The 72,089-nt window shown below is 34.4% G+C and overlaps 3 protein-coding genes across 5 annotated transcripts; 2 read left to right on the forward strand and 1 right to left on the reverse strand.

Moving 5' to 3' along the window:
* The first annotated feature begins 16,261 nt into the window (after positions 1-16,261).
* Positions 16,262-18,343, forward strand: LOC108321921 (ATP synthase gamma chain, chloroplastic). Its single transcript, XM_017553836.2, has one exon. The coding sequence runs from the start codon at positions 16,501-16,503 to the stop codon at positions 17,548-17,550; it is 1,050 nt and encodes a 349-aa protein (XP_017409325.1). The 5' UTR covers positions 16,262-16,500; the 3' UTR covers positions 17,551-18,343.
* Positions 18,344-22,622: 4,279 nt separating this feature from the next.
* On the forward strand, positions 22,623-24,611 carry LOC108321934 (uncharacterized). Of its 3 annotated transcripts, none has more exons than XM_052878832.1 (3): positions 22,623-22,924; positions 23,424-23,469; positions 23,669-24,611. In XM_052878832.1, the coding sequence occupies exon 3, from the start codon at positions 23,679-23,681 to the stop codon at positions 24,306-24,308; it is 630 nt and encodes a 209-aa protein (XP_052734792.1). In that variant the 5' UTR covers positions 22,623-22,924; positions 23,424-23,469; positions 23,669-23,678; the 3' UTR covers positions 24,309-24,611. The 3 variants fall into 3 exon arrangements, with proteins under 3 accessions (XP_052734792.1, XP_017409338.1, XP_017409339.1); XM_017553849.2 differs by having other exon boundaries at positions 22,668-23,316; XM_017553850.2 differs by lacking the exon at positions 22,623-22,924 and adding an exon at positions 22,934-23,326.
* An 11,366-nt stretch (positions 24,612-35,977) lies between these two features.
* LOC108321930 (transcription factor MYB97) lies at positions 35,978-42,475 on the reverse strand. Its single transcript, XM_017553846.2, has 5 exons — positions 42,362-42,475; positions 38,207-38,334; positions 37,596-37,980; positions 36,340-37,219; positions 35,978-36,258 (listed from the first exon to the last, which is right to left on the reverse strand). The coding sequence occupies exons 1-5, from the start codon at positions 42,473-42,475 to the stop codon at positions 35,978-35,980; spliced, it is 1,788 nt and encodes a 595-aa protein (XP_017409335.2).
* Between the last annotated feature and the right edge of the window lie 29,614 nt (positions 42,476-72,089).

Consider the following 72,089-nt stretch of genomic DNA (forward strand, 5'->3'; position numbering starts at 1 on the left):
GAATTAATTATTAGGAATGCTTGGAATTGTATGAACTAATAGTTAAGGATAGGCTTTCTTCGCCGAGGAATCAGGTTTTAAGTATTTCAGAGAGTGACATTGAAATTAATGAAGAAGTAGAATTTGTATATACATGAGAGTAAACTTGGTGAAATCTAACCCCAACAACATATTCATCTCATATTTTCAACTTCATCCATCCATTCTAGTGTTTAGCCTCAATTGATCAAATTGCATTCATGTTTATTTTTATTGCATTTGCATTGAAAACCCCCAAAAATTGTTCTTAAGTCTTAATTGGTTAAGCAATTACATAACTGTTTAGTGTCGTGAGTCCTTTGGAATACGATACTTGGTCTTACCATTTTATATTACTTGATACGATTCGGTACACTTGTCGGAGTCTTAACCTCTACTCGCTTAATTTAGTGATACAATCATAAAGTATAACATTTACTCACTTATTCACAAAACTAAAGTAAAAAAATGAGTTAAAGCAAGCTTCTAAGTCAAAAAGGGTGCGTTTAGTATCAAAATTGAATCACAGATAATGATATTTTCAACCGTTATCAGGCGTTGAGCGCCAGACTTCAAGTACCGCAAGACGCCTGATTGTCCTTTTCAGGGCCCTCAATGCCAGTTCTCTCGCAAGCTCACCCGATGGTCCTAAGTAGAGGTGCTGAGCGCCAACGTGTTGGGCCTTTGGACTTATTTTTTTATCTATTTAAGGATTTGCACGCTCTAGGGTTCACATCTTTAGAAGGCTGAAGCGCAGAAACACATTTTTTGACCCTTTGGAGGTAGAATTGGATGTGGGAGCTCTCCTCTTCGTTTTCTAGGGTTTTTATCTCACTTTCATTCCATTGTACACCAAGGTTCTCCATGACGTTGGAGAACTAAACTCATTTGTTGTTGAGAAATATGTAACCTCTCTAACCTTTCATGTATTTGAATATGATTTGAATTATTTTATGCTTCTTTCATTAATTGTTAGTGATTTCATCCTTTACTTAATGCTTGTTATGTTTTGACCACTCATAGCATGATGTTTGGATTTCTTTGTTATTGGGAAATACCTAGAAACCTTGATTTGGAGAATTTCTAGGGATAGGGATAGGATGTTTGGTTGTCTTAAGCTTCTGTTCGTAATGCAGAATTGATTATTAGTGATGCAAGAGATTGTTGTCTAATAATTAAGGATAGGCTTTTTACACCGAGGGTTCGGGTTCTAAGTAATTTAGAAAGTTATGTTAACAAATTAATGAAGAAGATGAATTCTTATATACATGAAAGTAAGGAAGGTGAAATCTAAACCCCAACAACATAATCATCTCATATTATCAACACCATTCATTCTTGTGTCAAGCCTCAATTGATCAATTTGCATTCATATTTACTTTTGTTGCATTTGCATTTAAACACCAACAAATTAGCTTTTCAGTCTTAATTAGTTAAGTAATTAAACGATTGTTTAGTGCCGTGAGTCTTCTGGGATACGATACTTGGTCTTACCATTTATTATTACTTGATACGATTCGGTACACTTGTCGAGGTCATAACGGACATGTCGTTGAAATTGGAAGCATAGATCTTTGGCAGTCAGGTTCACGTTCGTAATCTCGTAATCTAAGCTTTGCGCCATTCCTCTGCAAAATTTTGTTGAACAGTGTAAAATGTGGAAAATGTTTTAAATATGAGTGTTAGATTTTGCTAACGTTAGATTTTGTTGAAAATTGTGTGAACTGTTTAGGGCATTGTTGTGCAACATATTATAACTGGTTGTGTGTGGGTGATTGTTGGTTTTTTGTTTATGGTTTTGGTTTGGTTTCCCAAATGTTTTAGCCGTTACTTTTAGCATTTACATAGTGGTCTCATGCCCATAAAGTTCATTTTGTAGGCTTGCGATTGGAATGTCTGAGGAAAGGTTTAATGTTGTGGTCAACCATGGTGGGACCCTGGTAAAGGATTTCCCTTTGGATATGTTGGTGGGAAAGTGACTTATTGGAGTGTGGACCTTGACAAATGGAGTTATTTCGAAGTAGTAGATTTCATTAAGGAGTTGGGGTATATTAAAGTCTGTGAGTTATTTTATTGCATTGAAAATATTCTGCATAAGTTGTATGATGACAGAGCTGCAATGAACATGGTAAATGTTGCCAAGTATTTTGGGGAAGTTCACTTGTTTGTGGTCCACTGTGTGATTGATGAGCTATAGATTGTTGTTGAAAGTGAATTAAATGAAGAAGTTCATTTGCTCTGTCATGCAAATATAGAGAGTGAAGGTAGCTATATAGGTGGGAATGAGGATGAAGTGGAGGTGCAGGAGGAGGGTTATAAAGTGGAGGTGCAAGGGCGGGTGATGAAGTGGTCGTGCAGGGGGAGGGTGATGAAGTGCTCGTGCAGGGGGAGGATGATGAAGTGGACGTTCAGGGAGATGATGATGAAGTGGAGGTGCAAGGTTTGGATGAAGTGCTGGTGTAGGCAATGGATGAACTGCATGTGCAGGATATGGATGAACAACACGTTGGGGTGGAGGAGGAGGAAATAGTCATTGAACAGCACGGGCAGGGGAAGGAAGAAGTAGGCATTGAAGATTTTACTTCAAGTTAGGATGATGATGTAGGGGTGATGCATGGTGAAGTTCGTCATGGATTAGTTGATGAAGAACAAGTGGATGAAGGACAACTAGAAGAAGAACTAGTTGATGTTGATGTAAATATTAATGAAGTGCTAGATAATAATATAGAAGGGTCTGTGTCAGTAAAAGTTAGTGAAAATGAAGTAAACTATGATTTAGAAACACATGATAGTGCACATAGGCAGAGAAACCCAAATGACAGGGGGGTTGTTTGATGATGAATGTGACTCAGAATTTTTGGACAGTCCAGAAGAAAGTGGAAGTGAGGATGGAGGTGATGAAAGGAAAAGTTGTGGTCCATTTGAGACATTTGTTAAGTAAAAATGTATGTCAAAATACAAGTGAGTAGTGAGAATAAAGTTTAGTGATAAAAATGAGTTTATGGAGGCTGTTAGAAGTTATGTAATCCATGCGGGGATGAATTTGAAGTTTGTTAATAATGACAATAGAAGGGTACGAGTGAGATGTTTGGGTGCCCAAAAAGTTGTCCATGGATGGCTTATTGTGGGTATTTGGAAGGATGTAGAACATGGAAATTGAGAAAAATATTGGATACACATACTTGCAGTAGGCAATTCAATATTAAAATGATGAACGTTAAGTGGTTGAGTGAGACATTAGATGCCACACTACATGAAAATCCGAATTTGAAGATAAATGAAATACGATCAAAAGCTTTGAGGAAATGGAATACAAATGTCATAATATCTAAACTCGTAGGGCAAAATTAATAGAATCATGCAAAGTTGAAGGTTCATTTAAAAATCAGTTCACAACAATATATGACTATGCACATGAATTATTGAGATGTAACCCTGGATCAACAGTCAAAGTTAAAGTGGATAGTGACAATGGTCAGACCACATTTTAGAGGTTCTATTTTTGTTTGAAAGCTTGCAAGGATAGCTTCGTCTCTTGTAGGCCCTTTATTGGTTTGGATGAATGTTTTTTGAAAGGAAAGTATAAGGGGGAGTTATTAACCGCTGTTGGTAGAGATTCTAATGAGCAGATGTTACCTCTGGCATATGCAATTCTGGAAGTAGAGAACAAAGAAACTTGTACATGGTTTTTGGAGTTGTTGATAGAAGACCTTGGGGGCACTAAAGTATGTGATTCATGCACTTTTATGTTTGACCAACAAAAGGTATATATATTTCTTATATCTTTCTGAATTGGTTTTTAACATTACTAATATAATTTTTGGTCCCCATATTTGTTAAACATGTTCAATTTGGTCCCTTTACACAGGGTTTGCTACCAACTATGTCTGAACTTTTACCTAGGGCAGAGCACAGATTTTGCATGCAACACTTATATGCAAATTTCAAAAAAAAAAGTTCAGAGGGCACACCTTGAAAACTCTGATGTGGAAGGCTGCTACTAATACATACCCCCAAGCTTGGGAAAGAGAAATGTTAAGTATAAAGGATGTCAATGTAGAGGCTTACAAATACTTAATTGTTATTCCCCCAAGGTATTCCTTCTTCCTTAACAAGACATTGATGACATGCATACTGGATATAAACATATTTCTTATTCTTTCTAACAAGTAGTGGTCTAGATCTAGATTTACAGGTCGAGCAGTATGTGATACACTAGTAAATAACATGAGTGAAGCTTTTAATAGTGTTATTGTTGATGCTAGAGAAAAGCCCATTATAACCATGCTAAAGGAAATTAGAGTTTACCTCATGAACAAATGGGCAACCAACAGAATCAAGATGTGTAATATGGACTTTCATATCTACCCCAAGATTAGAAAGATACTTGCAAAAGAATCAAATTTATCCAAAAATTAGATCCCTAGGTATGCATTTCCTTTCCGACTATTAATTCATGTCACTTGGTCTGTGATAAAATTGTTGATATTCATCACTTCATATTTAACTTTTAATCATGTATTATTTGATGACAGTTGGTCTGGAGAAAAAATGTTTGAAGTTAGGCATTTTACACTAATTACAAACAAGTTTGTAGTCAACCTGGACAGTCAAGAGTATACATGCAGAAAATGGCTCATTAGTGGCATCCCTTGCTGCCATGCAATTACACCAATGAGATTCTTAAATTTAGATCTAGAAAAGTATGTACCCATTTGGTTCAAAAGGTCCACGTATGATGAAACACATGCCTCCATCATATATCTAGTGAATGGACAATTTTTATGGGAAAGAATATCCTTCCCAGATGTCCTCCCACCATTTAAGAGAAAATTACCTGGTAGACCAAAGAAAAAGAGAAGGTTGGAGAGTTGAGAGCTAAGGAGGGATGACACCCAGATGACCAAAGGTGGCCACTGCAAAAAATATAGCATTTTTCGTATTGCTCGGCATAACAAAAATCATTGCCCCTTACGTCTTCAAGATCAACCAGACCTACCACAGTCATCTAAAGCAGCACCCCAACCACCAGCCCTAAAAATGACACAACCATCTGAAGCACCACCCCAACCAACACAGGAATTTAGAGAACAACCAACTCAGCCAATCAGAATGGACAAGTTACCAATTAGGAGACCATTTGCTTTATAATCTTTAAAATTTGGTGTACTTTTGTCTTCTACAAACCATTACGCACTTGGCACTAGATCTGTTTTGATATACTTTTGTAATTAAGAGTTGATGTCCATTATAATGTTTTCATATACTTATCACTAGATCTGTTTTGATGTGCTATATAGTAACTTGATGTTTTGATGTACTCATGAACTGACTTCTGTTTATGAAAATATATTGTTTTGATGTTTTCATGTACCCATGTTTTGATATTGATTTTGACCACTTCCATTTTATGCACACATCACTCATCATCATGGGGACCACATTCACACATAATTAACTGAAATGAGAACTAAATTGAACAATTAAACACTAATACACATTTCATTCCTTCATTTATTACAAAAGACAGTCGCCCAACCTTAACATTGGGGCCACCTAAAAACCTCAACCTTCAAAACACTAAAGTAAATCAGATTACGACTACCTAAAAACACACATAACACATCAACCTAAAAACACACTTACAACACATCAACCTAAAAATACACACAACATAAGTATGATCACTACACTAAGAACACACACCACTGCTACTAATAATTGGATCCTTCTCTTCAAAGCTTTTACTATGTTCTCTACATCATAAATCTTCCTCCTTTGCCTAGTAATGATAACATCCCTTTCATCAACATTTTCTTCATTGCACCACTTGAAATAGTTACAACACATCACATTAGCAGGTCCACTTTGTTATTCATCAAACACAATGTTAATTACCAACAAATCAAGAAAATAGGATTTAATTAGAAATGTTTTTATTCACATAACCTTTTAGTTACGATAACCCCAAAAATATCTTCCAACATCCTTTGAAGTTCTAGCTGTTTACTACTGCCATCTCACCACAATTGCAAATTGGCATTATCCCTACCCCCATTGAACCACCACCATGTGAATGACAACTTCGGTGGCCCAAGCTATTGCAACAACAAGAAGAAGAAGATTGGGAAGCAAACATGGCTGATCAACCACATAGATTAGGAAGAAGATTGCTTAACCTTGAACCTCACTATGGTTTTCACAGAAGAAAAGTAAACAACCCTAATTTCAAAATCCACCCTCGTAAAAAATTGGGTTTCATTAAATAAATGGCATTTCTTTCATAATCCAACTCACTGTGCTTGAAGGGAATCCACGTGGGCAGTTAAATGTCATCTCATTTGGGTTTTGCACAGCTGGACAGTAGGTCGTTAACGATTTAAACGTCGTCTGCAAAAAGAACTAAATTGAACATAAATTACATTCTTTTGGACAACATTGAACAGAAAAAAAAACTAGGAGCATTTCGAACAAACTTGACGAAAATAGGGACCATCAATGCTATTAAGCCATACAAAAATTATTTGTGTATTGTAATTTTGTAGAAAATATTGGATTAATTTACCACGTATTAGTGCTGAGTACGAGAAAGGAGTACAAGATTTTATACAATTTGCACAACGTAATGAAGGTAGAAGTGATGATGAAGTGAAGTTTAGATGTCCTTGTGTCAACTGTTTGAATGAGAGAAAGTCGAACGCAACCCAAATTAGGAAACATCTTATTTGTGATGGTATCCTACAATGTTATACATCATGGATATGGCACGGCGAAGAAATACATTTTCTAACTATCTCCCAAACTAAAACTGTTATTGATTCCACCATGGAAGGTCGACCAGAAGAAGACAAATTAGAGGACATGATCCCCAATGTTGGCATAGAAAACTATGCTAAAGCTCATGTGTATGAGACAATGTTCACTAATGCGACAACTCCTTTGTTTGTCAGTTCAACTAAGTTCACACGGTTGTCAACGGTGTTAAGGCTTATGAATTTGAAGGCGACCAATGGATGGACTGATAAGAGTTTCAAAGAATTGTTGACGTTGTTGATTGAAGCCAAATGGAAATACACTATCCACTTGTAATTATGATGCGAAGAAAATTCTTTATTCGATGGGTATGTAATATAAAAGGATGGGTATGCATGTCCCAATGACTTCATTTTATATAAGAAAGAGTTTGAATTTTTGAAAAATTTTCCAAAATGTGGGTTATCACAATACAGATCAAAAAACAACAATGAAGATAATGATGAGATAAAAAAAATGGTTCTACTTTGAAAGTAGTTTAGTATCTTCCAATTGTGGCCAGACTTAAGCGTTTGTTTGTGAATCCAAAAGACGCTTAAAGCCTTAGATGACATGCGAATGAGAGAACAAATGACGGGTTGCTTCATCATTCAGCTCATTCAAAGCAATGAAAAAATTTTGATCAACAATTCTCCCAATTTGGTCAATAATGTAGAAATCTTAGGCTTGGTTTAGCCACTGATGAAATGAACTCATTTGGTAATTTAAGTACCAATCACAATTGTTGGATAGTTATATTGATAATTTACAACTTATCTCCTGGATTGTGCATGAAGAGAAAGTACATAATATTGTCTATGATGATATCTGGTCCGAAACAGCCTGAAAATGACATATATGTTTATTCCAGCCCATTAATTGAAGACTTGAAGTTGTTGTGGGTTGAAATATTTTATGGCTACACTTCTGAAACTTTCGTGATGCATGCAATGTTATTTTGCACCATTAATGACTTCCCAACTTACGGTAATTGATGAATGCATATTTATGGCCACATTTATGCTTTAAAATTAAAATTTTTGATAGGATATTTGTACTTTAAAGATTGATTTAAAGTGAATTTGTAGTGATTAGAATTCTTGGGTTTGGAAATTAAAGAGACGTAAAAAGTGAGTTTTAGCGCATAAATTATTCTTGGATGTTCTAATGTTTATTATTTGTGCAGCTGAAATTAAAGTTTTATTGGTCCAAAGTTACAAAAATAAAGCCCAAAATCAGAATTTTGAGGAGAGAATTACAAACAGCTGAAAACACCCCTGATGTTTAATTAATACACTCCTCTTATCTACAAAAGTCCCAAATATAAGCCCAACAGAAACCCTTTTCTGCCACACCCCCTAAATTTCCCTACACACCTCTCCTAAACTAGACTCCACCAGATCATGTCGTGTGGCAATCTAAAACCCTAAGTGTTATCCAACCAAATGCTGCCACATTAACCACCTTGACACATAATCATCTTCTCCAAAAAGAAACCCTAATTTCATCATCCTAACCTAACCCTAGCCGTCGTCACTACCGTGGGTTAAGTCTCCAGCAAGTGTACCGAATCGTATCAAGTAATATAAAATGGTAAGACAAAGTATCGTATCCCAAAGGACTCACGACACTAAACAATTATGTAATTGGTTAACCAATTAAGACTTAAGAACAATTTTTGGGGGTTTTCAATGCAAATGCAATAAAAAAAAAACATGAATGCAATTTGATCAATTGAGATTAAACACTAGAATGGATGGATGAAGTTGATAATATGAGATGAATATGTTGTTGGGGTTTAGATTTCACCTAATCACTCTCATGCATATAAGAATTCTACTTCTTCATTAATGTTAATGTCACTTTCTAAATTACTTAAAACCCGATTCCTCGGCGAAGAAAGTTTATCCTTAATTATTATTTCATACGATACCTAACATTCCTAATAATTAATTCCGAAGTTCAAAAGCTTAAGACAACCAGAACTCATACCCTCATTCTTGAGCAATACTGCTTCTGGAAATAATTCTCCAAAACATGAATAGTAAGATACCTTCTAGTACTCATGCAAATCATACATCATGCTAATGAATGAGTTAAACACAGCAAACAATATGCGAAGAAGAATTACCCTAACAATTAATGAAAGAAGAATAAATAATTAAGAATCAATTCAATATACATAAGAGTTTACAAAGGTTATTACATCTTTCCCGAACAACAAATAAGGTTTAGTTCCCCATCTTCATGGAGAAACTAGATGAACAATGAAAGAATAAAAGAGATAGAAAAACCCTAGAAAGAGAAGAGGAGAGTTGTCACATCCCCAAATCTACCCCCAAGGAAAAAGAGAGTTGTCACATCCCCAAATCTACCCCCAATAGGTGAAAATGTGTTTATGTGCTCAAGCCATCAAAAGATACAATCCCTAGGACGTCCAAGTCCTTAAATAGAACATAAAAATAACAGAAAACAAGTCCAAGCCCACGAAATTGGCGCTCAGCACCCTAAGTGGGGCGCCTAGGCGTGGTACGGGTCAAAACTGGCGCTTAGCGCCCTTGAAAGGGTGCCCGGGCGTGGTGCGGTGCACAATGGTACTCATCAAATGTACTGGACTGATCGGTTTCACTTTGTTGACCGATCGGCCTGACTCTTTAACCGTTCGGCCAATCTTCTACCACATTACTCGACTTCTCCTTTCTCAAAACGTTCGGTTTGTCTAAAATTTTCTCCAGCCGTTCGACCATCGTTGCACCGTTCTGCCTTGTTCCACTACCTTCACACCGTTCGGTCTGTCTTATTAACCGTTTGGTCTGTCTTCTCTATGTTCTGAACCATTCGGTCTGGATTCTTAACCGCTCGGTCTGGTTTCTCCTCCATCATACCGTTCGGTCTGGTGCTTTTTCTGTCCTTTCTATGTTCCAACTCCTTGGTACTTTTGCTCTTCTTCCAAATCATATCAATAACCTACAAAATTAAGGGAATTTAGTGATAAAATTCTTAAGTATATCCTCTACTCACTTATTCACAAAACTAAACTAAAAACATGAGTTCAAGCAAGCTTCTAAGTAACAAATGGTTGATTTAATATCAAAATTGAATCACAAATAACGATATTTTCAACCGTTATCACCGTGTCGCCAGCCGCCGCGAGGTTGCCAGGCTTAGCACCTGCCACCACAGCGCCACCGCCATCATCATCGCGTCACCACGCCATAGATCTGACAACCACGTCATCCACCATCAACATAGCGAAATCACCGCCCCTTTTGAATCCCAAACCGCCACCATTTTTATCTTATCTCAGGTCGTCGCTGCTAACATCCACGCGGCACCATCATCTCGCGAGTTCCATCTTCCTTAACGCACCATCATCACCAGACCTGCATCAGAAAAACAACAAACGCAAAACCCAAATCCAGGTCTACGCATCCAATTTCAGAAACCTCAGTTCGCGAATCGCCCCATCTTCTTCCTCGCGTCTTCATCGTGAGGGCGAAACCCTAAAAGCGACATCTTCCAGCCACGATCGCCACCATCCATACACAACAGAACCACCATTGTAGAGCCACCACGTGAAATCGCGATCTACATTATGGATTTTGAGGTTAAGTTGAATTAATGCAATTGTTTCTTTTGATTATTGATTTGAGTTATTCTCTTTCTATGTCTTTCATCTCTCAATCATATTAAAAGCAATGATTTTTGCATCATAAGGTGTTTGAATCTACATGCATACTGGTCATATGAGTTCAAGGGTTTCTAGGTTCTGTTGAAAATCTACTTTGATTAAATTTAGGAACTTTCATATCAATAAACTGGTTTTTTCTATCAATTGAGAATTTACTTTGATTGGTGGTAACAATTTCAACTATAATTAATTGAGATTTACTTTGATTAATTAGCTTTTAATTTTGTTAGGAGATTTAAGAATAGACATGATTAAACATAATAGAATTTGATTAAGAATCTACTTTGGTTAACTGCATGATCGCCCTCAAATTAATTAAGAATGTACTTTAATTAATTTGAAACTTAAACAATAATTAATTGAACAATGATATGTGGATAACCAATGATGAATCTATCTTGGAAAAGCAGTGGAAATAGCCTATTTTCGTCATAATTGGTTTTAAGGTTCTTATTTATTCTTTAAACATTCTCCAAACATCATTTTTATTCTTGAGCATTACATTGCATTCATAAGATTCAAATATTGAAAGGAAATTATGTATTCATTGGGAGACGACTCAGGGTTACTTTAACCGTATCTACTTTCTTGAATACTACTTGGCAATACTAAAGTTGCCTTGAAAAGTAGTATTAATTTGATAGCTTCAACGACAACATATCAGTAATTTATTAGGATACAATGTCAAGGGTCATAAAGCATGTCTTATATGTGAAGAAAACACTATAGCTCATCAATTGAAACATGGAAGGAAGACGGTGTATATGCATCATCGAAGATTTTTAAAATGTAATCATCCATATCGAAGGTTAAAAAAAGCATTCAATGGAATCCAAGAGAGGGACGATGCACCAAATCCATTTACTAGCCTTCAAATTCTTGAAAAAGTTGATAAAGTACATCATGTCTTTGGGGAAACATCCAAGAAGTCATCTGTAACGAGCCGTTGGAAGAAGATATCAATATTATTTGATCTTCCATATTGGTCCAAGTTAGATGTTAGACATTGCATAGATGTGATGCATGTAGAGAAGAATGTGTGTGATAACTTGATTGGTACACTACTCAACATTCAGGGAAAGACAAAAGATGGAGTGAATTCGCGTTTGGATTTGACTGACATGAAGATCCGAGAAGACTTGGCACCAAGAGAGGTTGGCAAACATACTTATTTGCCCCCCGTATGTTACACAATGTACAGACAAGAGAAGATAAGTTTTTGCCTTTGTTTAAAGAGTATGAAGATACCACAAGGATACTTTTCAAATATTAAGAGTTTAGTGTCGATGCAACTCTTAAAGTTTGTTGGCATGAAGTCTCACGATTGCCACATCTTAATGCAACAATTGTTACCGGTGACTATTCGTGGGATTTTGCCCAAAAATGTTAGGCAAACTATAACCGATTGTGTTTATTTTTCTCGTCAATTTGTATTAAAATCATTGATCTTGCAAAGTTATATGAACTTCAAGGCGAGATTGTTATCATCTTGTGTCAGCTAGAGATGTTTTTCCCTCCATCTTTTTTTGACATCATTGTACATTTACTTTTTCATTTGGTTAGAGAAATCAAGTTGTGTGGACCAGTATACTTAAGATGAATGTATCATATTGAGCGTTATATGAAGAATTTGAAAGGGTATGTCAAAAATCCATATCGTCCCGAAGGTTCAATGATTAAAAGGTATATTGCTAAAGAAATTATTGAGTTTTGTTCAAATTACACGACTAAAACAAATCCAATAGGAGTTCCTCGCACATCACGGTTGAATAGATTTTCTACAAGTTAAAGCATCCGAGGTGTGAATGTGGTGATGAAAGATCGCGAAGAATTGTTGCAAGCACATCTTTATATATTGAACAACACAAATGAGGTGATCCCTTTTTTGGAAGCACACAAAGCCATTGTTAAGGGAAAAAACTTCAAGACAATAAGAGAAATGGCAGTTCATGGAGCATAATAGAACATTCATGTCTTGGTTCAAATCTGAAGTTGACAAAGAGTCACACTCTTTTGAGACTTTGTTGTGGCTTGCAGATGGTTTAAAGTTTGATGTCGTATGTTGTACAGGTTATGAATCAATAATTGCACATTCTATACGAAGACTTTGGATGATAAACACGCAATACAAAATAGTGGAGTTAGTCTAGAAGTTGAGTCACTTCAATTTTCCACATCCAAAGATCAAAATCCTGTACTTGGATCAATGAGATATTATGGAATAATAGAAGAGATTGGGATGTTGATTACACTATGTTTTTTGTTCTATTGTTCAAAGGAAAGTCGTTTGATAATAAGAGTGGTGTGAAAGTACATGAATCGGGTATGAAGATTAAGGTATGATTGGTTCTGCTGATTGGTCACACTGGACGCTCGGTATGGATGGTCGACCTGGGTAGACGTTTGGTGCTGATAGACGTTCGGTCCATGTGTGTGACGGACAGCGTCAGCTTTAGACGCTCGGTCTGGATGGCCGACCTGGGGGAACACTCGGTTTATAAATCGGGAAGACCGGACGGTACAATAAATATATAAATTCAATTCTAAATGCTTAATTATGTTAACTTTTTTTTTACTGTGACAAATAGTTTGTCATGTCATCCTTTGGTTTTTAAAGACATATTTCCTTTTAATTACACAAATTTGAAATCCAAACCCTTATCTCCTCTTCTTTTTCACGCAATCAAACTTTTCTCATTTATTATTTTAAATATTAATTAAACAATTTTTTGAAAAAGATATAACACAAGAAATATGATATTATTAAGGATTCAATGTAAAAAAAATATATTTTAAAATTTTAAGTGATTAAATACCTGAAATTAAAAGTAAGATATTATCATGTGAAAAAGTAAATAATAAATAAAATATTAAAAAGAATGAAAATAATTAAATTCTTGTTCTAAAAAATATTTGATTTAATAAAATTGAAGTTTGTTTTCTTTTGACAAAATCTCAAAGAAAAAAAAATGTATAATCAATACTGTAACAAGTGAAGAAGTCATCAAGAATTCGAGTGAAATTTTTTAATATTAAACAAGTCAAACAATACATGAAAGAGAGAATGAAAATTTGTGTAGAAAAAGAAAGAAATAAGACTTTTCTAAGTGAAATAAAACTAAAGACAAGTGAGTGTTTTAGTCATTTAAAACATGGATGAGTATAAAAATGTGTTCAAGTATAAGGACATGTATGGAGACAAGGACATTCTCAAAATGTACATTATCATTCCCTCGTTGTATCCAATTTAAAAAATCAAGTATTATCCATACTCATACTTATTATCAGTTATTATGAGAATTTTTGTCAAATGAGGACAACTTCAAACAATAGTCATGGAAACAAATTTATTTGTCATCTCTACTTGTCTCTTGTGTACAATGAGGAAGCATGATGCAATTTTGGTTATAGTGGATCATCTAACAAAGATTGAACATTCATTGTCTACATATATGTGAATTTGACGAGATATCTTCTAACATAACTAATACTTGTTCCGATATATATTTGTGAGATAATCAAATTGCATGGAATACTCAACATTATTGTTGGCTCTATCAAATTAACACTACTCAACTAAAGTAATTTTAGTATTGTGAAGTTAGTAACCAACTAATACAAAGGATAAGATAACCAAAAATTGTCTCCTAACAAACACATAATATTTAATTTTTAACAATTTAGTTCTTATAAAATATTTATAAAAGAGTTAGTAAAATAAAATAAAATAAATAAAAGAAGATAAAGATTAAAAAAATAAAATATTAAATAATAGAATATTAAACGATAAAAAGGAATAATATTACAAAAAGATAAAAAGGATTAAAACACTAATAAAGAAAATAAGTTGATTTCTCTTCCTTTTTGAAATAGGATTCACCATTGGTTATCTAAAGATTATTGTTGAATTAATTAATGTCTTAAATTTTCAAATTAATTAATGTAAACTCAAATAATTTGTTGATATTTTTACTATTAATCAAAGTACGGTCCCAATTAAAAGTGATAACGTTTTTAATTATTCATAGTAAGTTCAACCAAAGTAGAATCTTAATCAAATATTAATATGTTTATTTATTTATCTCTTTATCAAGTAAAAAAAAATAATTAACTAAAGTATAGTCTTGATTAATTATTATTAAAGTTTTTAATTTTAATCAAAGTGCATTCTCAATTGCAAAAGCATAATCAATCTCATGAAAGTTTTTAAATTTAATCAAATTATAGTCTCAATTAAACTTAAAAACTATTTTACTCATAAGATTAATATGCACGTAGATTAAACTTTATACTAGTTAGCTATAATGCACAAAATCATTATTTTTATTTGATTGAGAGTAAAAACACATAGATAAAAATAAATCATAACAAGAATAAAAAAGAATAAATAAATTTATTCCATCTAATCTCATAATTTAATTAAGAAATTACAACATAATTAATCATAGAAACTTAACACTCCATGGATGGTAAAAATAACATAAAACTATAAGAAAAGATGGGAAAAGTCATGGAAGATGATGAAGTGGTTGAAATTAGGCCCCTTAAAGGGTTCCTAAGTTTCCTTGACTTGTTTTCCAAAAACTTCTTATATAGAAATTGGGTTTAGTCTTTTCCTGTATTTTATATCACTAGTGCATTGTCTTCGTTAACTTCAATTTGTTTTTTGTCTTGAAGAGCAACATACCAATAATCAGACGCAAGATCTCTGACATAAAAAACCTGAGATGCTCGATGTACCATGATAAACAGTTTGTCTCGATAATCAAACACCTGAGATGCTCGATGTACCATGAGTGGCCGTCCCGACCGACCCTCACTAGGCCACGGTTAAATACTAATGACTCATTAAAGTCCTTAATGAAGATTAAGGTATGATTGAGCCGTTTTCAGGTCCACGAAAGGTAAAAGTACTTGAGCGTCGGAGTGCCTTTGACAGGTACCCGACCGCCCCGCTTGGAGTAGGAGGACGACCACCTGGAGTGCATAGGAAGAAACCCGCCCGACCTTCAACCTAGAGCGTGGAGCAGCATCCGTCCGTCACCAGGCGTCTTGGAGACGAGAGAGCCCGTTTCAACCCTTCTCAGCGCATCGAACCTTCGGCCAAGAGTTAACTGCCCGTCCGGTCTTGGCCTGGTCTTCTTCAGTTTGTGGGATTCAGCAACGTCCGTCCGGTTTTCGTCAGCTCCTAGTGCCCCCAAGCGCCAGAGTCGCTCGGTCTGCTTCAGCTCGTGAGAGGGCGTCCGACCGTCACCCAGCGTCGGTCTGATCCATAACAGCTTCATCTGGTGAGAGAACCCGTCCAGCCCTTCCCAACGTGTCCAGCCCTAAACCGCCAATAAACGTCCGCCCGCCTTCTGGTGCCAGCAACGTCCGCCCGGTCTTCGACAAAGTCTTGAGTGTTTTAACAGGGTTCCTCCGAATCCGGTCGAAACATTTATTAAATGCGAGTACTTAACAAATAGAGACTAAAATAAAAATCGTATTATAATTTAGACAAAAACATAACTAATTATATTTTAAATTATTTAATTTAAAATCTAAATAAATAACTGAAATTTGGAATTTAATTTCAAATTTTATGATCTATAATACAATTTTTATTTCATAATTCATGAATATTATATAATTTAAAATATAGTTTAAAAAATATTTTGAATTATCTATTATAAACTATTGTTAAAACCCTTTTGTGTAATACACCTAAAACAATCAATAAAATTTCTGGAACAATTTCAAAACACAGTTCAAAGGATCTTCTATTCATTTTAGAAATGCAAATTTTTTTTATTTAAATAATGCAAAAAAGGATTTAATGGAGTCCTGAAGCAACTAGGGGTCGGAGGAAGAAGGTGGCTCACCTCTCACTTTTCTCTCCTCTAAAACCTACTGAAACCAAATCTGAACCACAACCACATTAACATTCTTGAACTGAGACAACAATTGACGAGAACAAAACCACCCAACAACACAACCACCCCTCTGAAACAAACAGAAAAATGCAATTATCCTATTCCATGTTTTCCCTCTCAAAATCCAACTTCTCTCCTGTTCGCCCCACCCTCCCTCCGGTTCGCTGCGGCATCCGCGAGCTCCGCCAACGAATCCACACCGTCCAGACCACTCAAAAGATCACCGAAGCTATGAAGCTCGTCGCCGCCGCTAGGGTCCGCCGCGCTCAGGAGGCCGTCGTCAACGGCCGCCCCTTCGCCTCAAACCTCGCAGAAATGCTGAACGACATCACCCAGCGCCTAAAAAGCGACGACGTTTCCACCCCCCTCACTGATGCCAGACCCGTCAAGACCGTCGCCCTCGTCGTTTTCACCGGCGACCGCGGCCTCTGCGGCGGTTTCAACAAATGGGTAATAAAAAAAGCCGTCACCCGAATCGAGGAGCTGAAGAAACTCAATCTGGAATGCGTTGTTATAAGCGTAGGCAAAAAGGGTAACTCGTATTTTACTCACAACAATGAAAGGAAACACCCTTTTGTTAAAGTCGACAGCTTTATCGAAATTGGAGGTTTTCCCACAGCAAAGGAGGCTCAGGTCATTGCTGATGATGTTTTCTCATTGTTTGTTAGTGAGGAGGTGGATAGAGTCGAACTTGTGTACACTAGGTTTGTTTCACTGGTTAGGTTTGAACCTGTGGTTCAGACTTTGCTGCCTCTGGGGGAGGTTTATGATGTGAAAGATGATGTTTTTAGGTTGAGTTCTAAGGAGGGGAAGCTGGCTGTGGAGAGGGATGTTGTGAGGTTGAGGAAAGAGGGTGAGGTGTTTTCCCCTCTTATGGAGTTTGAGCAGGATCCTGTTCTCATTCTTGATGCCATGTTACCTCTTTATTTGAATAGTCAGATTTTGAGGGCGTTGCAGGAGTCTGTAGCTAGTGAGCTTGCTGCTAGGATGGGGGCCATGGCTTCTGCCACCGATAACGCTGTTGAATTGAGTAAAAGACTTTCGGTTGAATACAACCGGGAGCGGCAGGCGAAGATTACAGGGGAGTTGCTGGAGATTGTGGCTGGAGCCGAGGCTCTTAGACCAATTGACTTATGAATGTCACTTGGTTTTGGTTTTCCTTTCATGGGGTATCAGTTGTTGGAGATTGTGGCTGGAGCTGAGGTACTAACACTAATTGACTGGTGAATGTCACCTAGTTTTGGTTTCCCTTATCGCTTGGATCCTTTCTAGATGCATTTGGATCAGCCTCAATTTGAGTAGTTGAATTTGTCATTGTATAACAATAATGGAGAAGAGGGAATTGGATATAGAAGAGATTTCAGATGGAGATATAAGTCTTTCAGGAGAGTTACCATGTTAGAAGCATGAGATATGGGCATTCTGAACCAGATTAAAAGTTTCCCTACAAGATTTCTCTTTGTTTGAGATTTTGATCAGACATCACTCTTTCTCTCCTCAGTGATTGTTGAGTAATGACAAACTTAACAGCTTAGATCTCAGTTGGATGGAATCCAGTTGGAGAGGACCCAAACTCAAGTGCCATTGAGTATAGTTCCTAACTTTATGAAACTAAGTCTTAAAATTTGTAAAATGTTGGAAAGTGTTATTCACTTTAGTCCTTGTGCCAATGAAAGTGGTAGAGAAAAAGGAGCAACAGTGGGAATGACACTTGCAAGCTGCGACATCCGCGAAACTAGGCAACGAAATGAGTTTTCTAAAGTTAGGATTAAAGTGAATGATGCTTTCAATTTGCATGCTAAAGTGAGGGTTTCACAGTATGGGGTTGAAGAGTTTCCAACTTCACTGATAGAGTCTTAAAGTTGATAGAGAAATCAATCATGTGGAGAGTTTTGACCCGTGTTCAAAAAAGTGCATTGCTTTCCTTTAACATATCATCGTAGTTACTTGCTTCTTGGTTTTGTAATTGAAGAGTTAAAACTTTAATTAAAGAAAACGCACAGGATCAAATCAAAGAAATCTCGAACTTTGCTTATTTCTGATTTGAAGAAAATTTGAATGATCATAGCATAACTCTGCCCCCTCAACTTTCTACATTTGTTGCCATGCATTATCAAAAGAAACTCATTATAAAGCTACTTTCCTGTTTGAATTATTGATGGAATTAAAGTACGTATATGAAATTGATTCATGCATCAGAGTGCTGCTGATAGGAAAAGCTAAATATTTTCCATGAAGTAAAGTCTCCTAAGGCCTATAATTGATGAATATGAATACAGGGTACCTTGAGATGACAAGATCTTCACGCGTGCTTCAGTAATGTCTAAATGTCTATATCAACCTATACTTGACCCACATTCCTTGGTTTTGGTTTGAAACATGGAACTGTGGATAGCACTTCTACTCCAATTTGACCTGAGGTACACCTTAGATTTGGAGGCGATATAGGCCACGTGCTGTGGAAGTAATAGCACATGCAAGGCTGAAAATAACATGTACTTCTTAACACAATGAGTGAAATTTGTTTGAAATTGTAAATTTGTTGGAGGTATAACTTCATTATTAAGTTTCATTCATGTTCTTACAAAATCTAATGTAAGGATTTGGCTTGTTTATCTATCAATTCTTGGTAAATACTGATGAGAAAAGTAACTGTATATAATTTCAAGATTTTATTAAAAAATAAAAGCTACATATATTTCGGTACATGTATGATTTATTATATATAGATATGCAATATTGACATATAATTCCTTTTCAACAGGTTAAGGTTTGTTATTTTATCTTTAAAAATAAATGGCCCTCTTTAGAAGATCATGATTAAAAGAATCCTATTTGAATGACAATGAATTTGGTGGGTCATATTAACTGCTAGTTATACTCGTGATAAAGAAACAGTAATGAATGAAAGTTGCAGTCTTTATGGAGTTACATATAATTTACTCAATCAAAGTTCTTACTGTGCAGGTTTTTATGAAACCAAAGGTTGAAACAGTAGTCTGTTTAAACTTCGGAACAACACAATGAAATGAGTTAAAAATGGTTTATAAAAGAAGTTACATGTTATCAGAACACCATATTCAGTAACATTATACCATTAGATATTCCTACATGGATTATTCCAAGGACCACAACAAGAAGCAAATTTTTACACTTCGTTAGTTAACTTTCTTGGATCTTCAATGAGGACAACTGAGACACACACTTCAGATTTCACAACCGATGAACATTCTTTAGCTACATTAGAATAATGTTGACTTTTCTGTATGTTTCCTAGCCCACTCATAATAATTCATGCAACATTAATGGTTGGAAAAAGAAAGGGTGAAAAACTATACTAACACTAGCTGATTCACTGCACATGGATTATAATACAATATATATATGTATGTATCAGCCTCCGCCAAAATTGACTCGCCTTAAACAAATCTATCTTTCTCATCATCCATTCAAAATGTCAAGTTTTGGCATAATGTGGGAGTGGTTTCATCGGTAAAAACTATGGCCTATATTGTCATATGCATGACTCACAATTTTCTTAACATTTCATGATAATGACATTTTCTTTCTCAGTTTTATTCTCCTTAGCAGGAAATTATGTTTCAGACTCCATCAAACACTAAATGAAAATTTGATCATTGGATTAAAATAGTGTTGGACACTTCCATCAGCAAACAATGACAGTTTATAGTTGTTGGAAGTGTTTTTAGAGTTTCAGATCAGAAATATAGTTATTTTTTACTGAGAAAAAGCTCTTGTAGTATTGTATTGAAAGAGATTATGAATGAAAATGATATCGGTATCTCTTGAAGAATATTTTACTTTAAAGAAGGAAATCGAAGGTTGAAATATCTGTATCTTATTCCACAATAGACCATTCTCAGAAAGAAAAATTGTTCAGTTCAAGTAGATAGGCTATAATTCAGAGGGTGGCTCCAGAAATCAGGCTGAGATGTCTGTGTCCCATTCCATTATGCACATTCTTTCAATAATGGTTAGCAACATTGCATTGCATTGTATTGTAGTCACAATGCCCTATGCATGATTTTCATTAACTTAACACCAACTTGCACCAAAAAGTGAGAATAGAATAAACCCCCCATGTTTTCTAATCTTGCTATAAAGTTCAATAAGATCACGAAAGAAAAAGTTTCCCACCTTCGTTTACACCAATACCAAACCAAATCAACCTTAACATGATTATTTTAAGAATGCTTTAAGATAAGATAATTCAGTGCCACAATAACACTGCTTGTTTGGTCCCATGTTATTCACTTTTACAGTCGCCACACTGTTCATTTTTGTTGAAATTATTAATTGCTTCTGACCTACCACTTGTTTCATAGTTCTGACTAATCTAGATCAAACATTGCATTTTACATAGAGATTAATTATCACCTAACTGTTAATATTGCACTATAAATTCATGTAATATGGTTTTAGTTTAAAGATCTCTTGCAATTGGGTCTTTAGCCTAGATGCATACTAAAAATCTATTGGAATAATATAGAAAATGTATGTAATCCTAAAAGACGCGATTCTGTTTAAGCTTTTGAAATTTTTTTTACTTTTCATATTCTTTAGACATAATTATTCTCACTTTGAATCTTAACGGACAAGGAATTTCGTAATTTTAAAGAAATTAAAATAATTTAGTTTGAACTATTTTACTTTTTAAATATTTTCTCTAAATTTTTCGAGTTTTTATTTTTTATTCAAGTAAAATATATTTCAATTATCATCAAACATAAAAATGATTTTAATATAAAATTAAAAAAAATGTAAGTGAATGGTGTTTTGAATCGATCATGACTAGCATCCATCGAACAATAGTATCATTAACGTTGACTTAAAAAAACTTTAGTTAATAGTAATTAAAAATAATATCAGTTTATATCATAAAATAGCATGAATCAATTAAAAAAAATTCTAATTTATATTTATAAAAAAATCAATTTGGGAACTATGATGGACATCGACCCCCCAAAAAAATTTATCAATGTTGATTAAAAAAACTCTAATTATATAAGTAAAATTAAACTTTGATTTATGTTGGTATAAAATAAATCTAATTGACACATGGTTAAAAGTAATACTTATTATTTTACATTTTTAGTTAACACCAACAAATGAAAAAACCATGCTCAAAATGCATGTCGGTGGATAAATAACAATAAATGAGAAAATAATTAAAGAAAAATAATTAATATCAATAGACTTTAGTATGAATGAATCCCCAATCAACATCAATTGGAATACCAATGTAAATAATGTTTGAAATTAGATTGGTGAATCTCAGCTTACCTTAACCAAACGATATTTCTACCAAAATCAAATCCAAAGAAAATGGAAACATTTTGAAATACGAAAATATGAAATTTTTTAATTTCTTTTAAGTCAAAAATTTTATTTTAAATTATTAAATTATTTTTGATATTATCTAAAATTTTATTTTAATTTAAACAGTTATTTACCTAAATAACATATTTTACCGAAAGATAAATAAATTCTTTATGATCACAACAATCTCTTTTTTGTTCCTCCAAGTTTCGTCACAGGTATCACATACATTGAACGGTAATTGATGCATGTGGGTCACGTTGTTTACCAGGAACTTCCTGGAAGGACACCATTAGGTTTTAAATAACATACAAAAAGTCATTTTTATTATATATTTTATCTTTGTTTCTCAAAATAACCTTTTGAAACTTGAAAAAAAAGTTGAATAAAACTAAAAATGATTTCATGAATATTTTGAAATGTAAACTCATGAAGACAGAAATCTTAGGACACATGTCCCTTAAACATAGGATCCTCGTGTGTTTTTCCTTACAGATGAATCACAAAGTTAAAATCTAAGACCACATGTTCGAGGATTCTAGGCCCCTTCGAACAAGTGCCACACAAGTTGGTGACTTGGTGTTTTGTTTTTAATATTGTCAGATCCTTGTTTCTGCCACATCACAGAATTTTCCGTGTGTCAATTTTCTTTCTCTCTTTCTGTACTATCACAATATGCTTGCTTTGGTTATTAATATCATAATTATTGTTATTATTATTATTATAATAGAAGGTGGTATCTTCCTCCACTTGTTACACCACATAAACAAATTGAAGTGCAGAAAAAAACAAAACATGATTGTGTGCCTATTTATTTACATGCTTATTTGTTTATAACACAAATGCATAGCATTTGTATTCTTTGGTTGAAAACTTTGACACTTTGTCTGCGTCTCTGACAGTAACCATTCTTTATCTATTAGCCGTCCATTCACAAGGCAATGGATTGTACATTTGCCATCATTTCAATGTTCCTCACTTTTACCTCCATCATAGGTTCTACAAAATTTACCACAACCAGAATAATCATTTCACAGTTTTCACCCTTTGTGCTGCATGAAAGGCCAATATGCTGCATAAAAAAACTACCATTTCATGGAAAGTGGGCTTGTGAAAGATATAAATGGAAAGGAAAAGGAAACCTGAGTCCTGGGATTGCCACAAGGAAAAGGTAAAGGACAAACTTTTTTTTTATTGTTGTTATTGAGATGACTAAGAACAACTAAGCATCCACTACTATTGAGGACTATGTCACATGAAATTCAACATCTCTTGTTCCTTTCCTCTGTTTTGCATTAAAGATTCCATGAGATGCAATTTCAGATAAAGTTAGTAAGTAAAAGGGTTTTACTGCTCCTTCTTTATCTTTCATTGTCAAAAGTTAGTCCTCTCAGGTCTCAAGAGTTAAATACATGGATAGATTCATCATTTAGAGGATCCATAGGGGCAGAAGCAGAACTAATCTCTGTCTTATTCTTGCCCCTTGGGGTCTTGTTGCTGTTGTTCAGTTCTTGTGGGGTGACCTTCTGCTTACATAAAATCTATCACCCCTCTTCAATAGAGGTAACAAAATGTTAGAAATTTTTTGTCAACCTCAATCTTCTGATTTCAGAATCAAAAGGGACTCATCTCTAATTTCAACTTGTATATATATGTTTTCAATATTTCAGGGAAGAAGCAAAAAGTAAAGCCTGCTCTCTAGATCTTCTGAGAAAGGTATACTATTGTTTTCCTTAATGGAATATGATATCAAAACATGCTTTTAAGATATCTGTATGAATGCTTCTATGAGTCTCTCTCTCCTCAACTCTGAATTCCTCTTTTTTCTTTCTTTTAAACTTTATTAAGCAATCATGGAATTTGGAGGAAGCCAAACTCTTATTTAATTCATAGTGTTGTGATTTGGACCATGTAGGAAGTGATTGATGGAGGATAATAACTATAACAGGCAGAGGAGTGGAATATGGAGATGCTTGAGAGATGGAGACTTTGAAGAAGAGGAAGTTTGGGCTGTTTTCAAGGACAGACCTGATTACAACAATATTTCTGGTGTTCACAAGCCAAAGGAAAAAGGGTCTTCTCCTCTTGCTGTTCCCAGGACTCTTCCAAGCGCTGCAAGGATGATTCCAAGGACTAGCAGTGGCAATAGCAGTGCCAGTTCCTCTCATGAAACCAAAGTTCTTCAGCAATCAGCACCTCTCAACATTCCTGACTGGTCACAGATTTATAGGAACAAGCCAAACAAGACCCCCAACAGTGTATCAAAGTTTGGTGACTACGGTGATTTCTACCATTCTATTGGTGGTGAAGGTGATGATGGTGATGGTGAGGGTGTTGGTAATTATGGTGGAGGGTACAGTGATGATGAGGAAGAAGAAGAAGATGAGTATGACACAAAGCTCCCCCCACATGAGTTTATTGCAAGAAGGCTTGCAAGGAGTCAAATATCCTCTTTTTCAGTTTTTGAAGGTGTTGGAAGGACCCTCAAAGGTAGGGATCTCAGCAAAGTGAGGAATGCTGTTCTCACAAAAACTGGTTTCCTTGAATCATTGTGAAAGAGGTTCCCATGAACCAAATTTGTTATGTATAGAGGGGTAGCCAGTGGTTGGTTAGTTATTCAGATTGTGTGCATGTTGTGTATGGAAGATTCATTCAGGCTTTTACCATGAAAAAACAATGATTCAACTTGCTTCTGCTGGCAATTCAAACTGGCTTATGTCAAATTTATGGTGTCTCTGGTATAAAGCCATTAATCATTTACAAGAACACAAGTGTTTTTAAGACCAATGTCATTTAGATTTCCAAGTTATTCACTAAATCTTATATTCATATATATATTTTCCTTCTCTTGTATCTCACTTTTACTCTATCTTTCTTTTTATCTTTCTCTATATTTTCTATAACATAATTCATCACATCTATAACTTTTTATCTCTTTTTTCTTTATCTATCTGTTCATTCCACCACACACTCTCAAAATGGGGTGTGCGTTGAACTTTTCCCAAATGAAATCAAATCCAAACACTTCTTAGAATAATCTTGTCCAAATCTTTGACACCCATTACGTAATGTTTTTCATTTCTATTTCTTTTTGTTTTACAGGACATGATGGAACAAGAAGAATGTTAATATACTCTATGACACCTTTTTAACAGAGTCTCTATCATCAGTTAAAATACCAAAAGTTACATAATTTTTTTAGACATTAATTTATTTAACAATTTTCTATTCATAATTTTGTAATTTTTTTATAAATCTCACTCGTTAACAAAAAGAAAATGTGTAAAAAAAGAGTGTTCTTAGGATAATACCAACACTTGGTTGAATAAAAAGCACACAACATACGTTAGCTGGATCAGAAATGTAGAAAATCTTTACATCGAACAAATAACTCGTGACCCAACTAGAATTAATAGTACTAAACAAATTTCTATGTGTAGTAGCTGAGCTCTTTATGATACAAGCTATTGATTGAAAAATAAAGAATAAAAAAGTAATGGATATTTTCAAAACAAATATATAATATCATATAAATGATTGAAATCACTTTCAATATAAAGTTTTAAGATTAGAATTTATAGATCTTCTTATAATACGTATGGCAAGTTGGAATTTAAATTTTCAACACAATTATCCATCATAAATTAAGATATATATGAGTTAAGGTGAATTATAAATAAATTTGAAGTGTGATGTAAAGCTTAAAGTGTAGTAAATCCAAGTTAGATGAAGAAGGCATGAGAAAGTTGGAAGATAATTTAAGTTGATGGTTGTAGTTGTAGAATTATTGAATTATGCATATCGTGGGAAATTGAGAGAGACATGGCACCAACTCGGTGTCTTTAAATATTATTTATGAAAAGAAGAAAGGTTTTTAAATAATATGCAATGATATGTGATAAGGGAGGGATAGAAAAGAGTGAGTTGTCTCTCTCAACTCCAAATGTTGGTATCCAAAAAGAGAAAGATCAATCCCAATGAAGCTACGTATAGAGTTGGCTTTCTATAGACTTTCTCAAATTTAATGATGTTCTATCTCTCACACCTAAGCATTCTCTATGCATTATTGACTTTCCATCTTCAAAGTTTATTGCCCATTAATTCATGTCTCAAGAGTTTTTAAACTCAAAGCCACATATATTTCCCATTCATTTATAGATAATCTTTTTTCTTAAAAATATTATCTACCTTTTCTACAGTGTTTTTTTTAAAGAATTAGTAAATACATGTCAAATAATAAATTTATTTTGTTAAAGATGAATTCTAAGGCATGATATTATTATATTAAAGAAGAAATTTTAAATCTAACTTAATATTATAAATTCCGTTATAAAATAAAATTTGTATCAATTAATAAATTATATTTTAACATTTTTTTTTCATTTAACTCTTCAAAACATATGTAAATTAATTTAATTTTTTTTCTATTTTAAAATTTATTAAAATTGAAAAAAAAATTTATAATATGTAAATGTTAGAAATTTTACATTAACTAAAGATAAAACTAATTTAGAGTATATAAGTAGATATAAATTTCACTTTACAAGTTGATTTTGTAAAGTAAAATTAAATTTAAAATTCATTTTTAACATGAAGATGATGAGTTAGAATATATAATTTTCATCTTATAATTTAATTTTATAAAAATAAATTAAAGTTAAATTTACTTTTAAATATAATATCAATATTTTAAATGGATGGAGTCCCATGTTATCACTATCAATGCTATTACATCATCACAATTATGTTATTAACATTAGAGGAAAAAATATTATATAAAGATATTATAAATTTTTTATTGTTATTTTGTGTTTTCGTTATATAAAAGAGTACAACTTTTTGAGGTTATAACATAGTACATATATGCTTGATTCAACGTCTTTCAAAATTTGATATGCAAAATATTGAAGCTACAATATGATATGAGCATGTTTGGTAAGAAATACACACTAATATTATTTTATGCAAGAACAATTTTTATCCTCAAAAGAGACGAAAATTATCTTATCACATATGCACATGCTATATGGTAAGTACAAAAATGAAAAGAACATTTAAAATTATTTAGAAAATAAACGTAGGATGATTTCGACGTCTTTATAATATAAATTAAATGTATTTAAAAAGTGGTTCTATTTTTAATTCACCACTAAATTTATGATTACTGATAACGGCGTCATTTATATTATATCTAAAAATCGTTGCCCATGAAGAAATTGCTACGAGCAATCAATGTCCAAATTTCCGACAAATGATAAGTTTTCTGGAATTTACTTCCAGCAGCCAAAACGTAGTTTTTGCTAAGTTGGACTATGAATAAGACGCGACATTATCTACAATTTAATGTGTTTGAATGAAGTTAATTAAGTGACTGAAATTCTATATGTCTTCTTTATTTAATTAAGTTTTAAGTAATTTATAAATTTAAACATTTTTAATATAGCTTTTATCAAAGAAAATAATTTTATTGAATATTTAAATTTTTTTTTATAATTTAATTAATTTTAAGTTTTTTTATTATTATAAATTTAAGTATTTTTTAGTTGAGTTTTACTATTAATAAGATGTAACATCCCAAAAATATAACAATAAATTATATAATAGAATAATTACATTTAATAATATTTCAGTTCAGTCTTACACTAAAATAGAGCGAACGCTCATGGCCGAACGCCCTTACATAACAGAGTTATAAAAGTAACTAAACAGGTTAAGAAAGTTTAATCGAACGGTTTACAAAATTCATACCGAACGATCAAAATGAAAACAAAAGGGGAGGTGATCAAACGACCACCTTTCTATACTAAACTACTGACTGACCGTCCTATTGTTCGGTCTTCACTTCTACCTCTACCAAATTTTCTTCTTCCAGCGCTTCTTCCAGCAACTCATCGCCTTCTGCTCACATCCACGCGGTTGATCATTGCAATGACAATGACGGACGTACAAGACAAGACATGACAAGAAAAACACAGGGTAAGCTTATGTAATTTAATTCATGCAAAAACATACATTTCAACCAATTCAACACACAAAGTACATTTCATCATACATATCATACGAAGCCTATTACTAGACTGACTGTCCGGATTGTATGGAATCTGTGTAGCTACGACGTTCGTGCACCCGGGTTATGTAGTAACTGGAATACCCACATCAGCTGCCACCCGAGGTTAGTCATATCTGTCCAAAGTAACCCTAAGAACTAGGACCTCCTGCCGTTCCCACACATGACCTACTCCCCTCTACGTGAGGACGAGTACTCACGGAACATCAGGATGAACTGCCAGCTTAGCATAACCACATTCATACTTTACAAATTTCAATATTCATTCATGAGTCATTCTTCCCCGGAACGCTCGTCCAAATTCAACATTTTTCCACCCATATCATATTCTCTTTTATTTCATTAATTATCATCTCACTTAATATTTCACCCAAAAATCCGTTCGGGCACAATTTACCGAACGTTCAATCCTGACTTAGAACGAGATCGCACAATTAGAGCTAGACCGAGGGGTCTTCAGTTCCAGAATGGATTTAGACCAAGAGGTTTACTATTGGTTTTGAGAAAGAAACCGAGTGCAATCATACATCACGAGAAACGAATAGAACGATCGTCGATTACAAAATGAGCCAATTAGATGAACTGACTCTTAAGAGCTTCAACCGAACACCTAAATAACCTTGTTCAATACTAAGGCTTTAGGCCGGAACCAATGGACACAGACACTTCAAGATATTCAAAGAATAGTACGTAGAGGAATTCCCATGAAGAAACCGAACGCTTATGAAAACTTAGATTATTTAGGTTTAGTATCAAGAACTACGAATGTCAGTTAAAGACTGAACACTATAGTGAGCGAACCCTAATGGGCTTGAACGAACGCTCTTATTTTGAAGTTTAGCTTCAGGAGTTAGAACGAGTGTCTGGTGTAAGACCAAACACTTGTTTAGGACGAACACTTGGTATAATACCTAGTGCTACTAAACCTTAAAGAGAGGGTCTTGATAAATATACCAAAATGTTATTGAAGTAGTGTTTAAGAATAACTAGAATATACAAATACACACACACACACACACACACACACACACACACACACATATATATATATATATATATATATATATATATATATATATATATATATATATATATATATATATATATATATATATATATATATACTTAAGCTTATCACGGAATATTGGGACATAACTATGTTTTGGTCGAACGCTCAAACATAGTATTACAACACGAAGACACTCGCACTCAACTAGGATTCTTCCGAAATGAAAGAATCCAATTCTAACCAAGTTCACTCAGAAAACCGAACGGTCAAAGACTGTTCAGTAACGAAACATATACTATCTTAGGGAAATTTCATATTCAGAATTCATATATATTCAAACTCATTTCTTAACATATAACTTCATAACTTTACACATTTATATCATAATCACTTTCATATTTCATACCATCCAAACATAGAGATTTCATACATTTCATGCATCATAACATAACTCAATCATTTTTCATATCAAATCATTTAGTCAACGAATGTTCATACAGCACATAATCATGTAAATTAAATTAATAAGCTTCCCTTACCTCTAGCGTGAACGAACGTCCTAAGGACAGATTTTTGGTTCGCCTGACTACAGATCTTTCTACTCTCAACGCTCAACAACTCTTCAAACTAAACCAAACAACATAAAATTAATAATGGTTCAGACCAGATGACAACATGCAACCAGAACTTGGTTTGCATGTACCAGAAATGATTAGCTAAGATAAGAAAACTTACTGGTTTCAGAACTCGAAACTGTTCGGTTCAGAATGGAGCTTAGGACGCCGGAAACGCTTCTACGGTGCCTGAATGGTGATCGGAGAAGAGAAAAGGTAAGATTTCTTAGAGAGAAGAGAGAACTTTTAGTGAGAAGGAGGAGAAAATGAGAAGTTCAGAGTTTTGGGGAAGAAGGTGCATGCAGAGAGAGTATGACGTGATTTTCCAAGACTCAGTTTTGCCTAAAACGGACGTCCGCTCATCTGCTGACACCTGCATTCCACTATCTGATTTTCGAATCCTTGTTGCTTGACACCTGACGTCTGCTCAGAGGGGTTTTTGGGTGTGTTTTAATGGTTCTGACACTGAGGGGTTTGTGGGTGCGTTTTAATGGTTTTGACAATAAGATGAACTTGTGATTAACATAAAATAATATTATTATTAACAAGTATATTTTATTGTTTTTACGAAAAATATGGTTATATGGAAGTGATTATGTTTTTTAATGATTTCTACGTTATTACTTACAAAGACTAAGGTTTGTCATTGATATAGTGATAGAGATAATTCATTGTTAATTAATATTTTTCAACAATAATAATAAATTGTCATTTTACCTTAATCACATCATTGTTTTATATTAACAATAAAATTTTACAATTTTAATATACGAAAACAAGTAAGCAGTAACAATTACGACACCCAATTAAAGAAGAAGCCAAAGATTTAATTGAAAAACTAATTTTTAGTATTTAATAGAATAATTTTTATATTAATAATTCAACTGAAAATATTTAAATTTATAAAAAAATTAAAATTTAATATTTTTTATTTATTTATTTAAGTGTTATAGAATTTAATTTTATTGTTAATGAATAACGTAATTGTCTCGTATCTTTAACTCGTAAATCAACTCACTTTGTTTTCCTCTCCAAGTTTTTTCAACTTTTCCGTCAACTTATTCTTAGATATAAGTGAAGAAGAGATATAAAAACAAAAATAAGAAGCACGTCATTTTGTTAATAACAAAATCAAATAACACAATACCTAAATTAAAATAAAAAAATATTTTAAATAATCAAGTAATTAACTTTTTTAATAACATAATATTAAATTTACGAGATATTTAAAATTTTATTGCATCTACTTTCTATATTAAAGATGGAAACTACTCAATTAACACATGTTGAACTGGTTTCTAAACATTAGTTGGTGTGATTAAAAATCTGTCTGCATTGGAGTAAGCAGAAGTTTTCACTTTTTAACATATAAAAATGGGAAGCAGAATTTATTTAATTTCAAGGATTAATGTTTATAAATTTTATAACAGCAAATCAAATTCAAATTAATAAATTACTATGATATTTGTTCGTAAGGAGATACTATTTAATGACATTATGGTAGGATAATCTTAACCTTTCATTAATATAATAAAGTTTATATAAATTAAAAGGTTTAAAAAAATATTGTAATACTTTATTATCGCATTACTGATGCCCTTGATCATTTTGACTTTATTTTTCAAATAATTTAAATTAATTTTAATAAATTGCTAAACGATTAATAATTTAAATTTTAAAAAATAAGATATATTAAATTATCGTACTATAATAAATTATAAACAAAAAAAAAATCACAATAAGAAAATCATTATTATAACCCAAAAGACCGTGAAAACCTAAATCTAATGTAATCTTTAACAAAGTGATAGTATTGTTGTTGAGGTGATGGTAGATACCAAAGTTTTAGTACCAACGAATTTTACCTTTTGCCTCTTCCAAATAAAAAATTTAAATTGATTATTAAACTAGTTAAAAATATTTAATAATTTAATGTGTTTGAGTTGATATTTATATACATATAATAAATATTATAAATTTATAAATTTATAACATTGAAATCTAAAATAAAAATATTTTATATAGTTTTTTAGTTTTCAAAGTAAACATAAAAATCTAGATAAAATATACGGTAATATTTAATATTAAATTTTAATAAATTACAACAAATAGTAATACACACACATATATATATTATGTTTTACTTTCAAATCGATAACATTGTTAACATAAAATATAGTGATAAAGAAGAATGCATATTTAAAACATTTTTAATCTCGATGATATAAGATTATTAATTTTTATACATATTAATTCTTAAATGATGTTAGAATAATAGAAGTTATAAAAACCTAAATCTTCACACTATGTAAGCTCTTATGTCATTACAATTTCATGGTAAGCATTCAATCATAAATATATATAACAATGTCTAAATATAACTTCATAGTAATAAGAGTCAATCATATATATTATTATAATTTCATGATAAATATAGTCAATGACATATATGTATACAACAATATCTAAATATAATTATAATCCATTAAAAAAATTGTAGTTTAAAAAGACATTTAGATATAATGTAAAGTATTTTAAAACAAATTGACTATAATTAATACAATTTTTCAAAAGATGATATGCATCATTATCTAAACTAATTATTACACTAGGTTTTCAATGATTTTCCTCAAATCTTGCGCTACTATATATCATCATCGGTGTCTATCTCTGTTTATATATTAATATACTATAATTGAAAAAAAAAAAAACCAAACAAACACAAGAAAGAAATACAAAGATAAACTTATGCATTTAAAATAAAAAACTTAAATTAAAAGAAATAATAACTCATAAAGATTATCAAAACAGATTTTTGGCATAAGAATAATTTCTTAGCTTAATCTTTATCAAGTCTCTCTTGCTGCCACCTACTTTACATGTGTAATGCACACATTCTTTATCACAATCAATCTCAAACTTTAGTATTTTTGCATATCAATAATCAGATTACTACCTTCAAACCATTTCATTCACTAAAAGATCTCAAATCCATGAACCACAATTAGACACTATTGTTGAAAGATGAATGTACTAAATAGACTTGTGAGACTCTGCACCTGTCATACTTACTACCAATTATTCATGTTATAATCACATCCAAAAACTCATGTTCTTTATCAAGTTATGACAAAGTTAACTTCAGTTGCTTCCTAAGTATGATCCTTTTTCATATTATACCAAAACCTCATTCTACTCTCACTACATAGATATCCTTCTTTAGGTGGGTTACATACTAGTAAAGATAGGATATTCTCACTTTCAGATTCTCCTTTCAATGCACTTCGACATGCAATAATAGTAATTTTCTCATGAAAATGCTACATGGACTCAAACTTCACCATATCAATTCAAATAAAGTTCATAAAAAAAATTATATATTTACTAACCATAATCATTAACAAAAAAAAAACTCAACATAATAGATTCACTACCCAATGCCTTCTTGCTACCACCCAACACCTGCACCACTACATCTATGGCGCCCAACAATACACAAATCACGCCTAGCGGTAACAAGTCAAAAGTTGAGCTTTCTAAAATTTCCAAAGTGGCTTCCAACGATCAAACCCTAGCATCTAGCAGTGCACACAAAAAGGAAGTTGAAAGCCTAAAATCCTGGATTTTTCTAGATTCCCAATAGTTATCACATATGCTTCGTTTAGTTCTTCTTAGTTCAGATTCAAACAAACATATCAACCCTATTCAAATAAACACTCTAAAATTCTACATTCTAATATCATATATATAATTGGACATGAGTTAACACATCAAAACACATTAATTGAATTCATATAATCATGCATATACCTTATATAACTTCACTTGCATATGATTATTAATCTCTCAAACTTTATAAATAAAACAATCAACCCAAAACTCAATCCTCTCTCAATAGTGTCATTCTTGTCACACTTTAACACACTAATAAATGAAAACCATGAATATTATTTTCTTTTCCTTTTCATAGTTTGAACATCTTAATAGTAGCTTTTCTTCAACTAATGAATCTTAAATTTGTTCAAATATTACATAGTAATTCAAATACATCAAACTAAAAGTCCAACCTTTGGAGAATCAGATTCAACCATAACCAAACCCTCTGAATATCGTTTCTATTTCTACAATATATTCAATTCAGATATCACATAGTAATTTGAATATATCCACAACTTCATAAAATCGTGAAAAAGTAAAGTCGTTATGACCCATAATGACTTTTTGTAAATATGTTTAACGAAAGTTGTAATGTGTAGTTGATTGAAGAATGAGCGAGTAAAGAATTGAAAAAGATTGTCGAGTAGAGTTGAGAACTCAAAAATATTAACAAGTGACAAAAAGAACTCGACAAGTCTGAGTAGCAAGAAGAGGTTGGCTAGATAAGCGACTAAAGTTGTGAACTTGACAAGATTGCCGAATAGTGTAGTGAACTCATTAAAATAGCCGAGTAGTGTAGTGAACTTAGAAAGATAAACAAGTGAAGTGGACACACCAACTACAAAACTAAATAACCTAGGGAGGTGCCTAGAAAGCTCATATACACCAGTACAATAATAAAGAAAGACACCGGTTAATTTTCTTTATAGGCATCGGTTGTAGAACTGATGCATACATGGACGAGGTAAAAAGGACACATTTTATGCCTCGGTCAGATGTCGAGATAAAACAGTATAGAATTATGCCTCAGTTATCTAAGAACCGAGGCAATATATTTTTTCTTCTCAGATTTTAGTACACAATGGAACCGTGCTCTTCAGATCCAAAAATCAATTTTCATGTCACAAATAATTCCCATTGTCGTTGATTGATCATGTGTAAACCTTCAACCCGAGAAGTGGCTCTAACGACTGAGTGGTGCAAGTGAAATTGTTTTTCAGCAACAAGAAAATCCCAAAACCAGAAAATCCAAAACCAGAAAATCCCAAAACTGAAAATCCAAAACCAGATATGAAGAAGAAGCAGAAGAACAAGAGTAGATTTGACGACAAGCAGAAGAACCAAGAAGCTCCCTTAGGGTTTCCAATCACTCGCGGAGGGGAAGAATGGTTGAGGCAGCAGCGACAGCGGCAGATCTGGAGCGGCGGATTTGCAGCGGCGGATTTGCAGCGGCGGTCGTCTGGAGGCAGCGGCGTCTGGAGGCAGCGGCGGTCATCTGGACTGTGCACGACAATGGGAAGAATGGGAGAGCATAGAGGGGAAGGGAGAGCACCGAGAAATAAGAAGTTGTTCAAGTGTGAAAATGAAAAGGTTCAGAGTATAGGTAGTAAGTGTATAGACAGCGGTCATCTGGGTAACCCAAGGCAATAACACTTTTTCAAAAAAGTTGTATCCTCGGGACAGATGTATAGGTCTCGGGTCTGCTTCTAACCGAGACAATATTACCATTCGACCTCGAGTCAAGCTGTAACCGAGGCATATAGTCTTTTACGCTTCGGGTTTTGCGTAACCGAAGCGTATATGACGCGTTAGTTTCCCGTTTTTTTACTAGTGATAGCTCGGGAGAGCATGTAAAGAGCTCAAAGCCAAGCTTAGTAGAAAGCTCAATGGAGAGCTCGTCAAGCTCGACAACAGAGGAGAAAGCAGACAAGCTAAGTTTCACAATGTAAGTAGTCAGGACAATTTTGGTTTAATTGAAAGTTGTCTTCACTTATAATGACTTTCATTTAACATATTTAAAAAAAAGTCATCACGAATCCTAATAATTTCACCTTTTCAAAATTTTGTGAAAAAGTCATCCTCATTAAGATTAACTTTAATTTAGAAATCGTCATGACTTCATATAAGTTAATTTTAAACTGGAAATTTTAAGTCAATTATCTTATCAATTATCTCATTTTTGTAATTTACAAGATAAATTATCCTAGTTTCTAAAATTTTCTTAAGATTAGAGAGGGGTCGAAACTATGAGTATTGGAGGAAGAAAAAAAAAACAATGGATGGGTGGATTCAAACGTGCAGGTCTCACCCTTCGTGACAGGTATCTTACGGAAGTACCAGAACACACTAAATAAAGATAAGAGTAATGATACTACACACACTTTTACATTCATTTGACACAGGTTACAAGGGTAAAATAGTCAAAAAAATATAAATTTTTGTATTGTTTCAAGAAATAAGAGAATAAAAAATAAGTAACAATAATGTCAAATAAATATAAAATATTTAAGTGTGTCAAAAAGATAAATCTATATAGTATAATAATAAGAAAAATGAAGATATAAAAATATAAATGACTAAACCGGTTGATTATTTTAAAGCCAATTTATATTATTTTGATTAATTTAATTAGTATTCAGGTTTTAGTTAGTTTTTTTTTTTTTTTATAATCCCAACGTATCATATAACTAAGACAAATTATATGCCTTGATTATAGAATTTCATAAACTTAAAATAAATCCTTTGTTAGAGGCTGCTGTAATATACACAGAATGAATGACTAATCTAACGCTTCAAATAACAATTAGTGGATACCATTTGCATATACACGAAACTTGTTGATTAACATTATCCATATATATAGCTTCCAAAATTATCTTAGCAGAGACCAGGCAAATTGTCCCAAGGGTAGCAACCTTGGTTTTCGTTATGGTTTGTGGTGTTGGTGAGAGGAAACAATGAAGCCACAGGCTTCAAATCAACTCCAAAGTTGTCATCTGTCATGCCACTGTCACAGGGTTGCACATTCAACCCTTCTGGATCGCCATTGTTGAGCCAGTCATGACCCTGTGTGTTGGAAGATGGAATCACCGTACGCAATGATGACAACTCTTCATTCGTGAACTTGCTCAAGTCTGGTGCTTCTTCCTTTGCTTTTGCTGCTGCATGCATCATCATTCAAATGGAATCAATCATCAAATATTCAAAACTTTAAGCATAGTAACAAAAATGAAACCAACCTGATGCAGAAGAAGGCCAGTAAAGCGAGCTAGATGGAAAGTCCTCAAAGCTTTGGCATGCATCGAAAAAATCATTTCCCTCGTTTAAACTCAAGTGGGGTCGTTTCTTTGAGTTCTGACCCGAAGCCAAAGCCTGAGCCTCCAAGAGAAGACCCCCCAGCAATCCGCTACCGGTTTGGAATGAAGGGTCGTTGAAATCAATGTCAAGCTTAATGTCTTGCTCTTGGGGTGGTTTGTAGAACTGGCTTGAAGGGAGATCCAACTTGGGTTGGAAGGAGGAGGAAGAAGAAATGCCTCGGTCAGATTCTAAGAAAGATGGTTGAAAATATGGAGAGAAACCTGAAGAAACTGGGAATCTGAATGCATCAAGATGAGGGAATTGGGTTGTGAGAGGAAGGTCAGGGAGGGGGTTGTAGCTTGAAGAGGCACGGTAGCGTTTGAAGCGAAGAGGGGTGCATAGGAGTGGTTCTGGTCTTTGGAAGGTGAAGGAGAGAGAGGAGGGTGAAGAGGAGGAGAGTGGAAGAGGTGACTGGTCTAAGAAAGTGAGAGGTGAAGAAGTGGTGAAGGGTTGTCTGTGATGGAAAGGGGAACTCAGAGGGGAATGTTGAGTTGGAGATGGAGATAGAGGTTGTTGTTGTGAGTGTTGTTGCTCTTGTTGTTGATGATGATAGTGTTGGTGGTGGCTTTGTTTGAAGAACTCAAAGTTTGTGAGATTGTTATTAGGGTTTGATCCTGTTTGTGTGAAGCATGGAGAAGGATTTGGTGTTGTGGAACAATGGTGATCATTCTCATCTGCATAGAGAGGGAGACCTTGTCTTTGGCGACGTTTGATCCTTGTGTTCCAATAGTTCTTGATCTCATTGTCTGTTCTTCCAGGCAACTGTGTGGCAGCAGCAACCAAAGAAACAGAGTTCAAAATCTGGTTTTCTTTACTATATTAGTGCAATTTTAGACGGAACATGGTGCATTAAAATGTTCAATCAAGGATCACTTTAACAAGACATGTCTAAATGCATATCATATATTATTAGTAAATGATGATAAAAATACACCAATCAAAATTAGGACAGTTTTTTCTGAAAAGACTAAAATTAAAACTTACCATGTTAACAAGCAGTGACAAACATGTCAATCTTTAAGAATTGAGAACTTAAAATATATTTATTGTAGCTTTAGTTTTGGAGTGATTAGATACATTTGCGGATACAATATATATTCTGAAGCTGTGAAGAAAAGAAGATAAAGAAAATGCATACCAGAGCAGCCATTCTGGCCCACTTGTTGCCAAATTGTGAATGTAGTTCAATGATGAGCTTTTCTTCCTCAGGAGAGAATGCACCTTTTTTCAAATTGGGCCTCAAATGGTTGGCCCACCTAAGCCTACAACTCTTCCCACACCTATTCAACCCTGTGTTCCTCTGCACTGCATTCCAATTCCCTTCACCATGTTTTGTCACATAATCTATGAGAACAGCATCTTCTGCAGCTGTCCAAGGACCCTTCTTCAGAATCACCTCCTCCAATTTGCCACCACCCTCACCACCGCCGCCGCCACCAAATTCATTGCCACCAAACACTGCCAACAACCCATTCTCCCCATTGGAATCACCATTACTGTTTGCCATACCCTCCATCAAGCTCCTTCACCAAAACTGGAGAAATCAAATAAGTTAGTTCAACTTCCCCCCTCTTGCTATCTGTTTAGCCTCTGCAATTCTCTGTCCATAAGCCAAATACTTAATTTATCTTCACGTGCTCAATGCATTCATGTTATGCAATAAACTGTATATTAAAGTGTGAGTATACAGGTTAATTCCTAAGCTCCAAATAAACCACTCTACAAAAAGAGAGGGTAGGAGCTAGGAACTGGTTTGTGGCTGCGGCGGCGGCGGCGGCGGCGGCGGCGGTGAAGGGTGGCAGAGGTTGTTGTTTTGAATGGTGGCAGAGGTTGTTGTTTTGGCGTAAACTGAATGAGGGTGCTTTGTTCCACAGTGGCTTTTGAAGGGACCGAAATTTAGAGGAAGTGCTAAAATTTAGGTTCCTAGAAACTCTCAGAGCCAATGGTTCTTCGTAGCCCTTGCTGTCCTCTAAGCTTGTAACAACTCAGTTTTTTGCTGCTATGTGGAGATTGAACAGAAGGGACAAGCATTAAGAGAAACACATGGTGTTCAAAAATAGAAAATCCATCACACTAAAGGAATGAACTTGAATTTGCATGTAAAAATATGTGGCATGAGCTGTGAGTATAATGCACACAGCACAGTAGTGTGTTGTTACATCCTAGGTTGCGGGAAACTACGTTGGAACATGTTGATTATAGAAGTATTTTGAAACACGTCATGCATGGGGAATATGTGTTGGACATTGTTTGTACTAGATTCTACGAATATTAATTCGTTATTTGAATTAATTAAATAAATATAACTTAAATATGTTGTTAAAAATATTATTTTATTGATTTATGTCCCAGCCGAAGCTGAAATTAATTTTAAATTCTGTGAAACCACCCACGTTTACTATACACCCACCGGATATGTTATTTTTTTTATCGTAACAAAAATAATAAATTTTAATTTAATTATAAAAATAAATTTAAGTAATTTTTATAAATTTTTTAAGATAAGTTTTATTTATTTTATAAGTAATATTTTTATTATAAATAATTATTTTACTTTAAAAAAATATTAAAACGGTTAAATTTAAAAAGTTGTGACTTAAAAAATAAAACTCCTAAGATAACTATTTTAATTTTAAAATATAATTATTTTAGTAAAATTAAAAAAATGCGCAATTATATATTTTTATAACATAACATTTAAGAAAAAAAATCTAATAATTTATATGTATTATTTAATATATTTAAAACTAAAACTATTTTTTTCGAATTTAATCAAATAGTCTTCGATATGTTATAAGGTGTGATCGAATTCTGAATTACCACAAGAAAGGAAGTCTAGTTGCAAAGACTCGACCCCAACATTAAAGTAGCTAAGAGAGTATGAATGAATATTTGTGAGTAAAAGAAGGTTATAAGATGATTGTATGTAATAATATGTATTTATAAGTTTTTTAAGTCCGTTAAAATAAAATACAATAACATATATGATAAATAAATTAATAAATGAATTTTGTTAATCATAAATGGATTGTGTTTATATCACACAATCAATATCATGTATCTTATGAAATATATTAAAAGATAATTAAAATATTTCATAAATTTTATTGTTAGATTCTTGTCGATTAGGCCTACAATGGGTCATGACAAATTATACCATGTTATAATAATAGGTTGAGTAGGGGCATAAGTCTTTCCCAACTCCAAAGTTAATAACTTTTGAAAGTGAACAAAATTATTAAATGACCGAGTAATACAATTGCTTATTTACTCGCGATATATTCTATTGTGTGTGATTAAACCTTTTAGACACAAGGTCAGTCAAGTTGTTAAGTTTCTTTATGTGAGAAACCTAAATCGATGCTCTCTCCTCACTCAAATACTATAACAACAAAAATGAAAGTATGTATGTGTATGAATTTTATTAATTCTGTAAAGTATGTAAAACAAAATTACAAGTAAGTATTCCCAAGGAAGCCTCCCTTCCTCCACTGGCAAGAATGTCCAGTCTATACCCAAAAAGAAATAACCTAAACAAACAGAAAATTCACGAAGATTATTTATAGTGCTGCATTATACTATCTCATTCCTGCGCTCCCTCCTAGCTGAAACAACCATTCGGTATTTAACAAACAACTGTTTGGCCTTACCTCTCTTCCCCACCAACCGTTCGGCCTAACCTCCCCCTTGTCTTCCTTCTCTCATACACTCATAGTATCCTACCACAATTAATGACACATGATTGGCCATTCAACACTAACTCGGCTCACTTTATTGAACACTCACCTTATTGAACACATAATTTGCTTATAACTTTATTTTTGACTTAAGTAAATCCTCCAACTTTTCTCTCTTCATTAACGAAGGGTGACTTAAGTCACGACTAATCTTTAGGATTTCTTCTACTACTCCTTTTCACTTACCTTTAGCTACACATGACAATCATTTAAATTCTCAAAGTCACACCTTTAACTATTATAATCAAATACTTATTTACTATAGATTTTATTTTCCCGAATAATACTTTAACTTATTCTTATCCTATTTATTTTTCATAACAAATAAAATTATAACTTGTATAGTATGATATCTAGGCCGAACAGTTAGTATACAAGGCCGATCGGTCTATCTACTATAGCAGTGCTCGTCAACCAGATCAAACCAAGTTAAATGATGTTGGGCCATAACGCTCGTCAACCAGGTCAAACCATGTTAAAAGGTGTTGGGCCACAATTGACCCAGCATTTAAATTATTGGACTAATAATCCAACAGAGGATAAAATAATCAAAGAATCTGATTAAAGATTCATAAAGCTGTTTATGAGCAACTGACCGGATTTTAAGGTAAATCTGTTTAAGGTAAGTCTGTTTATATTTTATTAGGCTTGTGATAACCTATAAATACAAGGCCAAGGCTAAAAGTCAGGTACGTTCAACTGAGACTCCACTACGATCTACTTACGTCCGATCAGAACTTAAATATTAAACTATGATAAACAGTTCATAAAACCGCTCCTAACTTGAGCGTCAGAGTGCCTTTTGCAGGTACCTCCCCCATCCAGAGTACAACCGAATGACATCCATAGTACAACCGAACGACATCCAGAGTCCAACCGAACGACATCCAGAGTCTAACCGAACGACATCTAGAGTCCAAGCGAGTGGAGCACTCGATCCAGGTGTTCGGAAGCAACAAGACACGTCAGAAAAGGTTAGTCTCTCGGTCCTACAAATCCTTACCGAAAACTTGTATGTTTGCACAAATATTTTTCAAGTGTTCTGCGATGGATTTTGAGAAGAAAAGTTTTAAAAAATATGCTAAGTGTTAAAGCTTAATCGATTACATGGATCATGTATTCAATTAAGTCTGTTAAAGATTTGAAAACTATTTCATTGCTTAACATAACTATCTCAACGGTCATATTTTTAAATATGTTGACTAAGCATTTATTGCAAATCGATTACATTAATTGAGCATTCACTTAATGGCTTTGATTGTTGTTGATCTATTATAACTGTGTAGTGTAACAGATTAGATTAATAGCATAATCGATTAAAAGGCGTCTGATTTGACTTACACTATATATAGATTGCATGATTTGAAATTCTGTAAGACAATTGAGTTTAACAATTTTCATATCAGTTTCAGATTGAGCTTTGAAGTTTTACAGAAGAGAGAAACGTTCCAAGAAACAAGAATTACCGTGGTGTACAAGTCTTGAGGATTTCTTGAGAAGCAAGATTGATTGATTTGTAAAGTGTGATCGTTCTGCACAATAGAGATGCTTACTGCTTGATCAGGAGCTTTAGCAAACACTGAGTATTGTTGTTTCCCTGTGGTGTATACAGGAAGAAAAACGCGATTCTTGACTTTGAGAAAGGTCTCAAAGGGGTGACTCACTAGTAAAAAAATGGGATTAGAAAGCGCAATATACGTTTCGGTTTAAGCGAACCCGAAGTGTATAATAGTGCAGTGGTAGAGTCGTAATAATAGCTTAAATATATGCTTCGATTGTCCCATGACCGATGCCTAAAGCATGCTACTAATTCGGTTCTACGTAAAACCGAGGCATAAAACTCTGTCCAAACCTGCTTCACTGACAGCTGTTGGGTCTGAGAAGAGCTACTAACTCGATTGCCCAGTAACCGATGCCTAAAGGGCACTACTAACTTGGTTCTAGGCGAAACCGAGGCATACAACTCCTGCCACCTAACTCGGTTCTGATGAAACCCGAGGCATGATGTGGTCTTTGATTTTTTCATTTCCACAGCCCAACATCTTCTCTGTCCGTGCTCTCACATTAACTCTTCATTTTCACTTCTTCTCTGCCCGTGCTCTCCCATTCTTCCTCTCTTCTTCCCTCGTGCTCTCACTCTTCTCTATCCGTGCCTCCGCCGCTGTACCTCCTCCGTCGCTGCTGCCTCCGCCACTGCTGCCTCTGCCGCTGCTGCCTCCGCCACTGTTGCCTCCGTCGTTGCTGCCTCCGCCGCTCTAGATCCACCGCTCCAGATCGCCATCGCAAAGCCGCTCCAGATCGGTGAGCCCTCCGTCGTTGCTGCCTGCTTCCGCCGCTCTAGATCCACCGCTCCAGATCGCCATCGCCAAGCTCCAGATCGGCGAGCCCTCCGTCGTTGTTGCCTGCCTCCGCCGCTCTAGATCCACCGCTCCAGATCGCCACCGTCAAGCCGCTCTAGATCGGCGAGCCCTCTGTCGTTGCTGCCTCCACCATTCTTCCCCTCCGTTGTTGCCGCCGCCCTAGACCGACAATCTTCCTCCAGCCGTCGAAGCCTTGTGTGATTGGAAACCCTATGGGAGCTTCCTGGTTCGTTGCAAAAGGTGTTCATCTACTCTTGTTCTTCTGCTTTTGAGGCCAGGCCAGTGAAGACTCACAATCACAAGCACTTTGGGTTTCTGAAATTGGGAAATGTTAGGCCTATTTTGATCTCGGATTGGGATTGGGATTTTCCGGTTGTGTGAAAAACATTGACTTGCACCACTCCGTTTCTGGTTGCTGAAACAATTTCTGGTTGCGTACTGGAAAACAGCAGGTTGCATCTGAAAAAAAAAAATAGGATACTGCCTCGGTTATGTAAGAACCGAGGCATATTCCTATCTGGTTTTTTCTCAGTCCATGACCGATGCATAAAGTCTGTCCTTTTTACCTCGCCCACATATGCCTCGGTTGCAAAACCGATGCCAATAATAAAAAATAACCGGTGCCTTTTCTTTTTATTGTACTAGTAATTGTAGGAGAAGATTGTTCTTGCTACTAGTCTTTTTGTATTTGCCTATATTAGATTAGTGAGTTAGAGAAATGATTTACATTTTGACAGTGTGGTTGCTGTAAAGCCCTTGTTGTAAAAACTCATATCTTTATAGTGCATTGGCTTTCAATCTCGGGTTGAGTGGAAGGACTCTAGATGTAGGCAGATTGGCTAAACTAGTATAAAACTCAGAATTTGAATTTTCTTCTCCCTATCTCTCTGCATTAAATCGATTATACTCTATTTGTATTCGAATACTCATATTGTTACATTGCATACATTTTTACTTGCGATTCAAGAAAAGTTTAAAGACTTATTGTTTTGCGAAAAAGATTTCGAAAACGATCATTTTTATACAAGGATGAAGAAAATATGGTTATGAGTTCAGGAAGTTCACCTGCATTGAATGAAGATCGCACTAGCTTCATTCTTGATACAAACTTTGAAAGATTTGTTGTAGAACAATTCAGGAATACAAATGAAAGAATTATGAGTCTTCAAAAGAAGGTACACATACTCTATAAGATTATGGTTGAGAATGATTCTCCATTTGAAGATTATGTTGAAGAGTCTACTAATGAGGATTCTATGAAGACGTTTGACTTAGAATAGGGTGTCAATGTCTTAGTATGGAGTCTGTTTTGTTCTTGTTTTATCTCTCTTTTGGTTCTTATTATGTGCTGGCTTGTTTTGTAATGAATGGCTCTAAATGCCATATATTTTGTTTTCATCTGGTTGTAATTGTTTTCTTATTATGAATGAAAGTTATATTTCAGTTTTAATCAATCTGAGTGTGAATTTGTGATTGTTGACTTAATCTGATTGATAAATCGATTAATCAATTTATATGTATGCAATTTGATAATTTCACTATTACATTCTTATCATTGCATAATCATACTTTAACTATGATGATTAATGTACTGACTGCTCCATTCTTCAAGATTGAGCAGCTCTATGAACCAAAAGTAGGCAGCAGAATGAAGAGAATGATGAAAGATCTGATGCGCACCAAGTGTTTGATGGAACGTTTTGTGGAGGTTGGATGTGTGTGATGTATCTCAAGCTTAGATAGCCTTCTAAAGGGGAAGGAAGCTAGAGGAGGACGTGCGAAATAGGCACCAAGCAATGAACTCGAAGCAAAGATGCTAGGCTAATTTTTAGTAGCAATTCTTTATGGCATTCAAGTTGGATTTACAAAGGAAGGAGTCTCCCTTTTATAGAGGAAGAGAAGACTCTAAAGTGTGCCTTGCAAGCTACTAAAATTACAAGAGAAGTGTGCTGGAGAGGCTACAAGGCTTGGGACACAAGGTTCAGAGGCCAACTAATCAAACACGTGTGTAAATGAAAAAGCTGGTTCGTAGTGGCAATCTGCCTTGCTTTTTCAAACCGGAATGTAGTAGCTCCAATTCGGAAAGCACTTTAAAGCTACTCTTCTTTGCCTCCTTTGTTCTCTTTAGCTTGCCAAGCCTCCTAGGATGAATAGGCATGTTCTCCAACCTTTATTTATGACCTACAAAACAATACAGATGTGTTTATCAAAGAAAATCTATCTAAGACTTAGATAAGGAAAGAGTTTTTGTTGAAAGTCTTTATTCACTTCCCTTTGTTAGTCTTAGTCTAAGTTGATACTTCTTTGGATAGGAAGTCCTTAAAGGAGTTGCCATCATGTACTGTATAAATACTAAAATGCTTGATCTAGATAAGCCTAAAGGGTTATGCAGGAATATAGTTTGTTGACTAAACTAAGATGTAAAATCAACATTACTCTGCAGCAAAAATCGATTAAGATGAAGTTCTAATCGATTGAGATTCGTCATTTGGTTTGAAGTTTCTAAACTTCTGATATCTGATGCTTTAAATCATGACTTATTATATGTTATATTTTTATTCAGCTTATATCTCTTTGTGTTGATCCGCTGTGAATTTGATTTGAGATTATAAGTGATTAAACTGTTGTGATGATTCAAAATGTATCAAAACTACTCTGGTATGAATTTTGTAATATTTCTTTGATACATTGCTTGAATATGCTTGAGTGATACATAACTTTGATATATCTGTATTTTGCATCTGTGATTTGATGTTTGAATATGCATAATGACAGGAAGAGTTTTTTATATTGTTTAATGGTTCACATGTTACTGAAAGGGGGAGAAAATGATAGAATCATGTGAAGATTATTAACAGGGGGAACATCAAATTTATTTTGTTATATATATTTATGCATCTCAAATTGCTTTATTATCTCTATTTCAATTACTGTGTACTAAATGTCCTTTTTTTCTAATGCCCAAAGGTGGAGAATATCTGATGTAGTTGAACTGTGTTTTCTAAGATAATTGAAATGTGTTTAATTGCGGATTGTACAACATGGTTTTATTAATCATGGTTGTGCATCACCAAAAAAGGGAGAGATTATTGAGATTGTTGATAGGGGAACACAGTGTTAGCTGAACCCACAATCTCTATGATATCTATTTTTGATGATGACAACACATTGTTAATAAAAATACATGTGTATGTACTGTGTTATTTGTGTTATATATGCTTATGCTTACTGTGGGATTTGTACAAGCATAGTTGTGGACATATTGTGTGGATTATTTCATACTACTATGTTTGAAATGTGATTATATCTGTGTATGCATAATATGAGTTTTGGAAATGAAAAAACCACATGCACCAATCATATATGTATGACTTAATCGATTACAATGGTGTGTTAATCAATTAAAGTCATCAGACAGCTTAACTTTTAAACTGTGACAAAACAACTAGTTTTGAATCGATTACGTTAGTGGTTAAATCGATTAAAACTCGTATGTTTGCACAAATATTTTTCAAGTGTGTTGTGATGGATTTTGAGAAGAAAAGTTTTCAAAATATGCTAAGTGTTAAAGCTTAATCGATTACATGGATCATGTATTCAATTAAGTCTGTTAAAGATTTGAAAACTATTTCATTGCTTGACATAACTGTCTCAACGGTCATATTTTTAAATATGTTGACCAAACATTTATTGCAAATCGATTACATTAATTGAACATTGAATTAATGGCTTTGACTGTTGTTGATCTGTTATAACTGTTTAGTGTAACCGGTTAGATTAATAGCATAATAGATTAAAATACGTGTGATTTGACTTACACTATATATAGATGCATGATTTGAAATTCTATAAGACAATTGAGTTTAACTATTTTCATATCAGTTTTAGATTGAGCTTTGAAGGTTTACAGAAGAAAGAAACTCTCCAAGAAACAAGAATTGCCATGATGTACAAGTCTTGAAGATTTCTTGAGAAGCAAGATTGATTGATTCGTAAAGTCTGATCGTTCTACACAACAGAGGTGCTTACTGCTTGATCAGGAGCTTCAGCAAACACTGAGTATTGTTGTTTCCCTGTATAGAGGAAGAAGAACGTGGTTCTTGACTTTGAGAAGGGTCTCAAAGGGGTGACTACAGGAGAGGATTGTTCTTGCTGCTAGTTTTTTTGTATTTGCCTATATTAGATTAGTGAGTTAGAGAGGTGATTTACATTTTGACAGTGTGGTTGCTGTAAAGCCCTTGTTGTAAAAACTCATAACTTATAGTGCATTGGCTTCCAATCTCAGGTTGAGTGGAAGGAAACTAGATGTAGGCAGATTGGCCGAACCAGTATAAAACTCAGAGTTTGAATTTTCTTCTCCCTATCTCTCTACATTAAATCGATTATATTCTGTTTGTATTCGAATACTCATATTGTTACATTGCATACATTTTTACTTGCGATACAAGAAAATTTTAAAGACTTATTGTTTTGCGAAAAAGATTTCAAAAGCGATCATTTTTATAGAACACCAATTGACCCCCCTTCTCTTGGTGTGAGAAACAAAGCACATCTTTTCTAACATGTTTCAAGAAAGTGCAAAAGATTTTAAAAGGTTCTAAATGAACATATTTTTTAATATGAACCAATTCACCCCCCTCTTGGTTGGGAAATAAGGCCTATCCATTTCTATAATTGGCACTAGAGCTGGTTTTTCGAAAGTTACTCAAAAACTAATCGGTTAGTTTTTTGTGTAATCGATTATTTGGATCCTTATAGCCTCTATTTCTCAAACCTTTTGTGAAGGTGCTTCCACAAACAAACCCCCTCTGTTTATAGGAGAAAACTACCTTTTTTGGAAAATTAGAATGAGAATTTTCTTGGAATCAGTAGATAAAGGTATTTGGGATGCCGTGATAAATGGACCCTATGAGCCTATAAAGGTTGTTAATGTATGTTTTTGCTTTAGATTCTAGCATTATTTTTGCATCTAAGTTCAGTCCAATGAAGTAATTTTTGCATAAAAGAGGGTAACAAGTCAGTTTTATAAATTTGTTAACCCTGGAGAGATTTTGGACCCAATTTTTTGTCTTTCTTGTGTGATTTCATGCATGTTTGATTTTAATTCTGATTTTCCATTGATTCTCTGTGAAAAGGATGCTCTTGGTAGATTTTAGACATGATTTAGGCATGCTTTATTACCATCCATAGCCAAATTATCTTAATCATTTCAGTTTCTTACCATTGTACCTTATTTTGAGTTTTAGCCATTTTCTTTGTTCCATTCATTACAAGCCCTTTTTCCCACTGAATACCCAACCTGTAGAGACTTGTGAGAGTAGGGGGAGCTGAAACTTCGTGAGTGCAATAGAAAAGAAAGGTCAGGAGTGAAAAAGAAAAAAAAATGAGTTGTTGGTTGTGTGAAAAAGAAAAGAGCAAGTCTGGAAAAAAAGAAAAAAATGCAAAAGATTTGAAAAATAAGACCTGAACAGAATTGAAAACCAGAGAAAAAAAAGGAAAAAAATTGGATTGGCCAAAGTTAGACAAAGAGTGCACTGAGTTCTAGGTTCCTTACTCTTCTTCACAATTTCTATATTTCCATTAGCCAAGTGTTTTCTAACCTTTGATGGCATTTACGTTACAAGCCATTAAAGACCTTTTGATCTAGATAAAACCATGAGCTGAGCACTATCACTTAGAGTCTTTTCAAAGTTAAGAATGGAAGTTAGCATGACATGAGTGAGTGAAACAGGACAACCTTAAACACTTGAGTGAATATGAGTGCAAACACTTATTCTTATGAGGCTAAAACTGATTTCTGCTTTTCTGATTGTGTTCATTGCTGAAATTGGCTGAATTAAGTTGTTGTTCAAATGTTAGGATTGCTGAAACTGATGTTTGAAGTTGAGAGTTATGATTGTGCAATTCTGATTGAATGAAATAGTTGAGAAATGATTAATTGGCAGGATTGGATTGAGTTGTGAATAAGTGAAGTGTTTTTGAGTTTTGGTTTAGGGTCTTTTCTTTTTAGATTGAGTCTTGGTTTTGCTTTTAGTTTTCCTTACCGAGGAGGGCAATTCCTTAAGTGTGGGGTGTGATAACTCTCAATTTTCCCATTTTTCTATGTTAATACTCTTCTTTTAGGATATTTTAGTTTTTAATTCATTAGAAATAATATAGTTTAGAGTAATTAGGATAAAAATAGGTTTTTGTAAAAACAATGTTAATTTTCCCTTTTTAGTTAAATAAATAGGTTTTTAAATAAATAAGTCTTTTTCATCTTTAGAAAAATATTCAGGAAAATAAATAAATTCTTTTTAGGGCTTTTATCTTTTATTTTTCCTAATTAAACTCTTAATATTTTTTTTTCTTCAAATCAAGTCTTTGAAAGCATTGGGCTGAAATGAAATGGCTATGTTGAAGATTGCTGAATTATTGAATTGGGTCGAATAAATATGGGCCAGGGAAAATCTGAAAAGCTAAAGTAATGTGTGTGATGATGTTTGGGCTAAATTAAAGTCTAATGTTGCCTGATATGGATTGCACCTACGCTGGAGTTGGGTTGAGGAATCAAGTGTAGCTGTGCATTTTGGTGATTGCTTTTGCTTTGGGGGTCAGTGTTTCGAAGGCCTAATTTTCCAGTTGCAAGTCTCGAGCTAGGGCTCAGGTGTAGAGAAAGAGAACGCAAAGAGAAAACGCTCGTGCTCGTGCCTCCGATCCAGAAGAAGTTGAAGTTGATTCTTTGCACATGTAGGGAGGTCAAATCGAAAAAAAAGGGAAGTTGATCAAAGGGCTATAAAGACGCGAGTGGTTAGTGATAAAGGGTTGAGAAGAAAGGAAGCAGTTGAGAAAATTAGTTCGACCAGAGTATCACGAAGCTTCCAATTCTGTTATAGGTTCATCCCCTTTCCCCCTTTCTTTCTTTTTTCGATTTTTGACTTTCCCTATATAAAGGGAAGTCTTATAAAGTGTAAACATGGGTGGTGGGTGACAGACACCATTCTTAGGTTTAGACGGTAATGGGTGACAGAAGCTACCTAGCTTTGGGTTTTCATTCTCTTATTTAGTTTTAGATATTTCAAAGCTTTCGTAGAGTAGAGGATTCGTTATTTTGCACTAGAATTCTTAGGGATGATCATTGGGTGACAGACTTTGAACTCTCTTGGATTTCTGGTATTCTGTACTTTCGATTTCAGATTTCAATACAAATTTTATGCTTCTATTCTTTAAATTTTGAATTGTGCAATTTACTTTTCTTGCAATTTAGATTTTCGTTCTAGTCATTCTATTCTATTTTACTATATTGTTCTGTTTTAGTCTTAGTATAGTGACAAATGCATATTTGATTTCTGATTTTATTTGAATTCTTAAAAGAAACCATGCATAGTTTTTGCATGTGAATCAGATGCCAAAGGACCTCAAAGAGGGCTTGAGTTTTCAAGATGTCTTCTTGAGTACATGGTAAGTTTTGGGAAGTCAATTTAAGATTAGTGTCAAATTTGGATTTGCTATTTTCCTGGTTTGTTCTACTTCATAAACTTTCTTGCCTGCAATTAGATTCTGTGATTGGTGTATTCCTTACTTTCATTTTGGTTCTGTTTTATATCATTCTTTAGTTCAATATCATGCATTGCATTTGATTTCAGTGTTGTAGAATGGTCACATACAAATACATATCATTCATCCATCTTGTTTCATATTTTCATGCATTTAGTGGTTATTATCTACATTCTTCATTGCATGCATCAATTTGAGAAAGAAATATTGCACTATTTTTTTTTTTACTTTCCTTAGCATAAATCATAATCATATTTTTCCTGTCTTTTACTCATTCTATATTAGGTATAATGAATTCATTTTAGCAGTACAATCATGCATTTTCACATTTTAGATTTAGTAATTCATTCAATTTTTCCCCACTTAGTTTTAGTAAATATATAATTAGGCATTAATTCTACAATTCTATACTTAATAAGTACCAAGTCCTTGGATTGATTCCCTAGGTTGCCTCTATACTACATTAGTGGAGAATTTAGGTTTGTTGACTTTTGTGCGACCAAAAGCCTTTCAACAAAGGCTTATTATTTATGTTTGAATTCTGTAATTTTGTTAAGATGAAAGAAATATATATATTTTGAATTATATCCTATTCTTGATTAGTTGATTGATTGGATGAATCTGATTGGATAATCCTATTGTATGAGTGCAATCTGCTACTTCATTGTCATACACACAATGGCATATTCATACTTAGTTGATGATTCATATTGCTTCACAACTATTATGTATTACTGAACTAACACTCAATATAGTTGAGAAAGTTGTGATTTACCGGTTTAATACAAAAGTGGACAAGTTTACACAAACATACCACTAATCTAGAATTGATTGTCAAATGCTCTGCAGAAGTTAATCGATTATTCTATCAGTGAAATCGATTAACAGACAAGAATGTGGTTTGATTCTCATTTCTGTTGAATCATAATACTGAAACATTCATTCTGCTATTAAATGATTTCATGCATTCATAATACTCTTAACTTCATATCTGTTGTGCATCAAATTTGAGTATTTTGAATATTACACATTTTAATACAATGGCATCAAGCACTACTTTCACTCTAATACATATGTTAATAAATTATTTATTGCTTGATACATTTTCTTAAAACTCTTTACACATTTTGACATTCATGATCTGATACGTTGATTAAACTATATTGTATTAACTTTTTTCTTTTAACTCTGATATTGGAATAAATCTTGTGTTTGGAATGTTTGAAAAGAGCTACTGCATAATGATAGGGGAGCATCAATTTCTACAATTTGTAAGAATTTATATTGATGTATCTCTTTATGCACTTATTTTCCTGTTACTTGGTATCTTTTTTTTTCTAATGCCCAAAGGGGGAGAAGTAACTGGAAGTAATTGGCAAAAAAGTCTCTGGTTGTTGTTGCAACCGGGATCGTGACGGGGGACTGGCGAAACTCTTAAAAGTAATTAAAGAGTTTGAAAATAAGAGTTTGGAATGTAATAAAATAAACATGAATGAATGGATGAAGTTGATGATATTGTTGTTGGGTTTAGATTTCACCTAATTTACTCTCATGCATATATGAATTCATCTTCTTCATTACATTAACACAGAAAGCCTTAAACCCGATGTCTTGGTGAAGAAAGCCTACTCCTAATTACATTCACACAGAAGCTGTTACTGTTTGTTCATTAATTTAAGCTTCTGTGTGAATGTAATGCATGATTAATGAAGTAAAGCATATATAATAAAGAATTAATTCAATACATGAGAGTTTAAGAAGTTACATCTTTCCCAACAACAAATAAGGTTTAGTTCTCCATCGTCATGGAAGAACTAGATGAACAAATGTTGATATATGATCAACATATTGATCACTGATCAATATGTTGTTGACAAGATCTTGAGGACTCTACCACCAAGATTCAACCATGTAATGGTGGCTATTAAAGAAACACATGATCTAGAAACCATGGAGGTGGAAGAGTTAGAACATTAATTAGAGGCTCATGAATATAAATTAAATGAGTGCAGATAGTTTCAAGATCTAGTTTTGCAGGCTCGATCCCAGTTTCATGGAAAGGGAAACAGGTCCAAAATTTTTGCAAAAGGAAGTATAAGGAAGCTCAAGAACAGCAAGGGAAAGACTCAAGTAATTTTGAAAAATGAAAGAATAACAAGTCTGATCAAGTTTCTGATCAAGAAAAAGATTGTGTTAAGATTGTTGATAGGGGAGCACTGGTTATCTGAACCCACAATCCCAGTAATATCTAAGTTTTTTATGATGACAACGCATAATTAATAACACATGTGTAGTATGTGTTACATGTTCTATGCTTACATGTTATATGCGTATATGAGAACATGATTGTGTTGTTGCTAAGTTTGTTCATTGCATTTCACTGTGTTATATATGTGACTTTATGCATGAATTCATGACACATGCTTTTGGATGAGAAAAACCACAAGCACTAATGTTGAATTTTAATTGTGTGGCAAAACAACAGTTTTAAGTCGATTATATTATGGGTTGAATCGATTACAACTCGTGTCTTTGCACAAACCTTTTTCAAAGTGTGCTGTGAGTTTTTTCAAAGAGAAAAGTTTTCAAAACTTTGTTTAACATTGTTGTATAATCGATTGCATGCGATATGTATTCGATTACGTCTGTTACTGTTTTGAAATCTGTAAATGCTTGATATAACTGTCACAACGATTATATTTTTAAATGTGTTGACCAAGCGTTAAATGCTATTTGATTGCATTAATTGTGAATTCAATTAATTGCTACTAACTGTTATAACTGAATTGGTGTATTCATCTACATTAGTAGCAAAGTCGATTAAAATGCGTCAAAGATGTGTTATACTATAAATTGATGCGAATTTGATTTCGCTAAAGAACTTTTGTGATTCTAACATTTTCATATTCTTTTGCAGAAAGTTTGATTCTTACAGAAAGAGGAAAAGCTCCAAGAAACAAGTTTGACTGTGGTGATCAACTACTTGGAATTTCTTGAAGAGCAAGATTGCTGAGTTTCAAAGTCTGATATATCTGTACAATTGGGTGTCTACTGCAAGATCAGGTGTGATTACAGGAAGAAGGATGTGCTGCTTTGTTGAGTTTGAGGGTGCCTCAAAGGGGTTGGACTACAGGAGAGGGGATTCTTGTTGTTAGTCTGTTTATGTACTGCCTATATTTTGCTTAGAGGGTAGAGAGCTGTGTTATTTTTTTGACGTGAGGTCTCTATAAAAAAACCTTGTTGTAAAAGCCTTGATCATTATAGTGCATTGGCTTCTTGTGGTTGAAAGGACACTAGATGTAGGCTTTGTCGAACTAGTATAAAAACTCAGCGTTTGATCTTTCTTATCCCTACTCTTTTACATTCAATCGATTATACTTTATACGCATTCGATTAAATTTCCGCTGCATTGAAAATCTTTTAACTTGCGATTCAAGAAAAGGTTAAAGGCATCTCTTTTGGTGAAAAAGTTTTTGAAAGTTTTATTTTTTATACTTCACCAATTAACCCCTTTTCTTGGTGTGAGAAATTGAGCCGTTCTATTTTAACAATTGGTACTAGAGCTGGTTTTCATAAAATATTTGAAAAACTAGTCGATTACTATTTTAGTTAAATCGACTGATCCTGGAAAATGGCTTTCAATTCTCAGACTTTTGGTGAAGGTGCTTCGACAAATAGACCACCACTATTTGTTGGAGAAAATTATGCTTTTTGGAAAACAAGGATGCAAATCTTTCTTGAATCGGTGGATAAAGGAGTTTGGGATGCAAATCTAAACAGTCCATATGAGCCAACTCATGTTTTAAATGGAAAAGTTGTTTTGAAATTTTTTTCAGAGTGGACTCAAGATGAGAACCAAAGAGCTCAATATGATGTTAAGGCTAGAAATGTGATTGCATCAACACTAACCATGGATGAATTTTTCAGGATTTCCCAATGTAAAACTACTAAGGAAATGTGGGAGGTTCTTGAAGTCACACATGAAGGAATGAATGAAGTTAAAAGGGCTAGAAAGAATTCTCTCATACAAGAGTATGAGCTGTTCAGAATGAAAGTGGGAGAGACTATCTATGAAGTACATAAACGATTCACACACATAGTCAATCACCTCATGGCCCTCGGGAAAGTGTTTGATAAAGAAGAAATCAACATAAAGATCCTGAAAAGCCTCAACAGAAGCTGGCAGCCGAAAGTCACTACAATATCTGCATCAAGCGACTTGACCAACATGAACATGTCCACCTTATTTGGAAAACTCAGAGAACATGAATTTGAGCTTGAAAGGCTAAAGGAGGAAGAAGAAATTGAAGAAAAGAAATCAATCGCTCTAAAGGCCACAAGCAAGAAAGCTACAAAGAATCTTGAACTTGAAGCTAAATCAGATGCAGAAGTACCAGAAAAGGAAATCATGAATATGATGGTGAGAAAACTTAACATATTCATGAAAAATAAAATTCTGAAACTAACAATGCAGGGTTTTCAAGAGGAGGAAAGAAGAGCTCAAGAAACAACGCTGTCCAATGTTATGAATGTGGAAAGGATGGTCATATCAAGCCTGACTGTCCAGACTTGAAGAACAAATAGAAAGAATTCACCAAGTATCCTATGGACAAGAACATGAAGGAAAGGAAAACATATATTGCCTGGAAAAATAGTGATGAAGACTCTTCCACTGGTGATGATTGTAGCGTTGAAGAGGCGTCAAATTTATGTTTCATGCAGGCTCTGCACACTCTGATGATGACTGTGATAGTGAATTTGAGAATAAACCAATAGAGGTCAAGTACTACATGTTGTTGGATGCATTTCAGGAGATACATGCAGAAGCCATGCGACTCCAGTATAAGGTGAATCGATTATCCTCTAAGAGAAGAGACTGTGAATACAAAATTGATAATCTAGTAGAGGGTAATGAAAAGCTTGAAAAAGATGTTGAAAATGCTTTGAAATCTGCGAAGACAGTCAAGACCGAGATACAAATTGTTGAGAAAGAATGTGATAATTGTCCAGTACACCTTGAGAAAATTGATTAGTTAACCAGCATGTTGGCTAAATTTACACAAGACAAAGAAAATCTTGATGTTGTGTTAAGATCATCTGGAAGAGCTATCTACAAACAAGGTATTGGTTATAAGGCTAAAAGTAATAGGATAAACTCAAGGAAATTTATTGATCTGAGTAAACCTACTACTAATTCATGCTTTTACTACAACACACTTGGTCAGAATGTTAGAAATTTCTATTTCAGAAATGTTGGTGTTCCAAAGGGAAAATACAAATGGGTTCCCAAGGAACAACCTCCTGCTACTAACAAGGCAGGACCTAACTTCAAATAGGTACCAGCGTCAAAATATTTTAATTGTTTTGCAGGAAAGGAGCACTAACTGCTGAAGTTGTATTCAACTCTATGATGAACTATCATGATGAAATAAAAAATTCTTGAGTCACTGATTGTGGTAACTATAACAAAACTCTTTCATGCATCATAAGCATTTGTATGATTGATTGTTATATGCATGTTTTCTGTGTGTTGTTTGATTGATTGTTTTTTGTGAAAATATAACCGTACGAATTTTAATTGATTATGTTATGAACTGAGTCGATTATAATTTATGAATGTGTTTCTCTGCTTTTGGTAACACTCTATTAAACATTAAGTCGACTTTGTTTTTAATGAAACCAATTAATAATCTCTGTTTTTGGCTTTAGTTTTTTGAAAACTTAAGTGGGCCTGATTGTATGTGATGTTTGTTCGCGCCCTCATACATATCAAACTTGTAAAAATGTGTTAGCATTTAGTGTGCTCAGTTTGTGTAATCTTCATAACCCTAGAACAGAAGAAGAGTGTTCAAGAGTTCAATATCATATGGCATCCTCTAATCGTTGCTCAGGAGAAAGCAGAGGAAAAGCAGTGGCAACTGCCAGAGATCCTGATCCCTCAGGCTGGATCAGTGATGATTAGACAAGAATAAGATTTCTGAATGGAACAAACAAGATTTTTGTTCCCCCCAAGTATCTAAACTTAAGTCTGTTCGAAAGAGAAGGCTTTATGTTTCCGGGATGGATGGAAACTCAAGAACTCTCTACACTGATTCAAATGAAGGGTGACTGGTATCTTGATGTAGTTAGGGTGTTCTACCATAATTTGGAAGTCCTGAATGGTGATATTCGGTCAAAGGTGAAAGGTTTGAGTATATGCATTGATAATAATGTACGGCAACAAGTTGTTGGACTAAAAGCTAAGGGAATATTCTCTCATTTAGCAAACTCATAAACAAATCGTTGGCTAAAGAAAAGAGATCTATACAGAAGCTTGAGATTTCTGGAAAAATTCACTATTGAAAGACTCTTTGTACATGAAGGCTTAAACATGGAAGAAAAGATAACAACATATCTTCTTGCATGGGTGATTCTGCCAAGAAGATTGCTTTAGGATAGAATGACCACAGAAGATGTTTATCTGTTACATGCTATTAAGAATCATGTTCCTACCAACTGGGTGGAGGTTTTAAAAGACAACATGACTGAAGCTGCCCTAAGTCAATCACATTATCTGCCATATGCAGTTCTGGTCATCAGGATATTAATTCTTCAAGGTGTGAATGTTGATGGAGAGCAGAAATGCTCATGTAACTGCACAAATGTGGTTAACCGAAACACTGTTGCATCTCTCGGGTTAGTAAAGACAATGAGAAGGTGGTGCTTCTAAGGGGAAGAAGATTTGGTCCATAGTTTAGGTAGCTCACCTGCTGTAAATGAAGACAGAACAAATTTTCTTCCAGAAACTATTTTTGAGAGGTTTGTAGCTGACCAGTTCAAAAATCTAAATGAAAGGGTGACAAACCTTGAGAGAAAACTTGACAATGCTCAACATTAGAGAGAAGATGTATCTTCTGATAAAGACTCTAAGAACTCTTTTGATTCCGAATAGGGCTCTGGGATTACACATCTTAAGTCTTGTGTTTATGTTTTGAGTCTTTTAGTTCTTTAGTGTTCTGATTGTAATGTTTTTCTGTATTGTTGGCATTAGACGCCAATTGTGTTTTGGCTTTATCTGATTGTACTTCATGTTTGATATTAATGAAATCAGAAGTTATAAAAATCAATTACACTGTGCTTGTATGCGAATGAATTATTGATTACTGACATTCATACATTTTCATACTTATATTATAGCTGCATTAATTCCTGTATAACATTGATTCTAAAATGCTTGATCTGGAAAGAATTTGAAAGGTTTTGCAGGAATATCACTTGCTGACTGGATGGAACTGGATAATTTGAAATATGCTACAACAAGAAATCGACTCTGGCTGAGATCAAATCAATTAAACATCAACAGGGGTTTAAAGATTCCAAAATAGGAATATCTGATATCTTTAGATCTTGTTTTATTTGCTATTTATTATTTATTTCTTCTTATATCTCTATGCTTATCTGCTGCATAAAATATCTATGATAATAAGAGATTAAAATGTGTTGTTTGATTGAATCAGTATTGCTATGTTATTGCTGTGATATATCTGATTTGATACAATGTTAATACATGCTGACAAATGCTCTGACATATTCTGATTACTGCATTGTGCATCTGTATTTTGATATTGAAATATGCATAATGACAGGGTAAACATTGCATATCATTGATATATTTCACATGTCTTCATTTAAGGGGGAGAAAATCTTAATTTCATGTTGAAAATAGAATGGCTTAATTTCTCACACCAAGAGGGGGGTGAATTGGTGAAATGTAAAAACAATATTTTCTTTAAATCTTTTTCGCAAAGTAGATGCCTTTAAAAGCTTTCTTGAAATGCAAGGAAAAACTTTTGTTTATGGAGCAAAAATTAAATCGATTGAGTACAGTAAGAAGTCGACTGAATAAAAGAGTGTAGGGATAGAAAGATCAAACGCTGGGTTTTTATACTGGTTTAGCCAAGCCTATATCCAATGTCCTTCCAACCACAGGAAGCCAATGCACTATAATGATCAAGGTATTGACAACAAGGCTTTTGTAGCGACCTCACGTCAAAAATATAAAACACCTCTCTAACGCTCTAATCAAAATATAGGCACATACAAACAAACTAGCAGCAAGAATCCCCTCTCCTTCAGTCTACACCCTTTGAACCACCCTCAAAGTCAAGAACGCAACACACTCTTCTTCCTGTAATCACAACAGGGAACCTCAATCCAATCTTCACAAGATTGTAGCCTCTGATCTCTCAGTTACACCCAATGTGCAGATTTGATCAGCCTTTGTAAGTGCATCTTGACTAAATTCTTTGTGATGAGCTTATTTGAGTAATTACTTGTCTTGAAAGAAAGAGTTTTGAATGTGGTGAATCATTGTATGGATTAGTAAGACTGAGTTACATCTTGTTTGCTTGAGGACAAGCAAAGTTCTAAGTTTGGGGTTGTGATAACAGTTGAAAAACTGTTATTTTTATACTTAATTTTGACATAAAAAACAACCTTTATGACTTAGAAACTAGCTTGGAATCATGCTTTTGCTTATGTTTTGGAAATAAGAGAGTTGGATGGATTTTATGCTTGGTTTTCCTTGTTTTGAAGGAATTGAGATGAATTAGATGAAAGAAGTTGAAGTAGTAAGGAGCTGGACTAAAGAAAGGAAGTGAAAGTGCTTAAAAGAAGAGTCGCAGTCACCGCTGAGCACAATTCTACCGTTGAGCGACACTCTGAAGTCCTGCAGTCACCGCTGAGGGCCAAAACTACATCTGAGCGTCAATTCTGAAGACCCGCACTTACCGCTAAGCGGCAAAAGTGCCGCTGAGCGCCATTAATTTGGGCTTGGGCCTATTTTTTGTACTCTTTAGGAAACTATATAAGGTTTTAGCCGAATTAGGGTTAGTATCTTTGGACAGAAAGAGGCGAAATCACACTTTCTTCACCCCTTGGAGGAGGATTTTGGATTCTCAAGCTCTATTCTTTAACTTCTAGGGTTCTATCTTTCATTCTTTCATTGTTTTTCATCTAGTTTCACCATGTCTATGGTGAACTAAACCTTCATTGTTGTTGGGGAACCGATGTAATCCTTTGAAACTCTCATGTATTGAATTGGTTCTATATCCTATATGCTTTCTTTCATTAATTGTTAGGGTTTTTCTTCTATACTCTATGCATGCTTTGTTTAACTCATTAATTTGCATGATCATTGATGTTATTTGTATGGACACATATAAGTAAATATAGAACTGAAGAAATTCTCCCAAGAGCAATATTGCCTAGACATAGGGATAGGAGGATTGGTTGCCTTTAAGCTTCTGTGCGAATGTAATGCATGAATAATTGCTAGGGAGACAAGACATTGTAAACTAGTGATTAGGAGTAGGCTTTCTTCACCGAGACATCGGGTTTAAGGTAAATTAGAAAGTGGCATTAACATTAATGAAGAAAGATGAATTCTTGAATACATGAGAGTGGATAGGATGAATAGGAAACCCCAACAACATAATCATTCATATTCTACATCAATCGTTTTTGCATCTTTCTATTCCATTGGTTAAAACTTTGCATTCATGTTTATTTTTCGTAATTCAACAATAATGTTTTTGTTTACAAGTCCAATTTAATCAATAAATCACATAACTGTTTAGGCCGTGAATCCTTTGGGAAACGATACTTGGTTTTACCATTTTATTCTTACTTGATACGATTCGGTACACTTGCCGAGTGTTAACATTTCCCAAGAGACTCACGACACTAAATAGTTATGTGATTACTCAACTAATTAAGACTCTAAAGAACAAATTTCGAGGTTTTTGAATGCAAATGGAATAAAATAAACATAAATGCAATTCGATCAATTGAGGCTAAACACAAGAATGAATGGATGAAGTTGATGATATTGTTGTTGGGTTTAGATTTTACCTAATTTACTCTCATGCATATATGAATTCATCTTTCTTCATTAATGTTAATGCCACTTTCTATTTTACCTTAAACCCGTTGGCTCGTTGAAGAAAGCCTAATCATAATCACTAGTTCACAATGTCTTGTTTCCCTAGGCATTAATCATGCATTATATTTGCACAGAAGCTTAAAGGCAATCGATCCTCGTATTCCTATGTCTAGGTAATATTGCTTCCGGGAGAATTTCCCCAGTTCTAGATTTCCCCGTATGTCACCATATCGACAAAACCAATTATCATGCTATGAATGAGTTAAACAAGGCAAGCATAAAGTATAGAGGAAAAACCCTAGCAATTAATGAAGTAAAGCATATATAATTAAGAATCAATTCAATACATGAGAGTTTAAGAGGTTACATCTTTCCCAACAACAAATAAGATTTAGTTCTCCATCGTCATGGAAGAACTAGATGAATAATGGAATGAAAGAATGAAAGAGATAGAAAAACCCTAGAAAGAGAAGAGGAGAGCCATCACCATCTCCAAATCTACCCCAAGGGGTGAAAAGTGTGTTTCTGTGCTCAAGCCATCAAAAGATACAATCCCTAGGACGTCCAAGTACTTAAATAGACCAGAAAAATAACAGAAAATGAGTCCAAGCCCAAAATATATCAGAAAAATAACAGAAAACGGATCCAAACCCACGTCGACGACGCTCAGCGCCCCAAAACGGCGCTCAGCTGTAGCTGTGGCACTCAAATGACGCTCATTGGTGGCGCTCAGCGCATGACCGTTAGGTTTCACTTTTGACCGATCGGTCTTACACTGTTGACCGTTCGGCATGTCTTCTACCATTTCATTCAGCTTCTCCTCTCACAAACCGTTCGGTCTCTGTTATGAACCGTTCGGTCTCTGTCTTCTCCTCTATTTGACCGTTCAGTCAGTCTCAGTAACCGTTAGGTATGGGTTCTTAACCGTTCGGTTTGGATTCTCCTACATCCTACTATTCGGTCTAGTACTGTTTCTGTCCTTTCTAGGTTCTAACTCCTTGGCACTTTTGCTCTTCTTCCAAATCATATCAATAACCTAAAAAATTAAGGGAATTTAGTGATAAAATCATTAAGTATAACCTCAACTCTCTTATTCACAAAACTAAAGCAAAAGCATGAGTTGAAGCAAGCTTCTAAGTCCAAAAGGGTGTTTTTAATATCAAAATTAAGTATATGAGAACATGATTGTGTAATTGTTGTGTTGTTCAAATCATTTCACTGTGTTATATATGTGATTTTATACATGAATGCATGACACATGTTTCTGGATGAGAAAAACCACAAGCACTAATGTTGAATTTTAATTGTGTGGCAAAACAACAATTTTAAGTCGATTACATTATGGGTTGAATCGATTAAAACTCGTGTCTTTGCACAAACCTTTTTCAAAGTGTGTTGTGAGTTTTTTCAAAGAGAAAAGTTTTCAAAACTTTGCTTAACATTGTTGCATAATCGATTGCATGTGATATGTATTTGATTAAGTCTGTTACTGTTTTGAAATCTGTTAATGTTTGATATAACTGTCACAACGGCTATATTTTTAAATGTGTTGGCCAAGCATTAAATGTTATTCGACTACATTAATTGTGAATTCAATTAATTGCTTTGACTACTACTAACTGTTTTAACTGAATTGGTGTATTCAACTACATTAGTAGCAATGTCGATTAAAATGCGTCAGAGATGTGTTATACTATAAATTGACGCGAATTTGATTTCTGTAAAGAACTTTTGTGATTCTAACATTTTCATATTCTTTTGTAGAAAGTTTGATTCTTACAGAAAGAGGAAAAACTCCAAGAAACAAGTTTGACCGTGGCGATCAACTACATGGAATTTCTTGAAGAGCAAGATTACTGAGTTTCAAAGTCTGATCTATGTGCACATTTGGGTGTCTACTGCAAGATCAGGTTCTACAATATGCTGAAGATTGGGTTGAGTTCACTATTGTGATTACAGGAAGAAAGATGTGCTGCATTCTTGACTTTGAGGGTGCCTCAAAGGGGTTGAACGTCAGGAGAGGGGATTCTTGCTACTAGTCTGTTTATGTACTGCCTATATTTTGATTAGAGAGTTAGAGAGGTGTTTTATATTTTTGACGTGAGGTCTCTATAAAAACATTGTTGTAAAAACCTTGATCATTATAGTGCATTGGCTACCTCTGGTTGGAAGGACATTGGATGTAGGCTTGGCCAAACAGGTATAAAAACTTAGCATTTGATCTTTCTTATCCCTACTCTTTTACATTCAATCTATTATATTTTATACGCATTGAGTTAAATTTCCGCTACATTGAAAATATTTTAACTTGCGTTTCAAGAAAAGGTTAAAGCCATGTCTTTTGGTGAAAAAGTTTTTGAAAGTTTTATCTTTTATACTTCATCAATTCACCCCCCCTCTTGGTGTGAGAAATTGAGTCATTCTATTTTAACAGATTGGAAGTTTGATAAAAGGAAAGTAAGACGTTTTAATTATTAGAAGCTTGGGCATTTTCCTAAAGAATGTTAGAAGGGTGAAGGTGCAAAGAACAAACCCAAGAAGCTAATCTGGCACAAGATAACACATCTAATTCGAAAGGAGTGATGTTAATGGCAAGAATGAATGAAGATGGCATCATGGTACCTTGACTCAGGGTGTTTAACTCATGATTGGAAAGAAAGAATGGTTTGTTAAGATGAAGTAAGTTCTCAATGGGAAAATCAAGTTTGCAGAAGATAAAAGCTTATCAACAGAGGGGTCTCGCAGGGTTGTTCTTCGAGATGAAAATGGGAGAGATGTTGTGATATAGCAATTGTTATTTGTGCCAGGACCAAAGACAAACTTATTGAGTTTAGGTCAGCTTTTGATGAAAGGCTTTGTAATAAGGATGAAGAATAATAATTTTGTATATTTGACCAAAGAAAAAGATTTGTCATTAAGGCAAACTTGTCCCAAAATAGGACTTTCTGTGTAATTATGAAGGTTGTGAAGCATCAATGTTTTTCTGCAGCAAGAAAAAAAATGGAATGGTTATGACATTTACGTTTGGGCACCTAAACTTCAGAGACCTATTTAAGCTAAGTCAACACTCTATGGTAAATGGTTTACTACTGGTTAATATCCCTGAATCAGTGTCTCATGAGTGTGTCCAATGTAAACAAACTAGAGGACAATTTCAATATTTTGTGCCTTAGAAAACATTAGAAAGGTTGGAGATTGTGTACTCAGATGTATGCAAGCCCATACAAACTAAGACTCTAGGAGGATGTAGATATTTTTGTGTTATTCATGGGTGATTGAACTAGAAAAAAGTGGTCATACTTACTCAAAAGAAAAAGTGAAGTTCTAGAGGTGTTTTAAAGGTTCAAACACATGGTTGAAAGATAGAGTGATAGGAGGTTGAATATATTAAGGACAAATGGAGGTGGAGAGTTTACATAAGCAGATTTCATGAAAATTTTTTATGATGAAGGGATAATACATGAGGTGCCCCCTCCCTATACACTTGAGCATAATGGCACTATAGAGAGGAAAAATTGCATTATATTAAACATAATGAGGTGCATGTTGAAAAGTAAAGAACTGCCACAGTTCTTATGTGGTGAAGCTATGTTGGCTACAACATATATTCTGAACAAGACTCCCACTAAAAGATTGAATTATATTACTCCAGAGGAAGCATGGACCACCATTAAGCCAAATGTGGAGCATTTGAGAGTATTTGGCTTGGTATGCTAGAAGCATGTACCAGATTAATTGGGGAGAAAACTAGATGATAAAGGAGTGTCAGAGATTTTAATTGGTTATCACACAATTGGTGGGTATAAGTTGTATAACCCAGAAATAGGACAAACCACTATAAGTAGAGATGTGATAGTTGATGAGGATATAACTTGGGGTTGGAAGTCTTTACAGGAAAGAAATATAACACTTTAGCTAGATGATGAGACTTCAATGAGTGAATTTATTCCAATTAAGGAGGAGTCTACTGATCAAGGAGGAAACATGAGGAGAACCTCTAGAACGTCATAATTACCATCTCATTTGAAGGACTATTATTTGTTCAATGAAGTTGCAATCACCTTAGAAGGCAACTTTGTGCATTATGCACTCATAGCTGATGTTGAACATGTTACCTTTCTACAAAAGGTTGGAATAGATTATGGTGAGATGTATGCACTTGTGGCTAGGATGGAAACCGTGAGACTTGTATTAGCTTTAGAAACTCAACTTGGTTGGTCATTACATCAATTAGATGAAAAGTCAACTTTTCTAAATGGAAGGCTTGAAGAAGTCTATGTGATGCATCGCCTTGGGTTCAAAATTGAGGAGCAACAAGGAATGGTGTATAAGTTGAAAAACGCGCTATATGGGCTAAAACAAGCTCCTAGAGCCTAGAATAAGAGGATTGATAAGTTCATGAGCAACATTAGCTTTGAGAAATGCATTTCAGAAAGTAGTGTATATGTGCAGAGTAGTTAAAGACAAGGAAGAGCGAAAAATACTAATAGTGTGCATGTATGTAGATGGTATGCTGGTCACTAGAAGTAGTGAAGTATTGATTCAAGATTTCAAACTGCACATGTTGAGTGAGTTTGAAATGAGTGATTTAAGCAAGTTAAATTAGTTCCTTGGCATAGAGTTTGCTGAAACTGAGATGGGAATATTGATGCATCAGTCACGTTATGCAAGATAAATGCTAAAGAAGGAAGAAATGTAGAGATGTGATGCTGTAAATATGCTTGCAGAGGTAGGCTTGAGACTAGAAACCGATCTAGAGGGAGAAGTTATTGATGTTACTGTCTATCAAAGTATGGTAGGAAGCTTAAGATACTTGTGTAACACAAGGCCAGATGTAAGTTATAGTGTTGGCATATTGAGGATATATGTAGAATCCAAGAATATCCCAAGAATATCACATCTGAATGTTGTAAAGCGTATTCTAAGATATGTACAAGGGACACACAACTATGGTATTCTATTTCCATGAAGAAATGAAGGAGTGTTAATGAGAATAAATGCTTATAATGATGTAGATTGGTGTGGAGATAAGTGCGACGAGAAAAGAATAGCGCAGTATTTGTTTTTTCTTGTATAGACCCTTCTAAACACCCTGCCTCTCATGGAAGGAATAAGTATATTAAGACAAAATTTCACTATAGTCAAGAATGAAATATTGGTACTTTGTCATTACAAGTTAGAGGTGCAGTTAGCTGATATTCTAACTAAGGGTTTGAAGTTTGAAAGATAAAAAAAAATCTGAAGAAGCTTATTGGTGTTACTAATGTAATATAGTTTTGGCTTAGGTAGGTGTATTAGTGTTTTTGTTGTTAACAAAAAAAGAAACGGTTACATATGACAGTTTCAGTGTTGTTTTTTTTCTTCTGTATTTTCAACTATAGCCTTTTTAGTAGGTTTGTTTGACCCTTATATAAAAAGGTGTTCTGGTGTCATGAGATAATAAGTACGATATATACACGCTACCATTTCTTTGTGCTAGAAACCCTTTATACAGGACAAATAAATAGAAGAAGAAAATTGAAGCAAAAGGTGACGAAATGAAGATAAATAATTTAAAATATGAAAATATTTTTTTATAGGAAACATCTTTTAGAGAATTTTATATATATATATATAGACGTAATAAAGATGTATAATTTTATATTATAATAATATAATTTTTACAAAAATAAAACTGTATACCTCGATTGTTATATATAAATGATATGTGGTTGTTTACACTTTCAAAGTTTCTTAACAAATGTTAACAATGGTGTGTTGATGTTACTGCTTTAATGTTTGTAAGTTAGGACAATAAAGTATAATGACTGAATATTTGAGTATTAAGAATTCCGTTTAAGGAAAAATGGTATATAAATTTTCATCTTCATTATTCCATATCACTTTCTTTAGTTCTTTGCAATTATACAACTTTAGTAATTTGAATTTCTCAAGATTTTTGGAGGAAGAAAGTGAAACTAAACTTTCTAAACTATCATAATGGATAATGAAAAGTGACATCAAATTTGAAAAGAATGAAACATAAGGTTCTTTGTTCCCTATAAATCTTAAACTATTGATTGAGGTTACTCAATGCTATTAGGAAACATTTCTTGTAATACTTAAATTATGATCACTAAAGTCATCTACAAATTCATATAACCTACTCAACCATAGTAATCATGCAACCTTCATGACTTAACATATTGGCATATTCCATCACCCTTATTTTAACTCAAAACACCACTTAGCATAACCTTTTCGTGACAAAATCTAACTATTGTTCACTAGTTTTAATCCCTTAAATACCCTATTCAAAGATGCAACATATACCCCTTTTATTAAACTGTAACTTTTACAATCCAGCACTATCAAACAGTGAAAGAAACCAAAGCAAAGAGTCAATAGAATAACTTCAAAAGAACCAAGGCTTATAGAAATAATAACTGTCCTAATCATGCAAAACACCCAGTTCATGTACCAAAACTTATTTCCCAGACCCAAACCTCTCATTACCACACGTAATATTATAACTTTAAACACTAAAATTCAATACATATTCTCCTTCACAAATAACTCTAATTGCATACCAATTCATTTTGTCTCTCCATTTATATATTCTTAACTTTGACATATAAGATACCAACTCAACCAATTAAATAAAGTCCCTTAATTCCATTATTACTTATCAACACATAGTGAATAAGACTTCTAATAGCACCAATACAAATTTATGAACATATTTCTAATACCAAACCCATCACATACATTACGACAAACACATAGATAAGCACACATTTGCATAACTCATTATCACTACGCCAGGTTATTTCCTCTTATATATTAACCATTTATTATTGTTTTAAGTCTTTCTTTTTCCTCTATTTCATATTTTTCCCATTTTAATTTAACTAATTCTTATTTTATTGGTTTAATGTCTACGTAGGTCCCTATTTTCGTCAAGAATCTCAAATAAGTCCCTTTCTTTTTCGGCATCTCAATTCAGTCCTTATTTTGTAAAAATTGCATCAATTACACCATTTACCGTTAAATTGGACCTAATAGTGTTATTATTAAGTTGACATGACATTCTTATTTTGGTGTTTAAATGACGTGAAATTCATTATATTCTGACATGTCTTTCAGGTGACCTCTACCGTCAACCTTCAAGTCATCGACCATAGTAATCGCCACACACCTGCAAAATCAACCCAGAAGACCATCACGAGGACGCCCCCGCGACCACCTCTACGTGCCACCAACCATCCTAGCCATCACCACCCTGCCAACATCCAGAAAACCCAATTGAAACCAAACCCTCGCGCCTCCGCCATTAACGCATCTGCAGAGAAACATAGAACCATCACAACGCATCAATCATGCTCACCGCCATTGGGTGAGTCTCTCCGCATTGCGCAAGCAACCACACTCCATGAATCTCCATTCATCTTCTCCATCCACCATCGCCAGAGCACCGCGAGCCATCACCACCTTCGTCAACCTGTAAAGGAAAACCCAATCTACATTCTCGCGCCTCGCCACCATCAATCGACAACAAAACCACCATCCGCCCATGCACAGCCACACAAGCAGAACGCGTCACCACCAACGTTGAGGGTTGCGCGTGATGGAAGTGGTGGGTCATTATCATCAATCGGCAAGCAGATCGTCGATTCCAACCCTTTCCGCTCCGCCATGTCAACATCGTCGCCGCTCGCTCCATCGCCAACACTGTGCGCACCAGTCTCGGACCCAAAAGGTATGGACAAGATGATCTCTACCTTCCTCAACAAGATGTAGGTCGTCCATACTACATCCAAGATGCTCATCGAGCTCTCCAAGTCGCAAGACTCCGCTGCCGAGAACTCTGCTACCGGCGACAACGCTACCACGGTCGTTGTTATAACCGAAGCCCTGCTCGAGCAGTGCCTCCAACTCTCACATGGCATTCACCCCACCATCGTCTCCGACTCCCTCCACAAGACCGCCGTAAAGGTAGTGGATATCCCCACCGTTAAGCTCTCAAACTGCGACTCTCTCGTGAAGTCCGCTAGCACCTCTCTCAATCGCAAGGTCGTGAGCTAGTACTTCACACTTCTTGCGCCCCTCGTCGTTGACGTTGTTCTCTCCGTTGTTGATGTCGTCAAGCCTGACATGGCATAATTCTTCTTCACGAAGGATGTTCTCAAGGACAAAGAGGTTGTAAAGAAGGATCCCAATTTTTTTTCAATTTTTTAATTTTAAAATAGGTTTAATCATTTCAAACATCCCTATTTCTGCAGGATCGTCTCAAGTAGGTCCTCATATTGTAAATGTTCTTGATTAGGTCCCTTATTTTGAAAAATTGAATCAATTTAGACCTCGCCTTTAGTTCCATACTAACACCGTTAAAGGAGGTGACATGTGTCAGTTTGTGGTTTTTTTGAACATTTTAATTTTTTTTAAATTATTTTAATTTTTTTTTTTAATTTTTTTAAAAAGTAAAATTTAAAAATGCCATGTGTAAAACTGAAAGTGTGCCATGTGGCAATGGTAGTGTGACATGGCACTGACAGTACCACGTGTCATTGTCAAGTCACGTGTCATTGCATTAGTCTCAATTTGGTCTCTGTATTTTTATTGTATCTCAATTTAATCCCTGTATTTTTATTTTGTCTCAATTTAGTCTTAATTTTAAAAATTAAACAATTTTTCCCCTCCTCAAATTGTATATAAATCTTAACAAATATTTTTTTTAAAATTGATATTTTTAATAAATATTTTTAACAAGATTAAGTTTAATTATATTTATATTTACTTAATCATATAAATGTTAATTATGTTATTTAAATATATCTATAAGGCTTTAAAAAAAGGAGTGACATAACATTTACTTAAGTTTAATTATATTTACTTTCACATTAATAATTTGTTCAATGAGCTAACTCATTTGAAAAATTCACACCACCATGTTATGTCACTGTTTTATTAAACCCTTATAGGTATATTTAAATAACATAATTAACATTTATATGATTAAGTAAATATAAATATAATTAAACTTAATCTTGTTAAAAATATTTAATAAAAATATCAATTTTAATAAAAATATTTGTTAAGATTTATATACAATTTAAATTTTGTTTGAATTTGAGGGGACATCTTAATGTTGTTCTTTGTTTGTATATGCCTATATTTTGATTAGAAGGTTAGAGAGGTGTAAAAACCTTGATCATTATAGTGCATTTGCTTCCTGTGGTGGAAGGACACTGGATGTAGGTTTGGTCGAACCAGTATAAAAACTCAGCGTTTGATATTTCTATCCCTACTCTGTTATGTTCAGTCGACTTTGTATTTTGCTCATTCGATTATATTTCGCTGCACTACAAAGTCTTTTTCCTTGCGTTTCAAGAAAGCTTTTAAAGGCATCTACTTTGCGAAAAAGATTTAAAGAAAACATTATTTTTGTGTTCCACCAATTCACCCTCCCTCTTGGTATTGAAACTAAGCCATTCTATTTTCAACACTCCTAAACCACAATCTTCATTTCACTGCACCACAAGCTTCATTGTTGGTTGAGCTCGTCTGGCTTTGTGTTGGTCTTCCTCTTCTTGGGCTAAGTGAGGTGTTCGTCTTCAACTTCAGCTTCAACCTTTCTGCTCGATCAGTGGACTTTCCCAGTTAACCCTTTTGTCTCTCACCAAGGTATGCATAGAAAAAGGTTTCTCTTCTTTTTAATTTATTTTCCAATCGGTTTCTAGTCCTACCCTCTTTTTCCCTTTTTTTCCCTACTATTCTCAAAATGGGGGAGAATGTTGCATTCTGTTATTCCATTTGGTGAAAGTAGTGTTTCAGTTCAGTTGGAGGGAGTCTTGTCTGATTGAAAAGTGTGCTTGAGTTACATAACTTTTTTTTCCTAAAAAAATAATTAGGAAGCAAAGTGTTGTCTGATGTTTTAATTTGGAGATCTAGCATTTTTGTTACATGGTTCTAGGTCATTTTTGACTAATTGTGAGTCATTTCTCAGTTTTAGTATTGGTTTTCTATTTCTGTTTGATTTTTTATTTTTGCTACCGAACTTTTTGATTTTTGTTTAATAATTACTACTTGAGGTACTATGAAGATAGCCTTCATAGTTATGTTACTGGATCTTTTTTAGCCAAAATTGTACTTGTGAACGACTTCTGCGGAGTGCTTTAGAATAGATTGATGAATTATTCAATTTAGATTTCTCTCCCTATCTATCTAGTTCCAAAATGTGTGCTAGCTTCGCCGTTATAGCTTTGCATGTTTTCTCTCAAACAAATTGTTTATTTCATCTAAGATATTCTAGTTAATATTTGTATAGAAGTGCCTTTAATCCTGGATAAGTGGGTCCTAAATTTGTAGAGGGTCTTATTTTTTATTTTTCATAGCTGAGTTGCATTTAAATTTTTGGTCAATGGAGAATGAATCATAGCATGAAAATGAGCAACCATGTATTTGTTGCTGAGATAATCTCACTCTCCCATGGGAGAGTGTATTAATGGTGAGGATGATGTTGTTCATGAGGTCAGAAACTCTATTGATCCCATTATCATAGGTTTTGTTTGGAAGTGAGAATTTTGGACCTTAGCTTTTCATTTCAGAATACCAAATTTGGACCCTTGCTTTCCAGAATATATTCCAATCCTCACAATTTAGGATTACTTGTTCCCTTGCTTTGCTTCGGAAGAAATGTGTAGCAGCTACATAATTATTCTCAAAATAGGAAACATTAGCTCCTACCACTGTTTTCAAAAGTGTCACTCTTCTGTGTTCGTTTTTATAGCTCAACCTCTTCCTTTTGAAATTGGACCCAAACTTAAACGCAACTTACCTTGAAAACTATCACATTCTGAAATCATTTTTCTCACTATAAATATGACATTGTTTTCCTTTACTGTTGCTTGCTTTTATTTTATGAAAGTTCCAAACTTAACTGTGAAATGTAATCTCGCATTAGCCAATATATAACAACATTCACTAGTAAAAAAACGTGTTTTTAACTCGTCGTATATGCCGCGGTTTCGTAAAAACCGAAGCATTTAAGACGCAGTGGCAGTTTTGAAATTAAGATAAAATTATATGCTTCGGGTGTACAAAGAACCGAGACATAAAAAATAAAAATTTAATACTACTTCGGTTGATACAGGACCGAGGCATAAGGACCTGCACCTTTTCCACTCCACGAGGCACCTTTTCCAGTGCACGAGGCACCTTTTAAGCTAGGGACTCGGTTAATAGCAGAACCGAGGCATAAGGACTTGCACCTTTTCCACTCCACGAGGCACCTTTTCCAGTGCCCGAGGCACCTTTTAAGCTAGGGACTCGGTTAATAGCAGAACCGAGGCATAAGGGGCCTCTACTGCTACCACCAAACCCTTCCATTATTACTACTGTTCTCCTGCTATCACCAAACCAAAACTCTTTCTCTTCTTCCTCCCTTCATTCTTTAAACAACCCTTCACCATCCGTGCTGCCGCTCCCCGTGTTGCCGCTCCCCGTGCTGCCGCTCCCCGTGCTTTTCCCGTGCTGCTGCTCCCCGTCCTGGACCCTAGCAACGCGGCGCCAGCATCGGCCGTGGTGTCTCCGCCAGTCGTGTGCGACGGCTTCGAGTGCGGCTTCCAGATCCAGATCCAGATCGCAATCCCCTTTCTCTCCCTTTTCTTTTTGTTTCTCCGATGGTGCTGTTCGTGGACCGCTTGGTGGAGTCGCTGGCCTAGCACCCGCTTGCCGTCGGGAGTCGCTTGCCGTCGGGAGCCGCTTGCTGTCAGGAGCCGCTTCCCGCTTGCCGCTTGCCGTCGGGTGCCAGTGGTTTCTTTGATTTTTTTTCAGCTCTGTAATGTATCTGAAGTATGATTTTCTTATGTTCTGATTTGAACTTTGATACTCTGTAATCAGATTCTATTTTCCGATTTTTTTTTCCATTTGTCATATGCTCTGTAATGAAGAACATTGATTCTATCATCCCACTGGCTTTTGTTATATGCTTTGTAATGTATGTATCTGAACTTTGATGTTCTGTATTGAATCCTGTAGTGATTTTCTGAACTTCGATGTTAAAGGTTTGAGGAAAAGCATCCAGATTCAGCAGTTTT

Source organism: Vigna angularis, chromosome 6 (assembly GCF_016808095.1).
Source record: "Vigna angularis cultivar LongXiaoDou No.4 chromosome 6, ASM1680809v1, whole genome shotgun sequence".
In the NCBI taxonomy this organism is placed as follows: domain Eukaryota; kingdom Viridiplantae; phylum Streptophyta; class Magnoliopsida; order Fabales; family Fabaceae; genus Vigna; species Vigna angularis.

What these genes read in the sequence shown, in the direction of transcription:
- LOC108321921 (XM_017553836.2), top strand. Translation starts at nt 16,501, where the DNA reads ATGCAATTATCCTATTCCATGTTTTCCCTCTCAAAATCCAACTTCTCT.
- LOC108321934 (XM_052878832.1), top strand. Translation starts at nt 23,679, where the DNA reads ATGGAGGATAATAACTATAACAGGCAGAGGAGTGGAATATGGAGATGC.
- LOC108321930 (XM_017553846.2), bottom strand. Translation starts at nt 42,475, where the DNA reads ATGGCGATCTGGAGCGGTGGATCTAGAGCGGCGGAGGCAGCAACGACG. An exon ending in GCCGCCGCAGCCACAAACCA is followed by an intron (nt 37,981 to 38,206) that starts GTTCCTAGCTCC and finishes GTTTTGGTGAAG; the next exon opens with GAGCTTGATGGAGGGTATGG. An exon ending in CTGGCCTTCTTCTGCATCAG is followed by an intron (nt 36,259 to 36,339) that starts GTTGGTTTCATT and finishes TGCATGCAGCAG; the next exon opens with CAAAAGCAAAGGAAGAAGCA.